The sequence below is a fragment of the Pinus tabuliformis genome, chromosome 5_1 (assembly GCF_031772625.1).
Source record: "Pinus tabuliformis cultivar Carrire ecotype Pingquan chromosome 5_1, CPIR1, whole genome shotgun sequence".
In the NCBI taxonomy this organism is placed as follows: domain Eukaryota; kingdom Viridiplantae; phylum Streptophyta; class Pinopsida; order Pinales; family Pinaceae; genus Pinus; species Pinus tabuliformis.
In genome coordinates, this window is record NC_142305.1 from 639866402 (window position 1) to 639938490 (window position 72089).

General features: G+C 34.3%; 1 non-coding gene and 1 pseudogene across 1 annotated transcript; one reads left to right on the plus strand and one right to left on the minus strand.

The window, feature by feature from the left end:
• Window positions 1–2870: 2870 nt before the first annotated feature.
• LOC149166604 (pathogenesis-related thaumatin-like protein 3.5 pseudogene) lies at window positions 2871–33230 on the minus strand (annotated as a pseudogene).
• Window positions 33231–51745: 18515 nt separating this feature from the next.
• Window positions 51746–51854, plus strand: LOC149166605 (U6 spliceosomal RNA). The gene has a single exon (XR_016260994.1). It is a non-coding gene; the product is annotated as a U6 spliceosomal RNA (small nuclear RNA).
• The last annotated feature ends 20235 nt before the right edge of the window (window positions 51855–72089 follow it).

Sequence of the window (72089 nt, forward strand, 5' to 3'; positions counted from 1 at the left end):
CATGGCGTCTTTCACTGCTTCAAAACTGCCCGGGGTCTTTCACTAAGAGTTTTTTCTATTCACTGCAATTTTGATTTCAGCAAATCAAAAGAATTGCAGTCCAAGTACTATGACAGAGAGCTCATATTGTTTCCCAGCCTTCAATTGACGACGCCAAGCCGAAACCAGAAGCAAATCCGAAACTGTTCGGGAGGGAGGGATCAAAGACGAACACAAAGCCGAAACCAGAAGCAAAGCCGAAACTGTTCTGGAAGGATCAAAGACGATGCAAAGTCGAAACCAGAAGTGAAGCCGAAACCGTTCTGGAGTGATCAAATTTATGCTGGTAAGATGGTTAGGGAGTTCCAACTACCTCAGCATAACGGTTCCACCATCCAACATTTCATTTAATGGCGGCCAATAATGACACATGGGTAAGAGTAAAGTTTTTTTAGAAGGAACGTCTTATCGTGTAATTATAAATATTTAATAAAAAATTATTTTTCGTTTTTGTGATTAAATTTTTTAATTTAATCACAATTAGAAATGTGTAATTATTTGTTTTATTAATTTTTTTTAGTCATATATCTAACTTCGAATTTTAAAATTTGAATTTTAAATTATCCTTCTTTCTTTCTTTCTAAATTGTATTGTCCCTTAATCTCAACTTCTCTGCCACAGTTGTCTTTCTTTCTTTCTCCCTAGGATCAGTATTTTTTAACATCAGTTTTCATAAGGCATTTAACATATATAATTGGTTTTTTTTGTTGTGTAAAGTTCCACATTTTATTACTGAACATTACAAAAGATGATTCTCTACACTACTGGCCTACTGGCCTGCCAATAAGGAAACCAACCATTAACACGGATTGAATAACTTAAGATTACATAGTTCTTGCTTTGATAAAAGGAAAAAAAGTGCCTGAGCCCACACTGAATTTCAATAGGTTACAAACATATTGGCCTTGAATTTCAATGGGTTACAAACATATTGGCCCTGTTCTACAGAGCTATCTAAACCAAGCCAAAATAGATAGAAACAACGCATGATCAATTAAGACAAAATATAAGACCATGATGTAACCAAGAAGAAATGTATTGACTGAACTCGAGTAGCAAAAGCCCACGAGCGCGAGCTGTATTTGTTCTGCCATGAACCACGAAGGAGCCACGAATCATGAAGAAACCACGAACCGCAAAGGAGCATATATACCAATGAAGGAGCCATGACCAGCGAACCGTGAACTGCAATTTCCCTTCGACCTGAGCTAGAGCCTTTATCTGCCACCATCAGCTCGCAATTACAGCCCGCAGAAGGCAGAGAAGACTGCAGCGCGGTCTAACAACCCCCATGCATTCAACCATTGAGATAGAGCTGAGTTTTAAATTCGAGGAATGTAGCCACTAAGAGTGATTTGCATTGAACCTAAGACTAGATTAATATAGCTTACGAATTGTGAGGAATCAAAGAGTCGTTTGAGAAAACCAAGGCATGATGGTAAACCTGAGAGGCCATTTGGGATTCCAAAACCACCATGCGAACATGGGAGGCTGAAGGTGGCCAAACGATAAACAAATTGTGAGACTGGCCCTTCATCGCTGAGAAGACCAGAATAGGTCAAGAAATGGCATGACCAGAGAATGGGAAGAAACTATTAATGTGACAGGTATGACGGCCCTGCAGAGACAAGACGAAGGTAGAATGCATTGCAAATTCTGACGAATTCCTAGCAGGATGACATACTAAAAACGAAACAAATCTAAGGAAGGATTCTGACTATCGATGACGTCGCTTCCGTCGAGAGCCAAGATAGAATTCCTTGCAGGATGACATACCAAAAATGAAACAAATCTAAGGATGGAATCTGACTATCGATGATGTCGCCAAGATGAACTTCTCTATGTAATTATGTAATGAAATGATAAGCCCGTGAGCCGAGTCCTGTGTACGATGGCCAAGGATGAGTTAATGCATCCAGCACAGTGAAATTTAACTAAGCGTGCCAGGAGTTTTAATTGGAAGAGGTTAAGCTTTTTAGAGTGTTTTTCAATCATTTTGTTCTTCAACATTTGAGAAAAACATAAAAACATATAATTTAATCACTTAGTTTTATAATATTAATAATTTATTGGTTTTATAATTTAATCTCTTTAGTTTATAATATTAATAATCTCTGTGTTTATTAGTACTTTGATTTAAAAATATTAATTGCTAGCGTTTATTAATTCGTTGCTAATATTGATCCCTTAAGTTTGTTGATCCCTTAGGTTTAAACCTTGGGTCTATAATATTAAACTCTTTGGTTTATTAGTCTCTTGGGTTTACACTATTAATAATCCATTGAATTAAAACTATTAATTCCTTGGGGTTTTAATATCGGTCCCTTGTGTTTGTTGATCCATTAGGTTTATAATATTTATCCCTTGGATTTACTAATCTGTTGGTTATATAATATTATTAATTTCATGGGTTTGTTAATCTCTTGGGTTTAAAATGTTAATTCCTAGGATTTATTGATCCTATGTGTTTTTAATATTGATTCCTTGAATTTGTTGATCCTTTATGTTTATTAATTTGGTTGATCCTTTATGTTTATTGATATTGATTCCTTAAATTTGTTGATCCTTTATGTTTATAATATTTATGGCTTAGATTTAGTAATTGATTAAGTTTATAATATTAAACTGTTGAGCTTATTAAGCCTTTCATCCTTTATGTTTATAATATTTATGGCTTAGATTTAGTAATTGATTAAGTTTATAATATTAAACTGTTGAGCTTATTAAGCCTTTCAGTTTATAATATTAACCATTATTGAGTAATAACAAAAGAGCGGAGGCCAAGTGAAAGTAAACCTCCGAAAATACTTTAACGCAGAAAACCATACGATCTAATTTTGCTTGCAGAAGGTGATTGTATAACTAGCATTACTGCAAGTGAAAGCGCTGCTGGCGTCGTGGTAAGCGTAGCTGTACGCCGTCGGGCAGGCCGCCTTGAAAACCTTCGAGTACTCGTTAGGAGGACACGTGTCAGCGGTGTTATGATCGCCAGTGCAGTACTCGGGAAACTTGAACGCGTCACACGCGCTCCTGCAGGCAATCATTTGCCCCTTATTGTCCTTGACGATGAGCTCGGTCGGGCAGCTGCTCAGAAGATCAGCGACGCATCCAGCCGCCCGCAGTTTCCGGTTCCACCCTCGGCGTTGATGTAGAAATCCTGCCGTTACCACCGATTGTGAACTCGGCCTGCGTAACAGGTGGAGCCCCACCGACACCCTCGCATTTGAGGCCGCGTCCACAATCACGCCGCCTAGCAGCAAGTCTCTGCCTTTTCGGCAGGAAGTGGCTCCAGCTTGCGTATTAAGGTGAGTGCCAATATCTGAAAGTGTTAGATATGGAAACAAAAAAATAGATTAGTAATACACAAATAACATTACCAGTGGATTGTTACATTATTTGATATTGGGAAAGTGTTTATATTGCAAAAATACAAATTAATAACACATCACCTTACATGGTTTGGATGATGACGTAAAGATATTCCGGGAATATTTCGTCAAATCTTGCTGTTGTCCACCTTTATTATTAGTGGAATATTTTGTAAAATTGTCCACCTTCCTTTCCAAAATACCCGTCAAATTTAACAATGTGTACAACTCTAATGCCTCTGATTCTATGAAAAAAACAAAAAGAAATTATTGACTACAAGGAAAAAAATGTTCGTTGTATTTGATGGCAAATCACCCCTTCAAATTCCGTCGTCGCTTCGTCATTTAGTACACTATGATTCTAGGAAAAATAAAAAATAAAAACTGCTTAGTCATTTAGTACACTATGATTCTATTAAAAAAAACCAAAAAAAATTATTGACTAGGAGGAAAAAATGTTGGCGGCTGTATTAGTACACTATGATTCTATTAAAAAAAACCAAAAAAAAATTATTGACTAGGAGGAAAAAATGTTGGCGGCTGTATTTGATGGCAAATCACTCCAAATTCCATCCCCGCTTCGTCATTTAGTAGACTATATGCACGTGGTCGGCCTGCAATTTGATGTTCCACTTCTGTTTTTATAGCTAAAAAAAATAAAAAACGTCAACCAGGATAGATAAAAAACAATAGTTTTATGTAAATTTGATTTTCACATATTTAATCGTGATAAGTTATAATTTGAGAAGTTTTTTTTTCGAAAATCACATTACAATTTATTTGTCGACTTATTTTGAACCAATAAGTATGGTCAAGACAAGTTGAAGAAACAGATCATGGTAGCAGTTTAAATAGATAGAGTAGATCATCCAACAGCTATATTTGACTAGGAAACTGTGATAAGTTATAATTTGAGAAGTTTTTTTTCGAAAATCACATTACAATTCATTTGTCGACTTATTTTGAACCAATAAGTATGGTCAAGACAAGTTGAAGAATCAGATCATGGTAGCAGTTTAAATAGAGAGAGCAGATCATCCAACAGCTATATTTGACTAGGAAACTGTACTGGACCAAGGGATAAGGAAACTGTATATTTGACTAGGAAACTGGACCGAGGGTTAAGGAAACTGTACTTAGGTGCCAATACCTAAATTAATTAGGATGGTTTTAGGTAAAACAATTGATGCAACATGAGGGTTATGAGTGAACTTAAAATCTCAATTTAAGAGAATAATGATAATGTTAATGATAATGATGAGATAGGATGAATAATTGGCATATGTATGTCTAGTTGCGATATAATATATGTTGATGAATTAAATATGAATACTTTTCTAGATAACTAGGGATGCTGATTTTTTATATGAGTTTTGGGTAGTGCAAGATGGAAGAATATGAGAATAAAAAATGATTAAGTTGCCATAGAATATGTTGATGAATTAAACATGAGTAGTTTTCGAGATAAATAGGGATGGAGATTTTTTTTATATGAGTTTTGGCTAGTGCAAGATTGAGGAATATGAGAATAGAAAATGACTAAGACCAAGAAAGATTGATACAAAATGATAACAACAGTAAAGATGGAGAAGGGATTAGTTTAATAAAAAATTATCATTAAAAAAAAGACATGAAGGAATAATTTCTATTTGTAATGTTTAATGAATAATATAATGAGAAATGTGATAATGCATACTATTCTAAAAGTTTAAGTAGAAATGACATAGGGGGAATATGAGTGAAAGTATGGATGAGATATGCAGGAATGTGAAGATAGTTAGAGATATATTACAAGAGATAGTTTAGAAAATAGTTAAACTAATCAACTAATTATAATTATAATGCATTTGTCAATAGTTTAGAAAATAGTTAAAATTAATTAACTAAGTATAATATAATTATAATGCATTTGTTATGGTCACTTATAATTATAAAAATTAACTATTTATACACTAAATGTTACATGAGGGAATGATTTAATTAATATAATTTCTCAGAATTAGGGTACACTTTTTTTGCAAATATCAATGTTTTTTAATATCCTTTATGTGATGTGGTACATCATCATCAGTTGGTATCCGAGCATGGTTGAGTAGATTTGTTGTGAGTTTTTTTTCTTTTCTAACTGTTGCACTCTTCTCGTCGCTGTAACACACATTTAAGGAGGAGAGCCTAGCCACATCATGAAGAGAGTTGCATTGAAAGTTTGTAGCCTCCGTGGATAGAGATACGTGTAATTGATTTGAGCTTTGATTGTGGAGCTGGATTGAGTAGCGCGGATTATGTGGTGTAAATGGATTTATTAGTCGATTAGAAGTAAGAGGGCTCGTCAATTCATGTTATTATTCTATTTGAAGTAAGAGGGCTCATTAATTCTATCATGAACATTGTAGGTAAGTGTTACAAATCATGAAATCCATGCTATGACAAGTTCTGTTCCAACTTGTAATCATTTTCTATAAAGTTGTTTTCTCATATAAAATATGTCAAATGCTTGAATAAAAATTCAATTGTTGTCTTAAGGGAGTAATGAAGATAAACGAAATGATAGTTCTTCGAGGAAGCATGAATAACTTCAATCAATGGGTATTTGGCAAAGAATTAAACATAGAATATTGTAGGAACTATCAAATCGTGTTGATTGAGTTTGGGATGTTGGTAAGTTGATTGAGTTTGTGATATTGGTAAATCGATCATGGAAGTGTGATAAGTTTTATAATTGTGTAGTATCAACCTACTAGTGCTTAATAAGTGTTAAAGGTAGATTTGCATGAGATCTCCTCCAGTGGTTATAGAAATTATTGTGGTGGCTAGTGGTTGAACTCTTGGCTGGAAAATGGATTCTTGGATGATGATTTCCATGTTGGGAGTTGTAGAGCATTCTATCCTAGATAATCATGCAAAGGAATTTGTTGTCGAGATTGTTCCCTGGTTTCAGTGGAATGATGGATCTGTTGTAATTGGTGTTTCTCAAGACAAATGTGTTTAAATCCATAGTAGTTGATTCCTTTAATGGCCTGACGAATCTACAAATGTTTTTGATTAACAATAATGACTTACTAGTGTCATGATTGATCCTAACAAGGCTTCCAAGTGTTATGTCCCTCTCATCATTTAGTGAAAAAACTGCCAGTATTGTTAACAAGATACTATACCTTTGGGAAACTGAATGGTAATGGCAAGAACAAAGTACCATTAACCGTGTCCTTCAGTGCTAGAGAAAAATATTGAATAATTCAAGGTTCTTTTGGTACCAATACCCATACACATTGTCACATAGGCATCACAACTTCCATATGCTTTCTTGAACCTTCTCCTGGAAGGAAATTTGTGATTAGCTTTGATTATGGGATTGTTAACCCAGCTTGATATGGTCGTTTTTAGAACATGAAACTTGCATTTGGGGATGTTTTGTATCTAGTATCCAGTTGAGGGTGGAGATATACTCATGTGGGTCTGCAAGCCTCCTCTAGAACCTATCCATGTCACTGAAGTTGTTCATGATTGGAAATGTGACAACAAGGCATTGATTTTCCTGTATTGGATCAAATTGTATAATGTAGTTGACATCAAGATTGTATATTCAGCCTCCAAGACAACACTAACAAAGGTTATGGTATTGGAACTATGGGACATGTATGTTATAATTGCAAATGTTGACCCCGTGAGGGCACTAAGTGCTGAGCAGATTTGAATTGTTGTGTGGATTGTCCTTTGCAGTCAAGTGTTGTCTGAAAGAGTGATCACTAGCAAGTCTATACCTAACCTAGCCAACTCCTTTTGTTTCCCTATCTTGTTGAAGAATCTACGAAAAAACAATATCTTAATGATTCTTCACTTTATGATAACTGCTTGTGATGTCTTCCCTTTAGTTAACTTCTTTTATGTTAGTGTGTTCGTTAATCATCAAAGGGTTATCAAAGATAGAAGATCAAAAAAATGAAAGTACACAAGATGTTGGCTCCAAGCCAGGTCAAAAGCCTCTCCTCTTGAGAGGAAAAACCCTTCAATCTCTTCTTCTATATATTTGTTGACGAATACCAAGACCCTTGAAAACATTAGATACTAAATTATCTCTAGCACACTTGTCACTATCCCAATGGAATCTTTGTTCTTCAAATGATAAGGTTCTTACTTCTCACTATAGTGTCACATGTCTCCTTATTTGGACTGTCATTGTCTAAGGAGATTCTCGGTCTCCTTCCTGCTTTACTATCTAGGGACAGGTCTTGGTCTTCTTCATAATTCTTGGTACCGTTTAAGTCTCGACTTCCTTGTTTTCTAGTCATAATCACAACCTCGACTTATTGTAGATTTCGTTCAACAATTGGAGTCACTTATATACTGTCCTATGACAATATATCTTCATTGAGGTTACTTGCTATCAAGAATATGTAACCCGAGAGTATATCCTGTACCCAATCCTCTACGTGTGGTGAGACTTCATCGTTTCACTTCTTCATTGTATTCATCAGAGATGTCCAAAGATGATGGTCATCTAAAGGTGAGATTATTCCTTATTTATAGTGACTATTGCTGGCACTGTGAGCCGACATGAGTGCTTGGAAATAGGATGACATTCCCAATAAGGAGATCACTATCTTCTTCGTAGTCAAGTTGCCAGAGGGATAGTGACAATTGCTTAGGAGAGTAGACCTTGACTTTTATGGAATCTTTATAATATTTATGTCAATACAACAAATCCTGAAGACATCAAGAAGAAGTCTTTGACCTATAAACACTTCTTGCTCATGAAATCCATGATGCAAGGAATAATAAATTTATTTGTTTCTTTTCTACATCAAATTATAAGTACAAGTCATAATGAAAACTAAACCTAGTTACATTTTCTTCAACACTCCCTCTTAACTAGGGAGGAATTAATTAAATGGTACATGGCTATTCTCAACACTAAATAGATCTCATAAGAAGAGTCGAACTAGTAATCCATCTCTATAACATCATTATAACCAACATTGTCACATAGCAAGGCCTTGAATAACAACTATATCTCTCAATAGATCATAGCACAATGTTGGCGAGACTAATGACTTATAGACACCTTAGTAATTATCTCTCAAGTTACATACGCACCCGTGTGTTCAATGAGTATGAACTTCTAGGACTATTCTTTTCTTGGATTCCCAACCCTCAAAGAATATCGGTCTTCTTGCCTACGCTTGTCTTAGATGCCCTACACATCCTCAAATAGTATCATATGCCAGATGATTACCCAATCCTACCATTATTTCTTCCAAAGTGAAGACAAGAATGTTGTGTCTATCATGTGTCTTCATTTCCATCCATGGCCTTCACCTAGACTTACGATTGTTAGTCATGGTCTAGTGCATGACATAACTGTCACTCCTTTGTAGTTGGGGGTGATCTAATCCAAGATCCCTCTTGATCAGGGACCTATCAGAGCTCCCTCTTAGCTAGGGACTCTTCTATACATCAACAACTTCTTCTTTGTGGGTCCTTCAACTACTAGATCAACTTTTCTCCTTTATGCCATGAAATTTAGTGTAGCTTCTTTCTTGTAGGGAAACAGTCATCGATCACTTTCCTCCTTAGTTTTTCATGTCATTTCTTTCTTCATGGAAAGTGGCCTTCTTCATATCTGGAACCTTGTCATATGGCTACTTCTTTCTCATCATGCTTCTTCCATTCATCACATGAATTCTAGTTGTAATTGTAAGTAGCCCTGCATAAATTTATCCATATATTATATAAGAAATCAAAATATATCATTAAATCAAATCGTACATTACTAGGTGGCTCTTTATCATGACATCTTTATGTAGGTATCAACATCCTGCATTCATGTTGACACATCTCCAAAGATATTCATTGTCAAGGGTCTCCATCTTTTCTAGACTTTCATCAGAGTCTTCATATATTTATGGGAGATTTATTAGTGAAATCTTCTTGGTCCTTTGGATGTTGATTGCCTTCATCATGCTTGCATATCTCACGATCTCTTCCTTCCTCACACATTCCTTTCCCAGGATTTTTCAATAAGAGTTTCTTAGTTGTATTCAACCACCTCATACTTTATATGAGGACATATTATGTTGATTTCATCTAGTGTGACTTATGCCTTTTTTCATCCTTTTAGAGGAGGATATCCTTTTCCCTCGATCATGCTTCTTATTATAGAAGTGATGATATGAAACCATATGACATGACATTATAAAAATTAAATACAAGCATACATAAGTCATTTTATCTTTAGGTCATCCAGGCTTCTTCCAACAACTTCCATGATTGAAGTGTCTTCAATCCCTTGATGTGCTTCATTTATTATGACATCATACGATCATCCCATAAATTCCATAAGTTGGAGTTCCTGATAAAACAATTTCTTCCTCTCTTGATTAGTGAATCTTCTGACTAGGATTCTCTAAGAGAAGTTTGAGTATCTTTCATATCCTCATATAGTAGATGTTTCCCTTTTGACTTGATGTATGATGAGACTTTTCTTGGATGAATTCTTCTTTTTTTTTGAATGTCCAATGAGGGTCCCAAGAGTTATGTCCTTCATGTTCGATAATCATGGATTTTGTTTTCCATGATTCCCATGGTGATAGCACAAGCTCTTGCTTCTAATGCTTTCATTATGCCATGATGCATCTTAATATCATGGCCACATATAAAGATTTAGGAGCTTATGATATGAACCCTTTTGTGAGGGAGGCCATCTAATCATAGTGGAGATTTGTTTCTCCCTCTTTCCTTGGTCATTTTATTCAACTTCCTCCATCTTTTCAGTGACATGAACTTCTTTCCATATTCTTTTCATAGTATTGAACCTTATACTATTCTTCTTCTGTTTGAGGATCAAACTTTCCTTTCCTTTCTGCACATGATTGAGTTATTTGACCTTTAATACTTTTGTCTACACCTTGTCTTCCTCTATTTAGCATAGAGACCACAAATTTCCAGATGAGGTAGCCTTCTTGTTCGTTAACATTTGTTACCTTGCTTATCAATGATGGTTACCTTCTTTTCATCTTTCCCAGATCTCTCAATGTATATCTCATGAAGATATTCCTACATTCTTTGATACCTTTGTTTTTATGTAGGTATAAGTGATGTGACCTTCTTTACTACAATTTCAAAGAGTATATCTTCTAGCATTTCATATATATCCCTTTATCTCTTGTGCTAGATAGGCATGGGATAACCTTTGAGTTATTTCATACAAATCCTGTGAGTCTCTTGTTGCCCTTAAACAATGTTTAACCTTTAGAGACTTATACATCAACGAATTTTCTTCCATGGACTATATGTATCGTTCTTTCTTATGCAAGGAATTTCGATGACCCAATAGATGAAGTCATTGAACCAAAATTGTTTATAAAAAGAAAGATGCTTACTTGGAAATGAAGATAAAATGTTCACCTTAATGCTTTCTTGAATGATCTCTTTCAATGAGATTCTTTCTTGAGCTTCCTAGTAAAACTAAGTTCCAAGACTTCCTTTTAGACTTTCTCTCACTGTTCAGCACCAAGCATTGTTTCTTTTATAAGATGTTGAGATATGATATTGAGATTAAGAACTTTGGGAGCGTTGTTATGATGCCCGTCCAAGATGTGGTATTTTGTTCTTCTTTTTAAGTGATATTGCAGTATGATGGGGTTGTGTTGACACATCCTTGTGACATTCTGTGGTATGTAATTTATAAAGGCATTCCTTTGAACTGTGGGTGGCATTGAGATACTGATACATTCCACTGATTATTAAATTGTGGTTCCTATGCATGACTATACATCATATTTTAACACTGAGCTGCATCATGGAATTATCGAGACTGTATTACAGAGATCCTTCATCTAATAGAGACTTGTTTACTTCTTGATCATATAAACAAAAGCACCTTGTTGTTGTATGTTATTTTTGTAGATTAATTCATCAGTCTTTGATGTAGGTCTTCAACTTGCTTTGATTCCCTTGAAGACTGATCCGTATATGTTTCTTTACTACCTGTGATTATAGGTTAGGCATTCAGACTTCCGAGAAAAGGTATTTTATGAGATCATTTTATCATGAATCTGATTTAATTCCTTCAAATAGATCTTAATTATGATGGATATGTTGCATCTGCTTAATATGTCAAAACAGAGATTGCATCTGGAATGCCTGCACCGAGATCCTTATTATATTATCCATTGATGAACAGAGTCCTTCGGAGATTGCAGGATCTACTTATTCAATATCCTTTGTATAATGAGACTATCTCTAGAATTCCTGAATTACTGGACTGAGGTAATACTTCACCAATCCATGTAGACAAAATCAACACTAAGGATAGCCTTCAAACTAAATCAGTGTTACTTAAATGCTAATGATGATTTGATATTCTTTATGCCTTGTACTAACCATAGCTCTGATACCATGTTGAAGAATCTAGGGAAAAACAATATCTTAATGATTCTTTACTTTATGATAATTACTTGTGATGTCTTCCCTTTAGTTAACTTCTTTCATGTTAGTGTGTTTGTTACTCATCAAATGATTATCAAAACTAGAAGATCGAAAAAATGCAAGTACACAATATGTTGGCTCCAAGCTAGGGCAAAAACCTCTCCTCTTGAGAGGAAAAACCCTTCAATTTCTTCTTATAGATATTTGTTGAAAAATACCAAGACCCTTGAAAACACTAGATACAAAATTACCTTGAGCACACTTGTTACTATCCCAATGCAGTCTTTGTTCTTCAAATGACAGGGTTCTCACTTCTCACTATATTGTCATAGGTCTTGTTCTTTGGACTGTCACTGTCTAAGGAGATTCTCAATCTCCTTCATGATTTACGGTCTAGGCATAGGTCTCGGTCTTATTCACAAGTCTTCGTACTATTTAAGTCTCGACTTCATTATTTTCTAGTCACAATCACAACCTCGACTTATTGTAGATTTTGTTCAATAATTGGAGTCACTTATATACTGTCCTATGACAATATATCTTCGATGAGGTTACTTGCTATCAAAAATATGTAACCTGAGAGTAGATCCTATACCCAATCCTCTACGTGTGGTGATACTTCTTCATTTCACTTCTTCATTGTATTCATCAGAGATGTCCCAAGATGATGGTCATTTAGAGGTGAGATTATTCCTTATTTATAGTGACTATTTCTTGCACTGTGAGCTGACATGAGTGCTTGGAAATAGGCTGACATTCCCAGTAAGGATATCACTTTCTTCTTCGTAGTCGAGTTGCCGGAGGGATAGTGACAATTGCTTAGGAGAGTAGACCTTGAATTTTAAGGCTTCTTTATAATATTTATGTCAAGACAACAAATCCTAAAGACATCAAGAAGAAGTATTTGACCTATAAACACTTCTTGCTCATGAAATCCATGATGCAAGGAATAATACATTTATTTGTTTCTTTTCTACATAAAATTATAATTACAAGTCATAATGAAAACTTAACCTAGTTACATTTTCTTCAACACTCCCTATTAACTATGGAGGCATTCATTAAATGGTACAAGGTTATTCTCAACACTAAATACATCTCATAAGAAGAGTCAGACTAGTAATCCATCTCTATAACATCATTATAACCAACATTGTCACATAGCAAGGCCTTGACTAACAACTCTATCTCTCAATAGATCAGAGCACAATGTTGGCAATACCAATGACTTATAGACACCTTAGTAATTGTCTCTCAAGTTACATACCCACTCGGGTTTTCACTAAGTATGACCTTCTAGTACTATTCTTGTCTTGGGTTCCTAGCCCTCAAAGAATCTTGGTCCTCTTGCATACTCTTGTCTTGGACTCCCTACATAGCCTCAAAGAGTTTCAGATGCTAGATGATTACCTAATCCTCCCATTCTTTCTTCCCATGTGAAGAAAATAATTTTGTGTCTATCACGTGTCTTCATTTTGTTACAACGCTCTAACTATAGGTCTATAAATTAATAAAATTAATACACATTAGAGCTAAAAGCAAATGCAATAAGCATGGACACAAAAACTCAAAAATGATTCATTAATAAATAAAAACAATTACAAGAGGAGTATTGGCCTTTCAATCCTATCACTCACTCACACACTTCTACATCTTACATGCCTCATAGGCTCTCCTCAATTTATACAAATGGACTAGAACCCAAGTAGGTTCTAGATCCCTTAGAAAACTCCAAAAATATCTCTCTTGATCCCTAAAATCTTTCATCCAAATCCTTTCCCTTGATAAGAGCTAACTAATCCATAATCCTGTCAAACCTTGCACTCTCTAATTCTCCTATTTACAATAATAATCATTCTCTCTTAAAAACTATAGGAAAATACAATATATAATTAAATCCTAGATAACTCCTCTAATAAACAATTGACCCATCTTAGATGCTCCTACATCAGACTCCCCAAGTAAAAGAAAATCATGGTCTCCCGACCATTAATCTTCAATAGATGATAAAACTACGCTTGGATCCCAAACTCTGTTATGTTGCTGATCAATTACTTTGTCATATTGGGGATGTTCTGTGACTTTCTTTTCCTGTCTTCCAAATTTCCAAACTTTATGTTGTAGTTGTCCCCCCTTTTTGTTGATGTATAATTGTTCATTCATTAGTAATTTGTGGTCATCTCTACTTTTTATTTCTTCAATCAATATCTCCTGAGATTCTTTCAACATCATCTTCTTCATATCTTCAATTTCAATATCTAACTTGTTTTCTGGCTGGTGTACATTATTGTTTGTTTGTTAAACTTTATTGTCGATCTCTACACTTTCATTGCGCCAGATTTCTTGATTTGAAGTTCTGTTGCACCACTTTGACTTTGGATTGTCCAACCATTCTTCTATGAACTTTAGTTCTGCTACAAAATCTCTCATGTTGACATTTGGCCCATCATTTTCCAATTCATCAACAACTTGCTTCATTTCTGTATCAATTTGTTGTTCATCAACATATCCTGCATCCACACACCAATGGTTAGATTTAAAAACATGAGGTTTGACAGATGAATCTGTCTTCAGGTCATCATGCTGGTCTTCCGAACAATCTGTAGCATCATCTGTGGGAATTGAACCCAAGCTCATATCATTATCTTCATCACCAAGCAATGATCGTTGCTCTGGTTTGGAAATGTATATATTTGTTTGGAGTTTCTCTGCTTCTAAAATTTTTAGTTTACGCTTCTGTGTTCTTTCCATTAATTCTTTAATTAGCCATTTAACTGTTCGCTTTATTACCCATACTGGTCTCTGTCTTTGTAATAGCTCTAGCAATACGTCAAGTCGTACTTTTAATTCAACAATCTCTTTCTCGTCATCACCAATGCTAACTACTATAGAATTATCGTAGCTTTTCTCTAGAATCTGCATTTTCATTTTCTTTCGTGAACTTCACCTTGTTCAATGTAACCTACAACTGAATCACTTTACCAAGTTATCTCCTCTGAACTTGGCAAATGGTTCACTTCACTTGAACCTTCTTTCTGAGCACTCCTTTGCTCCTTTGTTGCAACAATTGCAATATCTCTTCAAATTATACTTACAACGCTTTGATTAGACATTTTGGGTGTACGCACCCATTACATCACCTTCGATTTTTATTTTTGACTCCATACTTTTACATCAATTCTTAATTTAATTGAAGAGAGATTTCAACCCATGTACAAATTAAAATACCATGAAAATTTGTTGATAATATATATATACTATTCATATACCATTTCATACATTACCATCATTATAATCCATGAATAAATAAAGCTATGGATTCTCAAATCCACACATGATTTTATAAAACCATATATCAACCACTCTAAACCTTGTGCAACAAATCACCATTTATCAGTCAACATTTATTCTAACCACTTATTCTCTATCTTAATAAAAACCACCATACTTTACAGCCTTTTGACACAACACCAGTTTACCTCTACCATTTACTTTCACCTTTACTTTTACTATTTACTTTTTACCTTCACCCTTACTATTTACTTTCAAACTCATAAATATTTCCCATAATGATAAAAAAAATTAAATGATTTTAAAGTTACCACAAAAACAACCACTCAACTTTGAAATAATCAATCACTCATATTTCACACATTTTAAAATATCTTCCACCTTTTTAGCACACCACTTATGCCTAGAAAAATTATGTGCATACAAAGAATAACACACATGTTCAACAAAACTTCCACGGTCAACCAAAAGTACATTTAAAGAAAACGAGATTTATTTAGTTTCTGGTAGTTACGCAATTGGCTCTCAGAAATTTCTCTTTTCTCAATAGCAACCCGAGTATCTTTGCACATAGATTTCAATTAATTCGATATCAATCCCATCTGTATTTTCCTATTCTCAAATGTTTCTTCCAGCTATCCACAAAGTTCCCAGTCATAGTCATTTATAGAAACCAACATTCCAGGTCTCATAGAATTTCCTTTCATAGACATTTTGGCCTCTCCTTCCAGAATTGCAGTGCTCCAATAGTCAACTGACAACGCTTTAGTCAGCCAGACGTAATCACTTCTCCACAGGGAGACGCACACAAAATTCTAGTGCTCCAATTACACCTTGCCAAGCTCAAATATAACCTCGGTCTCCTCCAAGTCCACAATAGACAGTTCTTTCTCCATGCTACTTTTATGGTAGCGCAATTTCTTTAGATACTTGGTGATAGTAAAATGGACAACCTGCTATAGCAAAACAACATCCTCGGTCCACACTGCAAATACAGTCAATACCCAATGATAAAGTTCTCAATACATAGCGGCACAACAACACGTACTTACCACTTTGTCGCACCTCTTTCACAAACCCAACGTTGTGCATACCAAAAATTGGTGAAGTGCTCTAACCATAGGTTTGCAAACTAATAAAATTAATAAAATTAATACACATTAAAATTGAAAATCAAATGCAATGGGCATGGACACAAAAACTCATAAATGATTCAATAATAAATAAAAATAATTACAGGAGGAGTATTGGCCTCATGCTTGGCTTTTCAATCCTCTCACTCACTCACACACTTCTACATCTTACATACCTTATAGGCTCCCCTCAATTTATACAAATGGATTAAAACCCAAGTAGGTTCTAGATCCCTTAACAAACTCCAATAGTATCTCTCTTGATCCCTAAAATCTCTCATCCAAATCCTTATCCCTATAAGAGCTAACTAATCCATAATCCTCTCAGACCTTCCACAATACTCTCGAATCTTCTTCTATTTATAATAATAATCATTCTCTTAAAAACTATAGGAAAATACAATAAAAAATTAAATCTAGCTAACTTATCTAATAAACAATTGACCCAAGTTAGATTATCCTGCATTACATTTCCATCCATGGCCTTCACCTAGACTTATGACTATTAGTCCTAGTCTAGTGCATGACACATGAAATATAAAAACACAACTATCACTCCTTTGTAGTGAGGCATGGTTTAATCCAAGCTCCCTCTTGATGAGAGACCTGTCAAAGTTCCCTCTTAGCTAGGGACTCTTCTATACATCAACAACTTCTTCTTTGTGGGTCCTTCAACTGTTAGATCAACATTTCTCCTTGATATAATGAAATTTAGTTGAGATTCTTTCTTGTAGGGAAACATTAATCGATCACTTTCCTCCTCAGTTCGTCATGCCATTCCTTTCTTCATGGAAAGTGGCCTTCTTCATACTTGGAACCTTCGTCATATGAATACTTCTTTCTCATCATGCATCTTCCATTCATCACATGAATGCTAATTGTAATTATAAGTAGCCCTGCATGAACTTATCCATATATTATTTAAGAAATCAAAATATATCATTAAATCAAATCATATCTTACTAGGTGGCTCTTTAGCATGACATCTTTCTGTAGGTATCAACGTCCTACATTCATGTTGACACATCTCCAAAGATATTCATTGTCAAGGATCTCCATATTTTCCAACTTTCATCAGATTCTTCATATCTTTCTGAGAGATTTCTTAGTCAAATCTTCTTGGTTCTTTCGATGTTGATTGCCTTCATCATTCTTGCATATCTCATGATCTCTTCCTTCCTCACACATTCCTTTCCCAGGAGCTTTCGGTCAAGGTTTCTTAGTTGTAGTCAACTACCTCATACTTTATATGAAGACATATTATGTTGATTTCATCTAGTGTGACTTCAATCTCTTGGCTATATAACATTAATAATCCCTTCAATTTATAATATTAACATTAGTGTTTATAATTTTAATGTTTATGATCATAGAATAGATAATATTAATCATATGGTTTATAATCCCTTGTGTTTATAATATTAATCCAAAAGTTTGTAATCTTTGGATTTATTAATCCCTTGAGTTTATAATATGGTTAATCTTTTGGGTTTATACTAAGAATCTCTTAGTTTTATAATATTAATAATTTCTTGGGTTTATAATATTAATCTCTTGTACGTATAATAATATATTAGGGTTTATAATATTATTCTTAGGTTTAATATATTAATCTTATCATTTATAAAATTAACTCTAGGTTTGATATTAATCGCTTACATTTATAATGCCTTGGGATTATACTATTAATCTTAGAGTTTCATATTAATCCTAGGGTTTATAATATTAATATTAGGGTTTAATATTAATCCCTTGGGTTTATAATATTAACCTCCTGGGTTTATAATATTATTAATCCCTTGAGTTTATAATATTAATCCTAAAGGTGGACATGACAATGATGTAGCTTCACCAATATTGAACTTACAAAAAAAAATAATCCAAAAGTTTATAATATTAATCCTTTGATTTATAATAATAATCCGTTGACTTTATACTTTTTTGAGTTTATAATATTTATCCTTAAATTTATCATATTATTGATAATATCAATAATATTATTATATTAATAATGATTATTATTATTATATATTTATTTATATTAATATTAATAATATCATAATTATAATAATTATAATATTATTATGATTATATTTCTATTTGTCTTAATATTAATATTAAAATTAAATCTATGTTATTGATACATATTAGCGTGTATGAATATGATGAATATGATTGTGTTGATTGATTTACAACTATTAAAATATATAAATGTAAAAGTAAATAATTATATATTACTTTATATATCACACAATTTTTTGATAACCCCAGGATGCTTTTCATTGATCGATAATACAAAGTAATCGTATAACTAACTAATCACACAAGATCAGAGTAAACTTCCGAGGAGACTTTAATGAAAAAAAACACCGGTAGGGGACCGCCGAGCTTATCTCGATTGCAGTTTCTTTGGTCTTGTCGACGTGGCCAACCTGACCCCTCTCGGTCTCCGTCGTCGTCCGTTTACGTAAACAGTAAGGCCCATCCCTTGTAGTAGTCAGAAAAATCTCAAAAAATTTGCAATTACGAAGCCCCGCCGCCATGTCTTTTTCACTGTCCTTCATAAAGTCTGTACCGTAGCTTAGTTTGAAATATTTTGTTTTCCACTCATCGCGCACCTCAACAACTCATTCGCCCAACTACCACAGAGAAACGCCCAAATTCACACATAGAAAACAATTTGACATATGTAAGCGCCGAGTTTACACAGAGTAACGGGAAAGTGGCTTCCACTCATAACTGAACATTTTCTCAGTTCATACAATCAGCATAAGGGTTTCCGGCTCACGAACCTGTTACGTCCACGAAATCTCATAGTTTTATTTCCATGGCTTCCTGACTGGGATACCACATAACCCACATATCATCGAGTATTGTAACTTTATCCATTCTCCTCGTGAGTGTAGAAACCAAGAAGTATTTCCATGGCTTTTGGACACATATCCGCCAACTAAATCTGCAGTATCCACATATCATCGAGTAATGTTTCCTTTATTCCATTCTCCCCCTTGAGTGTAGAGACCAGAGAGTATTTCCATGGCTTCTGGACAGATATCCGCCGACTAAATCTGCAGAACCCACATATCATCGAGTACTCATTAGTTTTACTGTTTCAGAGTAAAATCCAGATAGTGAACTATACAGGGAGTGAAGTTGGCTATGTGGACAAGCCCAAAGAACCTGCAATCGACATAAGTTCGACGATGTGCAACAAAAGAATGAAGGAGCTAGTCTTCATTAAGTACATTGAGAGCGGAGATGCATCCTACGTTTTTCTCGTGAGAGAAATTCGTGATGTGAAGCATCGTTCACCAAGAGAAAAAATTACTACCAAATTGGTATGAGATGAAGCCAAGGTAAAAGAAATTGCTTATTTATGGTTGTAGATATCGACAGCTGTAAGTGAAAAAAGGGAGGGGGTTCTTTCGATATGTGAGGTTATATACTATGGTGTTCAAAAGAAGATGAGAATGGAAGCGTTGTTAGAGGTGCTTTTCTTATGTTGAATGTATCAATGTTGGGTCACTGGATCGTTGATTATCCTGCGTGGAGGAATATGTTCGGTGTATTGAAGCAACCACATCCTTCTAAGGATGAAGCAAACATAATAGTGAAATATTATGGATTTAGGTGTGAAAGCATCAATCCAACTGTAACAATGAAGATCTAAAAATGGCACGGGTAGTCAACAAAATTGTCAAATGGTAAGAGGGACATAAATAACCATCTATTGTTTAAATCGCTTGCATAGTTTAGATCTCCCATTTAGATTCTAAAATAATTGTTACTGCTAAGAAGAAATGGACGTAAATGAGGTCGTTTGTTCCTGTCACTATGCACAAGGCCATCGTGGGCATAAAGGGAAGGATCCATCCCTGTTTAGTCCGGTCCGTTACATTTTTCAATTCTAGTTTAAAAATAGAGAAAAAGAAGTTGGAGGGCAGTGTGGAAGGGGCTAGGAAAGATGACTGTGTAAAGTGAACTGCTACACGAAGAAATATGTGGAGTGTCTACATCTGTAGTGATCTACCGGTAGAGATAGTGATCCTGTATCCTCGAGAAGAATGTAGATGGGCTCTAGCAGTTATTTGTTAAGTGTACAGGCGTTGTGATTTGTTGTGTGAGAATATCCAAGGATCCTGTGAGGAACAAAAGGGGAACCCAAATCCTGCTTGTGTACATTCATAATTTTCCCTGTTGAACAAAGGAAAATGAAGAATAGGAAACTCTAGTTGGGACATGATTTGATGTCGTAAAGGCATCTTCCAAGCATCTCAGTATTTTCGGGATAGCTTGGAAAAGATGGAAGCCTTGTGATTACGTTTCCTTGCAATTTGGCATAACAAGATTTGGCGCTACACCTGCTTGGGCTTTTGACAGGTGGTGATCGACATCCCCTATGGATAGTCACCAAAGTCCTCGTGCGAGGTTGTCGAGAGATACCTGGGCTTTGACCACTGACAACTAGTGTAGGAAAAAAGGGTTGGAATCAAGCCAGTAGCACCTGAATATTTTTCAAAAGCATAAGAATAGCGAGAACAATGTAAAAGACTTTCAATGTGAAGCTAAGGCTGTTGGTGTAGTGCACAAGATTACTCGGAATAAGAAAGCCTTGACCGTGTCTGGTCTTTTAATTTTAAGAGAATGATGGTTATAAACCCTAAGTCGATGAGTGAGGGTCCAATGGGAAATATATGAATGATAATGCTTCCTCTCCATTCCCATTTTGATATGGATAAAGCGCATCTGTATAACAGACCTTGAAATTGTTATAGCGGTAGATGGAGTTCACTGATATTTAAGATAAATATAAATATATCATAAAAATTAAGCACTATAAACATTATATTTGATGAACAAGACATTAATTTTTTATTTTTTTTTAAATATGTATTGTCATTTTAATGTATAAATTTATCATAAAAATTAAACAACATATTTTATCACAAAAATATTTAAAAATTTAAAGATTTATATATTGCCATTGTAGTGTATATGATAATCATTGTAGGCTCCAAAGTTTTTTAAGACAATTATCACTAGTTTACTGTATGAGCAACCAAATTTTTGAAACAATGAAGATTTTCTTTCTTATATTTATGACAACAAATTAAAGAGTAGTATGTGGATTCATGTATGATAGAATTTAGCTCAATATTTATGCAATATACTATGTATAATTATATATCATCTTAATCACAACACAAAGGGATCAAATTTCATTATATGCAAACGTCTTATTACACTGCAAAATTTGAAAAGAGAGGTATACATCAAGATATTTATTCCCTTTTAGTGCTTGATAAATCCTTGTTTTAGATGGATATATAATGGTTTTATGTCTCTCACTATATATAAACCATGTGTAATTTTTCATTGTTTATTAGGCCCCTATACTACTAGTGTAACCCCTTATTATTCTTAGTACAACCCCCTTATTATATTGATGTACCCATGCAGTGCCCATATTGTTACTATTGTGCCCCATAGAAGTCCACTATTATTATTATTGTGCCCTTACATTATTATTGTTATGTCACCTCTGATTATATTATGACCCCTTAGACTCCTATATATAGAAAGGAGGTCTTTTCATTTGTATCATCCAAGAATTATTCATTTGTGTAATGTAAAAGAGGTTGCCCCCTCGAAGAGGCTGAATTCTAAGGCGTTCAACTATCTTTTCTATCTTTTTGTGAGCTGGTTACATAACATTTGGTATCAGAGCTTTGGATTCTAGGGTTTCGCTGCTCCAAATAGGTCATGGTGGACAGGGAAAATTTTAAGAACCCCCCCTAAATTTGCATGTATAATAAATGGGCGAATCTTCATGGTATATAGGAAAAATGGAAGGCGATTTTATCAATAATATGATATGTATATATAATTTTTTGGCGAATCTCTCACCAGGCATGGCGAATATTTTACTCAATTATAAAATCTTGTGTTTATTGAATACACAAATGAAATCATTGCATTTCTTTAAAATATCTTTTGAAATCAAAATTATCGGAATTACATATCGATAACCTAGTGGGTGTAGGATAAAATTCACCCGTGCCATTCACAGAAAGCATGAGAAAAAACCTAATACTATATATAAAACCAAGAAAAATTCAAATTCATCACTTCTAGGGACCTCGTAACCACCCTGCCAATACACAAGTATGTTCCTGTTTGCAATTAGAAAAATTACCCAAATTACAATCTGTTTTCTCCAGCATTTGTTGGAAAGTTATAGAAGGATGACTAGTGCAATCAATCCATTCCTTTTAGCCCTGGATTTGTTTCAGTTTAAAACAGAAGTATACAAATATACTTGTCCAATGTCTATGCTTTAACCATTCACGTTAAGATGTTCTTACAATATAATTTCCTAAGTCTATTTAATATCTTCATTATCATAAAAACCAACCTATATCTATCTTAACTCCACATCTACCACTCTTAGGGGGATGAAATCTATTTATCCCTCTGAGCACTCGGTAGACCCAGAATTAAGATGGATCTGAGATGATAGAATTTCCCCTTTAAATAGTCTATGCTCACATGAATACCATGGTATTACCATGGATCAATACCATGGGTTATCATAAACCTGGAGCTTAAAAATTATTATTAGTAATTTATAAAAATTAATAAAATTAATAGCTGATTTTTATTTTATTTTTTATTTTAACCAAGCTAAAATGTTTAACATACATTAAATTACAACATCCATTTTTACTCTTGATCAGATCAAATATTTTTTCACTCTATACTAGTTTGCGTATCACGATATTTGATACCTCTCGGGGGTTAGTAGATCCAGAGTACAGATGGATCTATGCTGGTTTAATTCCCCCATTTAAATAGGCTACATTCCAGGTGAATACCATGGGTCAATACCATGTGCCATTTTTACTTTTATTAATACTAATATTAGGGTTAATAATGTTTTTTTCATGGTATTAATAACAATCTAGTCCATGGTATTTCTTCCATAGTATTTTGCCCATAGTTTTCACCTAAATATAACGCATTTTTTGAGTGTCTGTAAATATAAGGTGACTTATGGAGTAAATATAAAAAAATGTTTTATTTGTTTACCATACCTCTCGTTTATTTATATTTTTATTAATTTACCATACCTCTTTTACAGATATGGTATTTGGCCCATAGGATTCACTTAAATAAAACCTCTTTCTTGAGCCTTCATAAATAGAACAAGGGTTATGGACTAAATATAAGAAGAGGTTTTATTTATTTATCGTGCATCTAGTTTATTTATATTTTTATTTATTTACCATACCTTGTGAGTAAGTATAAAAAGACATTTTATTTATTTACCATACCTCCACTTTACTTATATTTTTATTTGTTTACTCCCTTGCATGTATATAAGGTGACTTATGGAGTAAATATAAAAAATGTTTTATTTATTTACCATACATCTCATTTATTTATATTTTTATTAATTTACCATACCTGTTTTATAAATATGGTATTTGGGCCTTTGGCCCATAGGATTCACTTAAATAAAACCTATTCTTGAAAATGGGTGAATGGATTCACTTAAATAAAACCTACTCTTGAAAATGGGCGAATGAAAGGTTGTAACTCCTAATTTCAAGGGCTAAATTTACCTTTTCTACCCTCTCCCTTAAAATAAGGTGGGCTATTTGAGGTGATTTGTAAAAATGTACTATGATACAAAATATTCGCCCACTAAAAATTTAAAACTCCTTAATTTCACCAAAGGGCGAACATTCATCCCTAAAATTTTCTATGATCGTGGAATTTCCACTATAACTTTCTTTCTACGACGTTTCAGAAGCGAAAAAAACCCATTTGAGACGAAATCGCGCTAAACCTCGGGTCTGAATTTTAGAGCTTTTCGTGCTATATTTGTGGAGATATGATCTGAGGAATTTGATCTTTTTGCAGACTCTTGAATTACATTCCAAACAGGTGACCTAGGAAAAATCGTCATAACTTTCTCTCTGGGCATCAGATTGAAGTTTCATAAGAAGGAACAGAAAGAGGACAGACTGTAGTTTCTTGTATATAATTTTCAGAGCCAAAAGTCGAAATAGTGACACGTGGCACATCATACAAGTTCGCTCTACTCAATTAGTCTATAATCAGGTCACTGTGGGAGATTTGGAATAACTCTTCCTTAGAGAATCCAATTTGGATCAGACTGGTGGCATTGGAAAGAGTACACAAAGGTCTACTGTAGGTCACAATTTCAGAACTTAAAGATCTGAAAGTACAGAGTTACAGTCGTTTCAAGATCGAGCTCCTAAAATCAAGAAAAAGCAAGATGAGGAAGTTTGATGGCAAGGATCCGGTAAATTGGATACTTCAGATGGAGCAATATTTTGATCTACATGGTGTACCACTATTACAAAAGACATGTATTGCATCTTCATATTTAGAACCAGATCAATTTTTATGGTATAAAGGGCTTTGTTCTCGTAAACAACTTGTTACATGGTCAATTCTCATGGAGGAAATGATAGCACATTATGAGGATACAAAGAGAAACACCTTCTTTAGAGCAACACCACAACAATTGGAAAGAGTAAAAGGGCTTTGTGATATAGTGGAAAGTAAAATTATGGCAACAAGGAAGTCTACCCCTCACAACTATAAAGATGGAAGTGTTGTTTCTCCTAGCCTTCCACAACCTACAAGGGTTACACCACAACAATTGGAAGAAAAAAGAGAAAAAGGGCTTTGTTACAATTGTGACAGCAAATGCACTAAAGTTCATAAGTGTGCTAAGAAGAAATTATTTTACATAGAGTATGAAGAGGAGGAAGAAAAGGATCAAGAAACATCAAAAGAAGAGGATATACGCCAGGGCCCAACCCCAGAGAAAGAAGAAATGAATCAAACCATATCTTGTAAAGCATTGGCAAGAATTACCATACTCTCAAACTCTCAGAATCATCATATCAAGAAGTATAAGATGTCAAGATGTGTGTAAAGATCAATCGAGAAGAAGAAATGAATCCAACCATATCTTGTAATTCATTGGTCAGAATTACCACTCCTAAAACTATCAAAATAGAAGGGCATATCAAGAAGAAAAATGTTCAAGAAGTGAAAGATCACATCAAGAAAGAAGAAATGAATCCAACCATATCTTGTAATTAATTGGTCAGAATTACCACTCCTCAAACTATCAATATAGAAGGGCATATCAAGAAGAAAAATGTTCAAGAAGTGAAAGATCACATCAAGCATCAAGAAATGAATTTGACCATATCTTGAAAGGATTGGAAGAAATTACCACTCCTCAAACTCTAAAGATAGAAGGACATATCAAGAAGAAAAAGGTTCAAGCAGTGAAAGATCACATCGAGCATCAACAAGAAGTTCTCCAACTTTTTAAGGATAACGCCACTTTGGTGCAAAATCGAATGAAACAATAGGTAGATCAACATCATAGTGAAGAATGTTTTGATGTAGGTGATTGGGTATTTTTACTGCTACATCTCAAGCAAGCTATTCATGAGAAGGAAATGTTGGCAATACTATATGCACTTAAGAAATGGCGACCTTACCAAATGGGAAGACACTTCAAGGTAAAAATGGATCATGATAGTCTTCAATACTCTTTGAACAACTATTATCTTTAGAAGAACAAAAAAAATGGGTCACAAATATGTTGGGTTATGACTTTGACATCATCTATAGAAAAGGGAAGCAAAATTTTGTTGCAGATGCACTCTCAAGAAAGGATGAGAATGTGGAAGCATTGTTTTGTGCTATTTCTATTATCCCACCAGATTGGATAAACAAAGCAAGGGATGAATGGAAGAAAGACGAAGAAGTATGGCCACTTATTCAAAAGTTGCAAAAGATCCCAATTCAAACAATATTGCCAGAAATTGAAGAGGAAGGAAAAATCATAGTGGAACCTGGAGCAATCATAGAAACAAGAACCCAATAGCTATGAAATCGATCAATTTCAGAGTATCTCATCAAGTGGAAGAACTTAGCCACTGAAGATTCCAATGGGAGGACAAGAATCTTATACAAAAGCATCAAGAACTACTCAAGCGTTGAGGACAACACTTTTTGAAGGAGAGGGGCATGTTAGGCCCCCTTATTATATTGATGTACCCAAGTAGTGCCCATATTGTTACTATTGTGCCCCATAGAAGCCCACTATTATTATTATTGAGTCCTTACATTATTATTGTTATGTCGCCTCTGATTATATGATGACCCCTTAGACTCCTATATATAGAAAGGAGGTCTTTTCATTTATATCATCCAAGAATTATTCATTTGTGTAATGTACATGAGGTTGCCCCCTCAAAGAGGCTGAATTCTAAGGCGTTCAACTATCTTTTCTATCTTTTTGTGAGCTAGTTACATAACATTGTTTAAATTGTATTTCTAAATAGTTTATTATTAATAATATTTTTTATTAAACTATGAATGAATTACACATTTATCTCTTAGGAACTAAATTGTTTACCTTGAATTAAGAAATATAACTTTTTGAAATTTTTATTTATTTTATCTTTATAAAGTTATATAAAATTATTTATTTAACATAATATTTTATTTATAACTCCAAAAGTGAAAGTGAAATATTTTTACCACATTTTTTTATTTTGGATTACAATAATGAGAATGAGATTATTGATATTTTATAATGATTTTAATTAAAACTAACCAACTATGTATAATCATTTATGTTTTGTTGTTTTATTTAAAATATTTTTTTAAGGGACAAGTGAGCACGTACGAAATTACACATCGCCCTCATGGCTCAATAAGTGGTCCATTATTTAGCTTAGTGTCATACCCATCTATTGTTATGGTTAGGGTTTTTGCATGCCTCAATTCTTAAGCAGTATTATGACTTTAAATCCTCTAGAATATGCTTGGAAGTCTAACATAAGACTAACCCTATGTGAGTAATATAGATTGATGTGGCATTGACTTAGTGCCATGATGGCCAATAGGATAGGTATACCTGTAGGGGGCATACCTTCTACATGTGAACTATAATTGAGTTGATTTCCTTAGAGTTAGAATTCTTTAGTATGTATAACTTTGAGGAGTTGAGATCTACTATTGGAATATTTTCATTACAAAAGGTGTGATTATATGCCTAAAGATAGAGTTGAATGATTTTAATCCTACACCACCAAACTATGACCCACCCTTAAAATCGGCCTTGCAAACCAATCCATCCATTTTTTTCACTTAGAATGCATATTATCAATAACAACTATAACCCCTCCCTTCTTTAGCATACCTTCATAGTTAGTTGTAACTACAAGCATGCATTTAAGTAGCCAATGTTTATCACATTTCCATTAAAACTTCTAAGCTCTATTCTACATTATTGATATATAATAAAGAAAGATTTGAACCTTATTACTTCCTTTGCTTAATTTAATGTGTGAGTCTTGAATTCTTGCAATAATAATAGCTTGGAATCAAGTGATAGAGAACCATGATGTGTTGGGATGAATCTAAGATGGTTTGTATCCTCCCACCCTCTCCTCTCTTTCCCATGTATATGCACATACTCACTTTTCTAGTTTTCTACTATATTCCCATTCATCCCTAACAACTAGTACTTGATTTCATATATATTAAAAAGCTATGCATTTTACAATTTTCATTATCAAAAACTAATAAAACAATGTAAAAAATATTAGCTTTTATATATATATTATTTTCATTACCATAAATTAATAAAAGATGTGACACTACTTTTATAGTATTAACCATATACATTTTAAATTTGCTTTAAATATGTGATGGTGACAAGAGTGAGGGGAGTAATTATTGATATTGGGATTAAAATAGTATCCACTTTTGAATAGGATTTAGGACAAGTTATTATAGCTAGGAAAAATCTTACTCATCATCAAAATTGTTTAAGATTTTATGGCCACCATCAAAGCCATGAATGCGTTGTGATGTTGAAGGGAAATAAATTGAAAAACATTATCATTTGGATTAAAAGGTATTCCAATTTCCTTTCACAATACTTCTATCTCCATGCCAAAAGACACCTCAACTATGTGGCAGATAAGTGTGCCAACATAGCTTCAAACCTTGATATTGGAGTACTATTGAAAAATTGGGGTAACACTAAATGTTATATCCCATAGTTCTAATTTCATATTGATGGTTTCACATCACATTTATTCTCTCATGGGTGAGTAGATAATTCATCATTCCATTTGCATCAATTTAGGAGAACGAAGGATCCTTTGTAGTACCTTAGGCATGAGTTCAACGGTTTTGGTTATGGCTATTAAAGGATTCCATTATAATATATGTTTCATCAATGTGATAATGGAGTGTGTAGGTGTTAGAATTTGGTAGTCACACATCCTAGTTTTGGTGGGGATAACAACTTGGAGATAACATCTTAGTCACTTATTTTCATTTGTAGGATCTCATTGGTTTTCAACCCTTCTTATTTTCCCATCCTTTATTTTGTATCCTCTTAAGCCTAAAATCACTAAGGAACAATTGGGGATTGTTAACTCAAAAAAATCATGGGAAAATGCAAAGAACTAGACACAGGTTCATCTTGAGGCTTCTCTAGCTTATGGTAACTCTTACAGTTTCTTGTATTCAAATAGTCATATCTATCCTTAGTTCATTTTTATTTGGAATTCATCCTTAGGTTCAAGAAAAAAAAACTTTTAATGAAATTTCATGGAAGTATATAAGTTTGTAGTCCTTAAATTTGTTCAATTTATTTCCTTCCTCTACAAATCCCAAAAGAGGTTTCTCTTTGGAAACCAAAATTAAAAGGGTTTCCTCGTTAGGGTTGAGGTCATATCTATTGCATATAAAACCATCCCAAATGGACAAAAGTGATATCAATCAATCCAAATGAATTTTGAGAAATTGCAAAAAGCTAATTAATTCTAATAAGATATTGTTTTGTGAGCCTACTCTAAGATAAATTAATTGGAGCACCATTGTATCATGTTGCATACAAAAATTATGAATTTTTTGATTCAATAGAATCAAAGGATTGGTTTATTGGAAGTTGATAACTTGGTTAGAAATTTGGCATTGAATCTTCAGAAAGACAATAAGAATGATGGGAGTATCAAATATGAGTTTATTTTATTATCCCACAATTAAAGGTATACTAATTATACTTCTTTACAATCCCATGGTTGACTTGCATTTAATAATATATCCATTGCATCAACTTGAGTAGGTATAATTAGAAAAGTGGTTCTTGGATTGGCATGGATAAGTAACATGTGAGGAAGTGAAATTGGAGGAAACTTTATTAAGAGTTAAATACTTTGTAGGAGACCAAGGCAACAAGAGAAATAAGGATGAGAGTTGCTAATATATGAGACAATGTTGGAGATGACTAATTAGTGAACCAAATTGTTTATGAGTAGTTTTTCGTGGTGTTCTAAGTTGATTCATGGGAATTTCAATGGCGATCAACTTGCCTAGAAGTTGTAACTTTGTTGAACTACTACTTTATTGTTTTGAGTGGGTTTTATCATCCTTGGGTTCCCACTATAAAATGGTTTTATTCTATTATGATTTGGTTAGTTTTTTCACTTGTATGTGTAGTGTTCCATAACCCATATATCTGAAATCTAAATTAGGTTCACAATTAAAAACATTGTTTTGATCCATTTTGAGGAATGCTTTTGTATATGGCATTGGATATTCACTGAATATTGCATGGGGACTTGAAAACTCTCAAGTGTGGTGGATACATTGGGCCTTAAGGCCTTTACTACTATTATAAGTTTGAGTTTTTCCCTTTATACCCCCTCTTATAGCTTATTATCATTTCCATTTTGTCATAAGCACTTGCATTATGGTCATTACATGATGATGAGGTGTGATGTTGTTAAATTCAAGGCTTTTTCGTTATTTTTAATAAGTTATTTGAGCTCGAGCTTTCTTTTTCTAATTTGAGTACCAGATCCTATAACGCTAGTAAGGATTTAGTAACCGACATCGTTAGTTGTCATATCTATGCACTCCTAGGGTGAAATATGCCACATGGTTTTCATCACTAGGTGTCTCAATATGGATCAATGTTGGTTGGATTGCTCCTAGGTTAGACAAGGAAGGCTTCTCAATTGTAATGTCCAAACAAAAAATTGAGTGAACACAGTGAGAGTGGAATTATAACCAAATATAACCAAATAGGTATATTTATTTTTGTTTTTAAATAATGTTGGCATTGTTTTTATTTAGAAAATATTTTTTATACAATTACATATTTTTATTGAGTTATACATCTCCCTTGTATTATTGTTATTAGGAGATAGCTATTTTTATTTTTATTTTTAATTATATTTCTTCTTTTTGCATTGAAACTTTGTTTTGTTATGATCAACATATGGATATTTAAATAGGTTACTTAAGTATTGTAGTGAAATAATTTTAAAAAGCATAAAAAATATACTTCTAAGTGAAAATATACTATTTTTTTCACTTTCAATTACTTTATTTTTTAAAATTTGATATTAGTTTTATGTTATTTAATATGAATATCTAAATATTTTATTTATGGTTGAGAGTGAGAGTGAATTTTTTTTACCACATTTGCTAGGATGTGATGTCAACAACAACCAAGCGAGTATAATGAGAGAAACATTATTGATATTTTATAATGCTTTTAATAAAAACTAACCAAACATATGTATTCATTTTGTTTTTAATTATAACCAACATTGTTTTTTTTTTTTTTTTTTTTTTTTTTTAAATATATTTTTATCTTAAAATGAATGTGTCTCAAATTGAGACACAATTATGTCATATTGGATTGTAGAATGCGCCATTGTGGGTAATAATTTCTTGTTTTACTTCTAATTGTACTTTTTCAAAAAAGTTGATATAATATTATGTTATTTCACATAAATATCAAAATATTATAATATTTTTACCACATGTTCTGAATTGTAATGTCAAAACAACAAATTGAGTGAACACAATGAGAGTGGCATTATAACCAAATAAGTATATTCATTTTTGTTTTTAATTATTGTTCGCATTATTTTTATTTATAAAATATTTTCTACACAATCACATATTTTTATTGAATTACACATCTCCCTTGTATTATTGTTATTAGGAAATAATTGTTTATTTTTTTAATTTTAATTATTTATCCTCTTTGTCTATTGAAACTTTATTTTATTATGATCAACATATGGATATTTAAATAGATTACCTAAGTTATATAGTGGAATATCTTTAAAAAGCATAAAAATTAAACTTCTTACTCAGTGAAAATATAATATATTTTTTTCACTTTTAATTACTTTAATTTTTTAAAGTTGATATTAATTTTATGTTATCTAATATGAACATCTAAATATTTTATTTATGGTTGATAGTGAGAATGATTTTTTTTTACCACATTTTCTAGATTGTGATGTCAACAACAAACCAAGTGAGCATAATGAGAGAAACATTATTGATATTCTTTAATATTTTTAAATAAAAACTAGTGTATTCATTTTTGTTTTTAATTATAACCAACATTGTTTCTTTTATTTTATTTTAAAATAAACGTGCCTTAATTTGAGACACAATTCTCTCGTATTGGGTTGTAGAATGGGCCATTGTGGGCAATAATTTCTTGTTTTATTTCTAATTTTTTTAAAGATGAGATAAGATTATATTATTTCGCATAATCATCAAAAGATTATAATATTTTTACCACATGTTTCGAGTTGTAATGTCAAGACAACAAATTGAGTGAACATAATGAGAGTGACATTATAACCAAATTTAACCAAATAGGTATATTCATTTTTGTTTTTAATTATGGCTAACATTTTTTTATTTATTTAGAAAATAAGTTTTATACAATTACATATTTTTATTGAATTATACATCTCAATTGTATTATTGTTATTAGGAAATAATTGATTTTTTTTTACTTCTAATTACTTTTCCTTTTTGTGCATTGAAACTTTATTTTGTTATGATCAACACATGGAATTTAAATAGAACACTTAAGTTATGTAGTGAAATATTTTTAAAAAGCATAAAAGTTGTACTTCTTACTAAGTAAAAATATAATATTTTTTCACTTTTAATTATTTTATTTTTTTAAAGTTGATATTAATTTATTTTATTTAATATGAACATCTAAATATTTTATTTATGGTTGAGAGTGAAAGTGAATTTTTTTTACCACATTTTCTAGGTTGTGATGTCAACAACAAACCAAGTGAGCGTAATGAGAGAAACATTATTGATATTTTATAATTCCTTTAATAAAAACTAACCAAATAAGTGTATTCATTTTTGTTTTTAATTATAACCAGCATTGTTTTTTTATTTATTTAAAAGATGTTTAATTTTAATTTTAAAATGAACATGTGTCAACTTGAGACGCAATTCTCTCATATTGGGTTGTAGAATGGGCCATCCCGGGCAATAATTTCCTGTTTTACTCCTAATTACTTTATTTTTTTTTTAAGTTGATATAAGATTATGTTATTTCACATTGACATGTGTCCTCCTAACATGACTGACATGTGTCCTCCATCGGCACACATGTCAGTCATGTTATGGTCACTCGTGTAGCAGTACTTCGGAAATTTGAACTCATGACACATGCTCCTGCAGGCAATCACCCGTTCGTCATTAGCCACAAAAATGAGTGAGGCTGGGAAGTTTCTTATAAATATCATAAATGCAGTCGGTCATCTGATAGTGTCCGGTACCACCCTTCATAGTGATGTTCAATAGGACATTATAGCCATTGATGAGGCTCACGTCATAGAAATCCTTGTTGTAGCAGCCACCGAATATGAACTCTGCTAGGGTAATAGGCGGTGCCACGCCAACGCCATAATGGTGCAGGAGCCGTCCCCTAAGGGATTTGAAGGCGCATTGCCTGTGAAGCCTGACCAGCTTACTAGTACGATCAATGCTAGCAAGGACTAGTTTTGGTTGATGGAAAAGCCGACACCATCGAGGGATGCCCCATTGCTTCCCGCTGGGCTGCCCGACTAGATTGTCTCATTGCAACTGTTCACTAATGTGAACGTTGTGCCGCTTACTCCACTTCCCTACAAAAACACAAACAAATTAATAATGATCCCAAACTCAGTGGTGAGATATCGTCAGTGTTTACATATGAGGAGCATGAGGGAATATAGAAAGAAAGAAAGAAATACAATTAGTTTAATATCCACGAGGCTAAAGATAGCCCATGGGATAAATTGCTTCTTTATCTACTTGATGTATTCAACCCTTTTCTCTGAATCCTCACAATAAATGATCCCAACTTTTTGACAAACCCCTCATTAAATAGATTATCCCAAGAGCTAGCTACCAACATATCTGCATAACTTTCCCTGTTGTCTTTGAAGGCGTCACATTCTAAAATGAAATTTTTTGTTACTTCCACTTTTTTGGAAGAAAAAAAAATGTACACTCTTTCCTCCCACACTTCTTTTGTCCTTTTCGAGTGCCCCGTTTTACGACGGAGTTGATGAGAATTAGCCATTGACTGAGTAATAATAATTTTATCTCTCCAAGAGATATTGGCATCTATGTATGCTTTTGGTTGATGATTATGAGTGGGATTAAACATTTCAATATAGTACTTTTTCTTCCTTCCTGGCTCCTTATCCCAAGTACGCTTGTGGAACTTATCCATAACAAAATATTTTATCTCTTTGTTGTTTATGGGACACGTGTTCAAGAAAATATCCCATTTACTAAACAATTTGTTATTTTTGCTGCATCGAAGTCTTTTTTTTGTTGCACAATATTTCATTAAAGACAACCTTAGGTCATATACCCTCTTCCAATTTCTCATTGTTTAAAAATACCTTATGACTCTCACCATAGAAATTTCTTCAATAGGATCAACCCCTATTTCACTTAAAAAGATAGCATAAGGAGCTGTACTTTTAATCTTGAATTTGTTTGTAATCAAACGCTTTTGAATTTTCTCAATTTGTTTCCACTGCATGTCAAATGTACTTTTGGCCCATAGTTCACAACAATAAAGAATCGTCAGAATCACTAGAAGCCCCAAAGGAGTTTGAGTGGTTTTCCAGTCCCATAACTGTACCTCTCTAAACCTATTTTGAAAAGCATAAAATTCTTTCCAGTCCCCCAAAGTTATTTTCTTTCTACAACCATCCCATCTTAGATTTTTGTTGAAGTCAATTTTGAGGTATTTGTAATCTGCAACTTCTTCCAAAATGTTGCCTTCAAAGTAGCACTTATGCCGGTTATCTTTTCTTTTCTAGAGAAAACCACTACTTTCATTTTTCTTATATTGACTTATATCCCCACACTTCTACAAAAATGCTCAAGGGATAGTAAGTTCTCTTGCAAACGAGGAGTCGATTTAGTAATTAGAATAAGGTCACCTGCATACAAAATAATCCTTATAACAAACTTGCCCAAATAGATACCATCACCCCTTATGAATTTAACAACTCCTTAAGCTTGTCAATATATAAACCAAAAACAGTAGGAGACAACGGGAAAGCTTGCTTGACCGCGATATCGCTTCTACAAATTTCAGAAATTCTTGTTGAAGTTCTAATTTTGACTTTCACCTCTTCATATAGCCTATGCATAGTTGCACTCAAATATTTAGGAACCCCAAGTTCCTCCATTCTGTGCCAAAGCTTATCCTTAGGAACCGTGTCAAACGCTTTTATGGAATCAACAAGGAAACAAAAGACTTCTTCCTTTTTCTCCCAAACTTTTTGAATGATGTGCCTTAAAGTTATACAATGATCAATTATGGAATGTTTAGGTCTAAAACCTACTTGCCCTTTACCATGCTTATCTCTTTCTTCTACGCACTTGCTAGTTTTCTTTTTTAAGATGCTTCTAAATAGCTTTATAGGCAAAGGGTTTATCATGATGGTCCTATAATTGGGGGGATTATTGACATCACCACTCTTGAAAAGAGGTATTTTCAGACTATTTGACCACTCTGTGGGGATCCCCTGTTGTATGATGTTGTTGAAAATTTTTGTAATGTGAGGTGCAAGAATCTTTGAGCCCCACTTTAGATATTCTGCTTGGATTTCAGCTAAGTCTTTTTCTTTTCCAACACCCAACTTCTTGATACCCATGTCTACCTCTTGCACCGTGAAGAGTTCAGTATCAATGTTGAACAAAGGAGGAGGGTCAACCTTGGGATCTTGCTCATAAATTTTTCTTGCATAGTCAAACCATTTAGAAGTTGTAATACTATTTCCAGTTTGTATCTTTCCTGATTAGAGCTCCTTCCAAAATAATTTGGGATTATTTTTCCCAAGGAAGATTAGTTCTTCCCTTCTTGAAACCATGAAATGAACCTTTTTCTTGCTTAATAACGACTTGTAACCTTTGAGATTTATGTTATCCTTTTTTTACTCTTTCCACATTCTCCTTGCCTTGTTGCATTCCTCGTCAAACCAAGCATCAACCAGAAAGAAATTTTTTTCAGACTTATTAATTTTTTCGAATTAAATGTGTTAATTCATGACCATGAAGGTCATGAATTGTGATTTTCTCCTTGAAGAGCCTCTCTAATTTCATTTTGAAGGTATAACATTTTTTTGGAGTCAAAAGAATTCTTCCCTTTGGGAGATTTTGTTGGACATGCTAAATTTTTTACTCTAATTGTTTCTTTCCAGTCAAAGAAAAACTTAAATGAATTGGCTTGTGATATGATTTTAAGTCCCAAAGCTGATCTCCAATCAAAACTTCCTCCATTTTCTCACACGAACCATGCCAGAAAATTACATAATCTACTACACTTGCTCCACTATAAGTATTGCAAGTGAAATTACCGGACTTTGCCCATCTAGTCAAGCCATTACAAATGACTAAATCAAAGGCCTGACATAGAGTAAAAAAAATTTCACCAAAGAGATTCCAACCCTTGTCCTCTGAAATTCCTTCACAATGATGATTACTCTCTTTTGTAACCCAAATAGGGTCACAGTCTTCTTTACAACAAAGAATGTTAGCTTGCTCACTTGCAGTGCTAGCATTGACATCACCCACTATAAGGACTTCACCTAGCTGAGAATATGTTGCAATATCTTCTTTTAAGGCTGCAAATGGATCTTTGTGGTCAAGCCCTCTACCTTTGTATATTTTTGAAACTTGTGGCACAAAACAGCATGCCGCAATTTTGATGTGGTTTCCATTTTCTGATAATTTAAACCAAATGAATTGTTTATTTGAGTCTTCCTTTTCTAACTAAATGAGACGATATTCTTTCTCCCTCATTAAAACCATGATACTCTCGTGCCCTTTTCCATTCCCTTCTACCTTGTTCCACACTTCCCTCTTCTAGTATCTTTTAAACAAAGGTGTCTTGGACCCTTCATGCTCATGTGTTTCTATGAGGCAAATTATGTCTCTATCTTCCGCAATAGGCCCTAAACCAGGTCCTCGTCTCCATGGGTAACCTCCAGGGAAAATTTTAAGAACCCCCCCTAAATTTATAAATATAATAAATGGGCGAATCTCCATGGTATATAGGAAAAATGGAAGGCGATTTTATCAATAATATAATATGTATATATAATTTTTTGGCGAATCTCTCACCAGGCATGGCGAATATTTTACTCAATTATAAAATCTTGTAAGATCTTGGCGAGTCTTTCACTAAATAATAAAACTTTGTAAAGTCCTACTGAATCTTAGCATAGGCTACATGCTGGTTTAATTCCCACATTTAAATAGGCTACATTCCAGGTGAATACCATGGGTCAATACCATGTGCCATTTTGGTGAATACCATGGGTCAATACCATGTGCCATATTTATTTTTATTAATTCTAATATTAGGGTTAATAATGGTTTTTTGCATGGTATTAATAACAATCTAGTCCATGGTATTTGTCCCATAGTATTTTGGCCATAGGTTTCACCTAAATATAACCGATTTTTTGACTGTTCGTAAATATAAGGTGACTTATGGAGTAAATATAAAAAAATGTTTTATTTGTTTACCATACCTCTCGTTTATTTATATTTTTATTAATTTACCATATCTCTTTTACAAATATGGTATTTGGCCCATAGGATTCACTTAAATAAAACCTCTTTCTTGAGCCTTCAAATAGAACGAGGGTTATGGACTAAATATAAAAAGAGGTTTTATTTATTTACGATACGTCTAGTTTATTTATATTTTTATTTATTTACCATACCTTTTGAGTAAGTATAAAAAGATGTTTTATTTATTTACCATACCTCCACTTTACTTATATTTTTATTTGTTTACACCCTTACATGTATATAAGGTGACTTATGGAGTAAATATAAAAAATGTTTTATTTATTTACCATACCTCTCATTTATTTATATTTTTATTAATTTACCATACCTCTTTTATAAATATGGTATTTGGCCCATAGGATTCACTTAAATAAAACCTATTCTTGAAAATGGGTGAATGGATTCACTTAAATAAAACCTATTCTTGAAAATGGGCGAATGGAAGGTTGTAAGTCCTAATTTCAAGGGCTAAATTTACCTTTTTTACCCTCTCCCTTAAAATAAGGTGGGCTATTTGAGGTGATTTGTAAAAATGTACTATGATACAAAATATTCGCCCACTAAAAATTTAAAACCCCTTAATTTCGCCAAAGGGCGAACATTCGCCCCTAAAATTATCCTTGGTAACCTTTGCAGTTCCAACAAACTAATCTTAAGGAAACCGGGGTATGACTTGATTGCTATTTATTTTGACATGCAAGACTCACATTTGAGTCTTTGTCGCTGATTTTCCACACTGACCTTGCTTCCTGATTTCCTATTGAAGTATCTATTGCCTCTTCTTTATTACCATCTTGCTACTCTGTTTTGGAAGGAGGTCCAAATCGTGCTATCAAAAATTTACCTTTGTAAATCCATGCTCTCTTTCCTTCATCTCTTGCTACCATAACCTTTAACATTTCCTCCCTCCTTTCCTCCGGTTGTCTTACAGTTAAATATTCTTCTAGAAAAAAGCCAGAACCTCCCAAGAGATGCTTCTTTCTTAGAATGATATATTTATCATGCAAGCTAAGCATGATGACTTTTATGGGCCTAGCTCTCTCACCATTATACTTACCCACCCTCCATGATTGGCATATTTGTCCTTGCCATAGCAACTTGTCTTTAAATAAGTCTCTTGTAAGTTCAAGAGTACATTCATTTTTTCCATAGTCTTTCACCCCTTTAATAATTATATTTTCTACTCTTCTTTTTGTTTCCTTCCCTTCTCTCTCTTGTATGTTGTAAACCCGAATGTTTGTTTCTCTTTCCTTATTAGCATAATTGTTGATAACTTGAGCCCAAGTTTTGGAAACTTTAGTGGAATCTCCTTTTCTCTCTTCTCTTGCTTTCTCTTCATGGTTGTCTATTTGCGCAATCATTTTCCCTTTATCCTGTGATGATTTCGCATTCACCACCTCTATACTTTCCACTATAGATTTCTTTATGTTTTTCACATCTGCCTTCATGCATTGCCATTCTACCTTCCCTATGAAGAAAGCTTCCTATAACAATGCCACTTGCTCTTTCAAAACTTTATTGCTTTCTACTAAAGCCTTATTCTCAACTGTTATTATATGAATTTTATGATCTCTTTCCTACTCTTTATCTTCTAAAACCTCCAACCTTTGTTTTGCATTTAACAATTCTTTCACATAAAGATCATATGACCAGGTGAGAGGTGTAGATGTGGGACTATAGAAAGTAGAATCATCAATGACTATTCCTCTGGAGTTCTTGTTGCCACATGCTTGTAGAGGGGACTTGCTTGAGTGCTTATTGCAAAGGGCCTGAGTACTTTCCCTTTGAGACCATTTTTTCCTTGTCTGCTCCCGTTTTAGATAGGCTAGTCTTCGTTTTAGAATGCACCGATAGGATTTTTTTCACCTAGTATGAGTGCCATAGACAACGCTACGATCAAGCACTGCTAAGCCATCAAAGTAGAAACTAGCCAAAAATAATTTATGTATTTATATCCTCTCAGGACTGAAGCCAAACAACGAAATTTTATTGGGGGAAGGGGCCAATTAGCTAATATTTACCTTGATAGGTGTTTTTTAATTGGAATTTGGCACTATAATCCTTTTTTTTTTTAATGAATGGTCTAAATTGAAAGATGTCAGTATATTCTCATCATCGCCACTCCATCAAATAATGGAATTAAAAGTGATAACTTCCTTGCATATCTAAATCACAAGTTTAAACCATACTTAAATTATTTTTTTACAAAACATAATTACAAATTTAGTATACTTGTCTGTTGTTGATAACCACATATTTTAATTAGTGATAAATGAATTTAAATAAAAAAAACTTAGAAAATATGCATTCAATAATGGATTGATTTTGAAACTTATAACTATTCACATTCTCAAATGTATGTCTATTCAACCCATTGTCGAACGTTTTAGAGTTTTTGTCCACTCCATTACCTGAGTGGTTGCCTATGCATGCCATTTGAAGGTATGCCCACTTGAGAGAGGTAGCTATAGTGGATGGAATATGATTTTATTAAATTATCTATGATGTCATAGGTTGAATTTTTATTGCTAAAAAAAAGAAACACCCATGTCGTTGTTGCATCTAGCCCATTTCGACTTCCTTCTGTAAGGTATCACCCTAAACAAACAAATGCATGATGATTAATCAACAATAAATAGAGTTTCATTATTAATTAAATAGTAAGGTTATATTATAATATAGTGTTACGTTTCATAACTTAGGTGTAAAATTAAATTATAACATCGAAAACCCATAATCAACTAAAAATGTATCACTATACTAAATTGTTGAGGATAGATTAAATCTAGATTAAATTATAATTCCGAAAACCCATAATCATCTGAAAATGTATCACTATACTAAATTGTTGATGATAGATTAAATCTATGCAAATATGAACCCAATAATTATCAACACTGGTTGGCTTATTCAACACTTAGGGTTAACGCTTTCATTATACCAGTGTATTGAATGCTTTTGGGTAACGCTAGCGTTTCATTACTATAGAAGCAAGCCTATCAGGAATAAAGGGAAAGGTTAAAGGGTAATTAAATTATTTTAATATAATGATTATTGTATTAAATTATTAAATTATTATTACCATATAAAGTAATTTTAAATATATTAAATTATTTTTTCTATTATATTAGGTTAATAAATTATTTTATATTGTAATAATATTAAATTATCTTATTAATTAAAACATTGAAATGTTAAATAATATGTTATGAAACCAGCTCACAAAAAGATAGAAAAGAGAGATCCACGCCTTAGAATTTAGCCTCTTCGAGGGGGCAACCTCCTTTACATTACATAAATGAGCAATTCTTCAATCATTCAAATGAAAAAACCTCATTTCTATATATAGGAGTCTGAGTCACAATATAACCCAGCTGACCTAACAATAATAATATAAAGCCACAAAAATAACAATAGAGGGATTCTATGGGGCACAGTAATAACAATATGGGGACAATAAGGGCACAACAATATTAATAAGGGATACAATTACAATAGTAATGGGGTAATCACTAGTATTATAGGGACCCAACATGCCCCTCTCCTTCAAAAAAGTGTTGTCCTCAATGCTTCAGTAGTTCTGGATGCTTCTGTATAAAATTCTCATCCTCCCATGTGGAATCTTCAGCGGATAAGTTCTTCCACTTGATAAGATACTCTGAAATTGATCGATTTCGTAACTGTCTAGTTCTTCTTTCTGTCACTGCTTCTAGTTCCAATATAATTTTTCCTTCCTCGTCAAGTTCTGGCAATATTGTTTGAACTGGGAGCTTGTCGCCTATAACCTTCTTTAAACATAAAACATGGAAAAATGGGTGCAATCGAGAAGCTGCATGAAGCTCCAATTTGTATGCCATAGTACCAATCTTTTGCAACACCTTGTATGGACCATAATACTTTGGTGATAATTTATTATCCTTCTTAGCTTGCTTGAGGGACATTTGCTTATATGGTTGTAGCCGTAGGAATACCCAATCACCTACATCAAAACTTCTTTCGCTGCGATGTTGATCTGCCTGTTGTTTCATTCTATTCTGTGCCAACACGAGGTTATCCTTTAAGAGTTGGAGGACATGTTGTTGATGCTCGATGTGATGTTCCACTGCTTGAACCTTAGAATTTTCTCTTAAATATGATGTGATGGATGGTGGCTGATATCCATAAAGTGCCATAAATGGGGTCATTTTTGTTGCTGTATGGAAGGAAGTTTTATACCACCATTCAGCCAGAGGCAACCATTTGACCCATTCCATCTGTTTATCAGATACAAAGCAACGAAGATATCCTTCCAAACATTTGTTTACTATCTTAGTTTGCCCATCAGATTGAGGATGATCAGATGAGCTATGAGCTAACTGAGTACCAAGACAAGAAAATAATTCTGTCCAAAAATTTCGAGTGAAAATGGATCTCTGTCACTTACAATAATCTTTGGGTTTCCATGTAGCTTTTGAATTGTTTCCATAAATGCAGTAGAAACTGTACTAGCTTTAAATGGATGTGATAATGCACAAAAGTGTGCATACTTGGTAAGTCTGTCAACTACCACCATGATGACACTCTTTCCCTCAGACTTGGGTAAACCTGTGATAAAATCCATTGAAACCTCCTCCCAACGTTGGCTTGGAATGGATAAAGGTTGTAATAGACCCGGTGTCTTAATTGTTTCAACTTTATTTTGTTGGAAAACCAAACATTCCGCCACAAACTTTTGAATATCTGATTTAACGCCCTCCCAAAAAAATTCCTTCTTAACCCTGTGGTAAGTTTTTAAAAATCCCGAGTGCCCTCCTAAGGGAGATGTGTGCAATTCCATAAGAATCTTTTGTTTTAGCTGGGAATTCTTACATAGGTATAAGTGATCTTTGTACCATAACGAATCATTTTGCCAGCTAAATGTATCAGACGTACCGGAGTCTTGTTGTAACTTTCGAATAAGTGCCCACACTTCTTCGTCATTCTTCCATTCCTCCCTTGCTTCGTTTATCCAATCTGGTTGGATAATAGAAATGGCGCACAACAATGCTTCCACATCCTCATCCTTTCTTGAGAGTGCATCTGCCACCACATTTTGCTTCCCTATTTTGTAGATGATTTCAAAGTCATAACCCAACATCTTTGTGACCCACTTTTGTTGCTCTTCAGAGGATAATCTTTGTTCTAAAATGTATTTAAGGCTATCATGATCCGTTTTTACCTTGAAGTGTCTTCCCATTAGGCAGGGTCGCCATTTCTTAAGTGCATGGAGTATTGCCAACATTTCCTTCTCATAAATAGCTTTGTGTAAAAACTTTCCCTTGATTGGACGACTTTCGAAAGCGATGGGTCTTTCATCTTGCATTAAAATAGCACCAATTCCATTTCCTAAAGCATCACATTCCACAATAAAGGTTTTTGTGAAGTTTGGTGTAGCTAAGACCGGTGCTTGGCACATTGCCCCTTTGTTGCTTCTGGAGTCCATGAAAATGCATCTTTCTTCAATAATGTTGTTAGAGGTGCTGCTATTCTCCCATAATTCTTAACAAACTTGCAATAATACCCTGTCAACCCGAGAAATCCTCGCAGATGCTTTATGGATGTGGGAATTTTCCATTTCTTAATGGCTTTAATTTTGCTAGGGTCTACCTTAACTCCTTCATGAGATACAATATGACCCAGATATTCCACCTCTTGTACTCCAAAGAAACATTTGGATCTTTTTGCATATAATTGTTTCTCCTCCAATAGTTGTAGCACCTTGTCAACATGTTCAACATGATCCTTCCAAGACTTGTTGTAGATTAGTATATCATCAAAAAATACTAACACAAATTTTCTAAGGAATGGTTTGAAAATGGAATTCATCAAACCTTGAAATGTTGAAGGTGCATTGGTAAGGCCAAAAGGCATGACCAAAAATTCATAATGACCCTCATGAGTTCTAAATGCTATTTTTGGAATGTCTTCAGTCTTCATTCTGATTTGATGATATCCTGAATGAAGATCCAACTTGGTGAAGTAAATTGATCCATCCAATTCATCCAGTAATTCATCAATGACAGGAATAGGAAACTTATCTTTAATAGTGAGATTTTTGAGCTCCCTATAATTCGAACACATGCGCCATGATCCATCCTTCTTGTGCACCAATACTACTGGAGCAGAGAAAGAGCTTTGACTCAGTTGAATTATAGCAGCCTCTAGCATTTCTGCAACCATATGTTCAATTTCACTTTTTTGGGCATAGGGATATTTGTACGGCCTGATGTTTGGAGGAACACTTATTGGAATCAGATGAATAGCATGATCATGATCACGAATAGGTGGGAGACCTTTGGTAGTATCAAATACCTTGGAATGATTGTCCAAGACTTTTTGGAGATCTGGAGAAATAGATGATTCCAATATGGAAACATATAGCGAACATAATTGTGCAATTACAGCTCTTTGCTCCTTTTTTAGAAGCTTTGTAATACCGTTAGAGCTGATTATCTTTCCCAGTTTCCATGCAATACCCATTAATTCAACTTCCTTTCCTTTCACAGAAAATTTCATGAAAAGTTCTTGAAAATTAAAAGTTATTGTACCCAAGGATTGTAGCCATTGGACTCCTAGTACAACATCAGCACCTCCCATTGGAATGGAAAGCATTGGACTAGTCAATACATATTCTCCCATGGATAGCTTGATATTATGGCACTTTCCAGAGCAATTTATTGTTCCTCCATTTGCAACCATCACATGACACTCTGGTGCTGGATATAAGAAGCAATTCAATTCTTTTGCTACCTTACAATGAATAAAATTGTGGGTACTTCCTGAATCAATCAACACTATTACTTTTTTCGTCTTGATTTGTCCTTCTATCTTGATGGTTTTAGGAGTGCTAATTCCCGCTAATGCATTACAAGATATGGTCGGATTCATTTCTTCTTTATCTAGGCTTTGTTCCTGGAGTATATCCTCTTCTTTTGACCTTTCTTACTCCTTTTCTTCTTCCTCTTCACAATCTATGTAGAATAATTTCTTATCAGCACACTTATGACCTTCAGTGTATTTGCTATCACAACTGTAACAAAGCCCTTTTGCTCTTTTTTCTTCGAATTTTTGTGGTGTCAACCTTATAGGTTGTGGAAGACTAAGGGCAACAACACTTCCATCTTTATAGTTGTGAGTGGTATGCTTCCTGGTTGCCATAATTTTTCTTTCAATTTTTCTTGCTAACCTGAATGCCTTCTCTAATGAATCAGGTTCCCAAAGGAAACATCATGTTGGATATTATCCTTTAAAGTCCCTATGAACACATCGATCCTATGCTCCTCTGAAATATTTTTTACCCTTATCTTCAATTTTTGGAACTCCTCAATGTGCTCCATTATTGAATGCTTTTGTTTGAGACTTATCAATTGGCTAAAAAAAGTATTGCTTTTTGTATCCTCATAATGTGTTGTCAATTCTTCCGTAAAAATTGCCCAAGTGATAATTTGTTTACGAGAGCAAAGCCATTGATACCATACAAACTGATTTGGTTCCAAATATAAAGTTGCAATACGTACCTTTTGTGTGTTTTGCAGATTATTGAGATCGAAAAATTGCTCCATCTGTAATATCCATGTTGCGGGATCCTTGCCATCAAACTTCCTCATATCGATTTTTGGAATATGGTGGGTCTTCGATCCAACATTAGAGTCTATGGAATCATGATTAACATTTCTTTTGTTCTCATCATGAGTTTCCTTTACTACCCTTTCACCATTACTGACCATTTCTTGTAGCAACTTATTCATATTTATCTTCAATTCTTCCATCTTATCATCCATGCCATCAATTTTAGCGTCCATGCCATTCATATTAGCTTCCATGCCATCCATATTAGCTTCTACACCTTTCTTTAAACACTCCATCTTAGCTTCTACACCTTTCTTTAAACCATCCATCTTAGCTTCTACGTCTCTCCTTAAACCATCCATCTTCGCTTCTGTTGCTTTTTGTGCAAGTGACACTTGTTGCACTTGGTCTCGTAATTTTGATATATCATGTTGCATTTCTTCCTCTTCTTCATAATTCATGCTAGAGCTTTCAGGTTGCTTACTAGGTGTTTGCATTTTCTTTCCTCGGGGCATCAATTATCGATTCAAACTAATTTTTCAAACCAAGCTTATGCAAAAATTAAAAAAAAACTACACACCTTTTTTCACTTTGTAGAAGCTTGATATTGAATATGATGTATCCATGCAATTTCGAATCATCCAGTTCTGAAATTGCGACCTGTAGTAGCCCTCTATGTCCTCTTTCCAATGCCATCAGTCTGATCCAAGTTGGATTCTCCAAGGAAGAGTTGTGTACAATCTCCCAAGATGACCTGATTATAGACTAGTTCAATAGAGCGAACTTGTCGATGTGCCACGAGTCCCTGTTTCAACCTTTGGATCTAAAAAAGATATACAAGAAACTACAGTCCGTCCTCTTTCTGTACATTCCCTACGAAATTTCAATCCGATGCTTAGAGAGAAAGTTATGACGATTTTCCCCAGGTCACCTGTTTGGAATGTAATTCAGGAGTCTGCAAAAAGACCAACTTCCTCCGATCATAGCTCCACAAATATAGTGCAAAAAGCTCTGAAATTCGTACCCGAGATTCAACACCATGTCTTCTCAAATGGGTTTTTGTTTTAGCTTGTGAAACGTCACAAAAAAGGCGTTATAGCGAAAATTCCACGATGACCCGTTTGGAGCAATGAAACCCTAGAATCCAAAGCTCTGATACCAAATGTTATGAAACCAACTCACAAAAAGATAGAAAAGAGAGATCCACGCCTTAGAATTCAGCCTCTTCGAGGGGGAAACCTCCTTTACATTACATAAATGAGCAATTCTTCGATCATTCAAATGACAAAACCTCCTTTCTATATATAGGAGTCTAAGGAGTCACAATATAACCCAGACAACCTAACAATAGTAATATAAAGCCACAAAAATAACAATAGAGGGATTCTATGGGACACAGTAATAACAATATGGGGACAATAGGGGCACAACAATATTAATAAGGGATACAAATACAATAGTATTGGGGTAATCACTAGTATTATAGGGACCCAACATAATATTAATCAAAAAATTTGAAAATATATTAATTAAAACATTTAAAATATTTAATCACATTTTAAATTAATATATTAATATTAATTAATAATATTATTGACTTATTTATTTATTAACCTTTATACATTGATAAATTAGTTAAAATAATAATAATAATAAAAAAATACGTAATTATTATAGTCAACCACATTAGTGAAACATAGTCAAATATGAGCACATTCACACTCAATTTATGTTTATCTTATTTGATAATAGCCAATCTCAATTCACTCAAAGTCGTCTTAAATCACTATAACATTAATTAAATAATTAAAAACATTAAAAAATTACTTAAAACATTAATTAGAATATTTAATAACATTAATTTAAACATCTAATAATATAATAATTAAAATATTTATTTATAACATTAATTAAAACATTTAAATAAATATATTAATTTATGAGAAAGATTTTTTCGGCGCAAATCACATGATAATAGATTTGTTGATGCGTTTCGAACCAACAAGTGTGGTTCATTGTCAGGACAAGTTGAAGAATCAGATCATGGATACATGTTAAATAGGGATAATAGATCTTCCAATGGCTAGGTTTGACTGGAAAACAACTATATTAGACTAGACTGGACAAGGGGCTATAATGGACCAAGAAATGGCTAGATTTGACTAGTTAGATTATTTAATAATAATATTATTATTAGATAAATAGTCATTCAATGTCTTAGGGTTGATATCATTATATTTTTTCATATTTTGAATGTCATAAAGTTTAGAATGCTACAAACGAACACTATTTTAATACTTTCCGGTTGGTATTGTGTATTATTTTAAGTAACATGTTAATCAAATTTGAGTTAAAAAATAATAAATCTATGAATATTAAAAATAATAACAAATATTAATAGAACTAGGGATTATAACATTAGTAATTGTATGGATTTAATATTAACTATATTAACTATTATAATAATAATAATAATAATAATAATAATAATAATAATAATATAAAATTATTATTCTTATTATTAATGGTTTAGGTAACTAATTAATATAAATTTATTAGTAAAGCTATCTAATGTGAACATAAACTTATTACTTAAATTTAAATAATTATCATGTACTAGAATATTTTAACCCATTCAGATAGTCATGAAAAGGACTATCTCATAAACAAAAGGAAAAGAGAATGAGGGAGATCTCTAAAGAGGACCAAAAACTCAAATAAGAATTAAGGATAAAGAAAACAAGTTAGATAGAAGCTTCACTATAGGATAATACGGGAAAAAAAGGAAATAAAAATAAAGTACAAGTCATTAATAGAGGGAGGGCGAGGAAGGGGAAGAAATGACTAGGAAGAGAGGGAAGGGATCTAGCAACTACTGATCTTCCAACCATCATCTCTATTGAGATTGCTTAGTCTTTTTTCAATCTCAATGGCTTCTCTAAATTTTTGGTGATGGAACTACGCAACCTTAGCAATAACCTGGGCCTCATCAATACAAACATGATGTTTAGTCTTCTCCACATGCTCTGCTAGTGTGGAAGACTTGGTTCAACCATGCTTTAGGTCTGTTGCATGCTCATTAATCCTTTGATTAATAGAATGACTAGTCTCACCAATGTAGGGGGTTCCACAGGAACAAGTAATAATATAGACACCCTTCATGTCCTTAGGGTTGACAGGATCCTTCATTGATCAGAGGGAATTACGAATGGTGTTAAGGGTCTAAAGGTCGAGGGAACATTATGCTTCTTAAGAATCCTAGCAATCCTATCATTGGTCCCTTGGATAAAAGGTAGATGGACCCCTGGGACTCGATCTTTAGGTTCTTTTTTAACTATCGAATTCTTGTAGGCTTTAAGGAAAGCCTTCTGACCCAGGTGTCTACTATAACCATTCTCAACAAAGACATTAAGGAGATGGGATTTCTCTTTATCGAAGCTATTTTCATCAGAGATCCTTAGGGCACGAGTAGCGAGGGTGTTGAGAACGCCCAACTTTTGAGCAGGGAAATGATGGGAACTGGCATGCAGATACTGCTTCATGTGAGTTTTCTTTCGAAAAACTTGGTGGGAGAGGGAACTGTCAATATTCTTCGAAATAAGAATATCAAGGAAAGGGAGGCAACCATCTACCTCTTGTTCCATGGTGAACTTAATGGCGGAGGATTGACTATTGAGATGTTTGAAGAAGAGATCCAACTCCTCCTGGCCATGAGACTAGATGACATTAGCGTCATCTACAAATATTTTCCAGAGTTTGGGTAGGAGACAGGCTGAGGCCAAAGCCTTGAGAACCCCCTACATTGGTGAGACTGGTCGTTCTATTAATCAAAGGATTAATGAGCACGCAACAGACCTAAAGCATGGGAGAACCAAGTCTTCCACACTAATAGATCATGCGGAGAAGACTAAACATCATGTTTGTGTTGAGGAATCCCAAGTTATTGCTAATGTTGCGCAGTTCCATCACTGAAAATTTAGAGAAGCCATTGAGATTGAAAAACGACCAAGCAATCTCAATAGAGATGATAGTTGGAAGATCAGTAGTTGTTGGATCCCTGCGCTCTCTTCCTAGTCGTTTCTTCCCCTTCCTCCCGCTCCCTCTATTAATGACTTGTACTTTATTTCTATTTCCATTTTTTCCCTATATTATCCTATAGTGAAGCTTCTATCTAACTTGTTTTCTTTATCCTTAATTCTTATTTGAGTTTTTGGTCCTCTTTGGAGATCTCCCTCATTCTCTTTTCCTTTTATTTATGAAATAGTCCTTTTCATGACTATCTGAATGGGTTAAAATCTTCTAGTATATGATAATTATTTAAATTTAAGCAATAAGTTTATGTTCACATTAGATAGCTTTACTAATAAATTTATATTAATTAGTTACCTAAACCATTAATAATAAGAATAATAATTTTATTATAATATAATAATAATAATAATAATAATAATAATAATAATTAATATTATTATTTTAGATAATATTAAATCCATACAATTACTAATGGTTATAATCCTTAGTTCTATTAATATTTGTTATTATTTTTAATATCCCTAGATTTATTATTTTTTAACTCAAATTTGATTAATTTGTTACTTAAAATAACACATAATACCAACCAGAAAGTATTAAAATTGATGTTCGTTTGTAGCATTCTAAACTTTATGACATTCAGAACATCATAAAATATAACGATATCAACCCTAAGACATTGAATAACTATTTATCTAATCATATTATTATTATTAAATAATTTAACTAGTCAAATCTAGCCGTTTCTTGGTCCATTATAGCCGTTTGCCCAATCTAGTCTAATATAGCCATTTTCCAGTCAAACCTAGCCATTGGAAGATCTGCTATCCCTATTTGACATGTAGCCATGATCTGATTCTTCAACTTGTCCTGACGATGAACCACACTCGTTGGTTCAAAACGCGTCGACAAATGTATTATCATGTGATTTACGCCGAAAATTTCTTTCTCATAAACTTGATATGGATCATAGAAGCCTCAATTCAACAAATATATTAATATTAATTTAGTAAAATTTATATATTAATTAAAGCATTAATACATAATTAAAAGAAAAATTACTTAATACATAATTATTATAGTCAACTACATTAGTTAAACATAGCCAAATATAATCACATTTAGTTGGTCAACCATATATTTACCACAATAAATAACCGTTTCACTCAAAATAATCCTTAGTTAATATAACATTAATTAATTAATTAATTAAAACACGAATTAACATTAATTAATTAAAACATTGATAAGATTAATTGAAACATTAAAATGTTTTATAACATTAATTAAAAATTTGAGAATATATTAACTAAAACATTTATATAAAATGTTTAATAACATTGGATAAAACATTTGAGAATATATTAATTAAAATATTTATTTAAAATTTTTAATAACATTAAATATTAATTTAAAAATATTCAAATAAAAATAATAGTATTAATTAATAATAATATTAATTTATTAACATTAACATATGAAGTTAGAGAAAGATTTCGGCGAAAATCACATGGAATCTCATTTGTCGACGCGTTTCGAACCAACTAGTGTGGTTCATCGTCAGGACATATGAATTAAAGCGTTAATAAATAATAATAAAATAATATTAATAATATTAGTAAAAAAATTAATATTAATATTAAATGATGTTAAAAATAATATTAATATTATTATTGAATAATAACAATAAAAAATAATAATTTTTAATAACAATAAACATTAATTTAAAAATGTTTACATTAAAATATTATTGATAATTAATAATAATATTAATTAATTAACATTAATTTAAAAATGTGTATTAATGTTAATTAATAATAATATTTATTAATTAACATAAATTTAAAAGGGTTAAATTATATATTAATTTTATTTAATAATAATATAAATTAATTAAAAAATTAATTAAAATGTTTAATAACATTAAAGAAAACATTGGACAACATATTAATTAAAATATTTTAAAAAAAAATGTTTAATAACATTAATTTTAAAAAAATTTAAATTAATATATTAATGTTAATTAATAATAATATTAATTAAATTGTTTAATAAAATAAAATAAAACATTCGACAATATATTCATTTTTTTTAATGTTTGTTTAGTAACATTAATTTAATTTTTTTAAATAAATAATTAATATTAATTAGTTAATTTATTAACAATAATATACTTATCAAAGCATTAATACATAATTGTGGTAAAATTGTTTAATAGTCATCTACATTAGTCAAACATACCTAAACATCTTGGTCAACCCTATATTTACTATATTTGACAATAGTCAACCTTGTTTAGTCAAAGTCAACCTTATATTTACTATATTTTAGAATAGTCAACCTTGTTCACTCAAGTCATTCTTAGTCAATGTAACTGAACCATATTCAATTATAGTCAACCATGGCTGACCAAAGTCATTCATTGTCAACCTTAATCAACTATGGTCACCCTTGGTCGGTAACAATCATGATTTAAAAATGTTTAGTAATAGCAGTATTAATATTAATAAAGTCAATTAATAATAATTAACTTTAATAATAATTCGTGATGTTGGAATTGCACACAAATGTGTCTAACATTTCAAAATGCAGTGAACCACATTTAATAATGTGGGTGTCTTTGAGTATGTTTAACAATCAATAGTGTTCAACTTGGGTCAAACATAAGTGCCTATTAATATTGTTGACAATATATTAATTAAAATATTGATTTAAAATTATTTAATAACATTAAACTTTAATTTAAAAATATTTAAATAAATATATTAATATCAATTAATAATAATATTAATTTATTAACATTAATACATTGATATATTAAATAAAGTTTTAATCTAATTAAAATCAACATTGGTTTCTATCTCTTCGGAGACATCCGATAAAATTGGAACGATACAGAGAAGATTAGCATGGCCCCTGCGCAAGGATGACACACACAAATCAAGAAATGGTCCAAATTTTCGACACACAGAGAAATGAGATCCAACAGATCGAGACCTAGACAAGGTCGATCCCCCATATATGGAGAAAGATCTGGGGCAAATTTTTATCAGATCTATAGAAGGAAGACATCAGTGCCTCCAGATCTGCAAGAGGACGAGCATTCAACAATTGAAAAAGGAGATTCAGAAAAAACTGGGAACCCCAACAGAATACCAAAATCTGATATATACAGGACACAACCTATAGGACAATCACACGGTACAGGACTATGGCGTAATCAACGATTCAACTATCATACTAAATTTGAGACTACGGGGCGGTTGCAAGGTAGCTAGTTCTAAAACTACAGGGTCCTTTCGCGATGCATTCAAAGGTAAGGAACAAATGCAGAACAAACTAGCACCAACAACAGAGCTACCAGGCCCCTACATCGTGGAACAGAAGCCTGAAGCTCCAATGCTTACAGTAACCCTGCCAGAGGTAACTAATCTACACTTAGATTTAACCCAAAATGTTGTCATCTGTAGATTAAATGGTTACTGGCCAAAATCAGATGCACTGCATCAATGGATCTTTGCTAACTAGTTATCCAACTGTGAATTTTACCTATGCCCAAAGGGGTTTTTTCATAGTTAGATTAAACACAGAACAAGAACGAGAAAACATCATCAATCAAGGGCCTTGGTTTTGGGGCAATGCCGCCCTCTTCATCACCCCCTGGTTCCCAGATTTTGATGCCAATACCATGGTAGTTTCAACAATGCCAGTGTGGGTCAGGCTACATAACCTCCCTTTACATTTCTGGCACCACAAAGTATTAATAGCCATTGGGAATTCTTTGGGGAAATTCCTAAAAGCGGATGAAGACAGAGCTATTCGGGGAATCTTCACATTTGCCAGAATATGTGTAGAAGTGGATCTGAGTCAGGGGCTACCAGATCACATCACACTGAATTTCAATAATTCACTGTGGACACAACCGCTTGATTATGAAAACACAACTTTTAGATGTCGCGGATGCTTGCAAATAGGGCACCTCCAATACGCCTGTCCATTGGCTAGGAAGGAGCCCAAAGGGAACAAGAAACAACAGAAAAAGCCCAAAGGTTGGCAGTATACCGAACCACTGGAAGAAGAAGATTTGAAGACAAAACCTACAGGAACACAAATGGAACAGGAAAACACACAGGAAGAGTATACCTAAGAGACTAACTTGGGGCAATACAATATGAAACAACAATAAGTATATCAATTGGAAGAAGGTGGCACCAAAAGACCACATGGTTCTGAAGGATCGGAATCTGACAAGGAACAACCAATGAATACAATGGAAAACCAGCTTGCCATTATTGCTCCCACTCCCAACACTGGTGGTTGGCAAAGAGTGGAGAAGAAGAAAGGTAGGAAAGCATAGGCCAGCTGAATCTTTTCTTTATCTCTTTTCTTTGTTTTGTATTCTCTTGTTTCCTGGTTACAGGAATAGTTCACATGCATATGCTTTAAGCATCTACAAAATGTAATTTTTTTCATATGAATAAAATTACGACTTTTTAAAAAAATAATTAAAATCAATACATTAATATAAATTAATTTAAACATTAATTAACTAAAATGCTAATGACATTAATTAAAACATTAAAATGTTTAATACCATTAAACATGATTTTAAAAATATTTAAATTAAAATAATGATATTAATTAATATTTATATATTAAAATTAATTAATATTTAAACAATTAAATTAATATTATAATATTAATTTATATTTAATATTTAAAGTTTATACTCCATTGAATTTATAATATAAATGCTAAGGTTTAATATTATTCCATTGAGTTTTTATATGTTGGGTTTATAATATTAATCTCTAATGACCATAATAATATATTAGGGTCTATAATATTAATCAAATGGTTTAATATTAATATGTTAGGTTTATAATACCTTGGGTTTATAATATTTATCCCTTGGGTTTATAAAATTAATCCTTGGGTTTATATGCCTTGGGCTTATTTATCCCTTTTGGTTTATAAAATTAATCCCTTGGGTTTATTCATCTCTTGGATTTATAATATTAATCCCTTGGGTTGAATAATCGCTTGGTTTTATAATACAAATAATCTCTTTGGTCTCTTAATCCCTTGGATTTATAATATAAATCCCCTAGGTTTATAATATCAATCCCTTAGGTTTACTAATCCATTAGGTTTATAATATAAATAATCTATTGGGTTTATTAATCTCTTAGGTTTATAATATTAATCCCTTGGTCCATGGGTGGTAGGACAGTTGGTAAAAAGCATGTTGGAAAACCCTTGTGTATCCAAGTGATGAGAACTTCAATACCCCTAGACATGTCTCGCTAGTTGAACTTAAAAAAAAATCAATTCCTTAGGTTTATTAATCTCATTGGTTTATATTATTAATCCATTAGGTTTAGTATTGGATTTTATAATTTTGGGGTTTAAATATTAATGCAAGGATTTATGATATTGATCTTAGCATATATAATATTAATCGTATGTTTACTACATTTAACGTAGGGTGTATAATATTATTCTTAGGGATTATAATATAAATCTCAGGGTTTATAATGTTGGTTTTTATAATGATAAGGTTTATAATATTTGGTTTTATGTTAGGGTTTAGTATTGTGGCGTTGGAATTGTACGGAAACCTATCTAATGTTGCAATATGACAATCATTGGCACAATGTTACACTACATTACAATTTATTCAATGTCACATTATGACATTGTATAATAGTGGGTTTAATATTCAAGTTTATGATATCAGATTTAAAGTTTATGGTTTATAATATTGGGTTTACAGTTTATAATCATAAGGTTTATAAATGTAGTGTTTTCAATATTAATCTCTTGGGTTTATAATATTAATCCTAGGGTTTATAGTCCCTTTCATTTGTCATATAAATCCTATGGTTTAATATTATTCCCTTCGGTTTTTATCCCTTCGGTTGATTACTCACTTGAGTTTATAATATAAATAATATCTTGCCTTTATTAATCCCATTGGGTTATAATATTAATAATCCCTTTGATTTATTAATCTCTTGGGTTTATAATATTAATCTTAATGGTTTATATTAATACTTTGAGTTTATAATATTAAACCCTTGGGTTTATAATATCCATCCCTTGGGATTATTAATTGCATGGGTTTATAAAATTAATCTCTTGGTTTTATTAATTTCTTGGTTTTGTAATATAAATAATCCCATGGGTTTATAATATAATCCATTAGCTTTGTAATATTAAACTCTTTGATTTATTAGTCTTTTGGGTTTATAATATTAATCGCTTGGGTTTTAATATTAACATCTTAGGTTTATAATATTAATCCCTTGGATTTATAGCATTAATCCATTAAGGTTTATAATGTTATTGCCTTGGGTTTATAATATTAATCCCTTGGATTTATAGTATTAATCCATTAAGGTATATAATGTTATTGCCTTGGGTTTATAATATTAAACCCTTAAGTTTATAATATTTATCCCTAGGGTTTATTGATCCCTTGAGTTTATAATATTAATCCCTTGGGTTTATTGATCCCTTCAGTTTATAATATTAATCACTTGGCTTTTAATATTAATGCCTTGGGGGTTTATAGTATTAATCCCTTGGGTTTATAATATTAATCCTTGGATTTATTAATCCCTTATGTTTTTACCATTAATCCATTAGGTTTATAATATTTTTAATCCCTTGAGTTTATTAATCGCTTTGGTCTATATAATTAATCCACTGGATTTAATATTGGATTTTATAATTTTAGGGTTTAAAATATTAATGCAAGGGTTTATAATATTAATTTTAGCATTTATATTGTTAATCTTATAGTTTATAATATTTATCGTAGGATATATAATATTATTCCTAGGGTTTGTAATATTAATCTCAGGGTTTATAATGATGGTTTTTATAACATTATGGTTTATAATATTTGGATTTATATTTGGGTGTAATATTTTGATGTTGGAATGGTACAAAAATATATCCATCGTCGTAGTGTGGCGATCATTGTCACAATATTACATTACATTGCAATTTATTCAATGTCACATTACGACATTTCATAAATTAGGGCTTAATATTATGGTTTATGATATTGGGTTTACAGTTTACGGTTTGTTTTGGTTTATAATATTGAGTTTTTGGTTTATAATCATAAGGTTTTGTAATTGTAAGGTTCAAAATATGAGTTCTTTATGTTTATAATAGTAATCATAGGGTTTATAGTCCCTTGCATTTGTAATATAAATCTTAGGGTTTAATATTATTCCCTTGGATTTATAATATTAATAATCCCTTGAGTTTATTTATTTGTTGGGTTTATAATATTAATTGTTAATATGTATATTAATATATTAGGCTTATAATATTAATACAATGGTATAATATTAATCCTTTGGGTTTATAATCGCCAGGTTTATAGTATTTATCCATAGGGTTTTTTTTTTTTTTCTTTTTGTTAAGCTTGGTAGGACTCTCATTTTCGATTTTTACATGTCCATTATTCACCCAGCAACGGGGGAGGGTAGTACAAGATTCGAACCCAAGGTCTCCGGTTCGGTGAGATTTCATTCCATAGCCATCGCCACTTGAGCTACCCCAAGCGGACTATCCATAGGGTTTATTAATCCTTTAGGTTTATAAAATTAATCCATTAGGTTTTTTTCCCAAAGGTTTATAATATTAATCCCTTGGGTTGATTAGTCACTTGGGTTTATAATATAAATAAATCCTAAGGGATTATTTAGTCCCTTGGAGTTTACAATATTAATAATCCCTTGGGTTTATTCATCTCTTGGATTGATAATGGTAATCCCAATGGTTTATAATACTAATACTATGGGTTTATAAACCCTAAACCCTTAATTTTATTAATCCCTTGGGTTTATAATATTCATTCATTGGGTTTATAATATTAATCCCAAGGGTTTATAATATTAATTCCTTGGGTTGATTAATCGCTTGGTTTTATAATATAAATAATCCTTTAGGTTTATAATATTCATCCCTTGTGTTTATAATATTAATCCATTGGGTTGATTAATCACTCGGTTTAATTATATTAATCCGTTGGATTTATAATATTAACCTATTGGGTTTATAATATTAATAATCCATTGGGTTTATTAATCTCTTGGGTTTATAATGTTAACCTTTTGGATTGATTAATACCTTCAGTTTATATATATGTGTGTGTAATAATATATTATATTTTAGTTTAATATATAGTCTATATATAGTTAATATTATCAATATATTCCAACTATATATAATATATATTCACAATAATATTCATAAGTATATAATAATTACTGACCATAATATAATGGTGAGAGATAAATAAGTATTATTAACAATAACTAAATGATATTATTATGTTACATCTCAAGTATATTATGGGTTTAAATATAATTATTAATTAATATTATATAATAATATATTATTATATTAATATACAATATAATATTAATATAATAACACTAAATATATAAATATACAATAATATGGTGTTATTATTTTTATTTTTATAGTTATTAATAATCAAAAATAGTTAGCCTTAATAAGATACACTTAATAATTTTTAATGTCGGTTATATATGCCTATCAACATATATTAACCACATTTACTAATGTCATTGTAGATATGGTTCATATACACCTATCGTCGTATATTAACCATATTGATAAATGCAGTTGTGTTAGTCACAACTCAGTTCATGGCAGCAGAAGTCCTCTATAACACAAGGAAAAAGAAGAGAATTGGAAAAAGAAGAGAATTGGATAGGATATAGGTGGATAAGCGAAATGGATCGGATTAGATCCTCATAGCAGTAAGTCTATGCCATTTTGGCAGGAATTGGATCCGTCTTGCGAATTAAGGTCAGTTTCCATATCTGAAAGTGTTTATATTTGGAAAAGAAAATAGATTAGTAGTCCACAAATAACAATACGAGTGGATTGTTAGATTATTTGATGGATCAACTAAAATATATTCAATGAACAATTAACGTTTTATGTTGTTTGTGTATTTAGGCCCAATGTTCATATTCATCAAATAATTAATGCTTTATGAAGGTTGCCTACAAGGTAGGCATTTCAAATCTAAAATATTCTTGTTTTTGATAGTTTATCGTCGACAATTTCTACAACCTTAGTACCTATTTTCATCATTTTAACAAAAATGTCGATAGATGTGAAAAGGGCATCTTTCCCCTCAAATTCCTTCCCTATAACTAGTGGAGTAACGGCCATGTTCATATTTGGAAAGGGTTTATATTCTGAAAAAAAAAACAATTAATAACACACAAGTGACATCACAACTGAATAATTATTAGATGGTTTGGCGAACGAGGTCAAAGATATTCATGGAACTATTATTGTTTTGTTAAATATTGCTATTGTCCTTCATCATTTAGTTGACTGTATACACGTGGGCGGCTCAACTGCTACAGGCCTGGAATTTAATGTTCATATAACACATTTTTGTTTTTTAAACGAATTTTATGAAAAATAAAACTTTTAAAACATCAATGAGGATAAATAAAACAACAATTTTAACTATAAGTTTAACATTCAGACATTGATTCAATGATAAATTTTAATGGTTGGTCGTGAATACCTAAATTTAATTAGGCTTATTTTATGCAAAGCAATTGATGTAGAGCATTAACAATAGGTTACAGGTGAACCAGAAACCCAGGAAAATGAGGATAATAAAAATAATGATGTTGATGTAGGGTGAGTAATAGGTACATGTATGTATAGTTGCAATGGAAGAATGGTTAATTAACTACATAAGAGAAGAGGGTTTCTAGAGAATTCGTAAATACAGCAATTGAAGACCTATGCATTCCCATGGATGATGATTCTTTTATATGGATTTCAACGATGTTTATGTTGCAAATACAAGAGGAAGAAAGATCAAGAACAAAGGATGAAGAATACCAAGGAAGATCACAAAAAGCTAACAACAAAAAAAAGTGGACGAGGGACTATTTTAATGAAAAATTCTCATTAAAGAAGAGACATGAAGGAACAATTTCTATTTGTAATGTTTAATGAACAATATGCTAAAAAATGTGATACTATAGACTATTTCTAAAAGTCTATGTAGGAATGAGATATGGAGAAATATGAGTGAAAGTAGAGATGAATATTTATTGATAGAATCATGGAGATAGTGAGTAGAGATCATGGGAGATATTTAGGGAGCTATTATTGGAGCCAATTGAGGAAATACTTAGAACTATTTAGCTAATTCTGATTCACTTGTTATGGTCATCTATATTTATAATAGGGAACCATTTTTCGATGGCCCTAGAGACGTGTATGGGGAAAAGGTTCTCAGTTAATTAACACCACCACACATCCAACTTGTGGATTTTTATACTCTTCCCTCTCTCCTAAAACAGCCAGATTCAATTTGACATGATTTCATTGAACTTGAAGCATACTTCAACAATTTGACCACACCTTCGTCACAATCTATAGTTGGGCATACACATTTCTAACATTTACCCAATTATTCAATTCAAGTTAGCACCATTTCCATTCTTCAACACAGACCTCAACAAACTCCAAAAATCGAATCCATAATTTTATACATCTAGACAAGCTTCAATCCAGCAAATATCACACAAAGAAGATTTGATTCATGACAAGCAATATCAATTCCAAACTTGCAAAAGGTTGTCACACTCTTTCCTAGAGGAATCTCATATCCTGTAGCCAATTACTATACTAGGAAATCAACCAACCATCAAAACCCTTGCACTCATATTCTATTACAAGAATTACATACAATTTTCGAAGTAAAAAATCACCAGTTCATCATTCACACTTGAAAAAAAATATCATCACATTGTAAAATACATAGATAGATAAATTTCACAAATACAAAGGCATTCCTCTCCTCTAATTACATGTTTCCCTATTTCTAAAATCTATTTCCAGCTAATCCTAACAAAATTAATACATGTGCCCCTTAATGAAACCTTAGAAAAACTTCCTAGCTACTGAAATTCCCTTAATCAAAATATTACATACAAGAGAGGATTAATTCTTTTGGTGGAGAAGATATTATGATAGGATTCTCCTACATCACACTTCAAATTAGAAACATTTCATGACCTCCTAGTCATGTGTCATTTAGTGTTGAACCTTCCAAGGTTCAAAACCCTATGTTGTAGTTGTGTTGGGTGTGGAGCCTGATTATCTTCTTTATTCAGAGGTATTGCCGCATTGGACCCTAGTTCGTAATGTGGCGGCAACACCACCTGTAAATGTGTGTCACCAGGGGGGTCCAGGGGGAGCGAAATTAGGATAAGTTATGTTTAATTTAGGGTTTTTTTCCCTAGAAGGCAACCCCTCACTATATATGAGAGAATTGTATTGCGGCTATGTAGATATGTATTCTAAGTGAGAAAGAGAGATGAGATTGAGTGAGAGTGAAGAGGAATTACAACAAATCTGCTATAGGTTGTATCTCTTCAGTTTGTTGGATAATATAAAAGGAAGGACTCGCTGTTTCTCTGTGGACGTAGCCAAAATTGGGTGAACTGTGTAGGTCTATGTCTCTCTTATTTTATGCATTTTTGTGTGTATATTTATGCAATATTTTATGTGTTCCATTGCTCTGTAATGTATAATTTTCTAAGAAGTTGTTTATTCATCCATTTATGCTATTGTTGTCACCTTTAACTTCCTAGACTTCCAAATATTATACTACCATTGTCCACTTTCTTTACTAATGTAAAGCCTTTCACTCAACCTTATTTTGTTGATGGCTATCCTTGTCTTCTTACTGTATCGTCTCTTGGAAATCCTCTTCATTAACATCCATATCTTATTTATTTCATCATCTAGATCTATCCTTGTTAGAAAGTTGTCATTGCTCTTCACTCACTCCAGTACTTCTTCTTACATAAGAGTTTTAAAACCCTTATTCAATTCTGATTCAAATTATTCACTTTGAACCAGTTGGTCACACTTTGCATATTCATCCTTCTTACTGTCTTTCAGAACAACCCTTTCTCCCTTGAGATCCAATTTTGCATGATGCATATGCACCTTGGGATTCATTAACCAAGTCTCTAATAGTTCCAAATCCTCATCCTAATTAGTTTTCTCTATACTCAAGTAACTTTTAGTTTTCATGCTTCTTCCTAGATTCCTTTTCCCATCTTAAATATCTTCCATCATGCCACTTTTTTTTTTTGGAATTATCACATGCTTCTCAAAATTAGCTTGAATTGGACCTACAAACTCTATGCAATACTCATCCAAATTAGTTTCACAACTAAGATTCATCTATGTATTTATATATGTTTAAAACATCTCTTCTTCATTAGGTACTTTTGAGCATTTTTTATAAGTCACTATGATTCCTCCATCTAACTTAGGTTCTCTTAGCAACTCTTCCAACAATTTGATCTATTCCTAACACTTCGTGAAAATTACATATAAATGTTTCTCTTGATCATTTACTTGACCCTTCTTTTGGCTACCTTCATAAGACAACTTTTCCTTGCTCACTGCAGTAATAGGTTCTTGGAATTATCCTTTGATACTTGCAGTAGTAAATTTTGTATGGGTCTCCCTTTGATTTCATTTGTGAGAAAATGTTGCCTCATTTTCCATTATAATACATTTTAAATTATGTCCCTCTTTAACTCTTTGGAAAGGAACTACTTCATCTCCCTCTATATTTATGACAACTGTAGATGAGTATCCATATTCAGCATGCTTGTTACCTACAACCATATGCAAAATATCAATTTTAAAAACATAAGGCTCTCTATCCTAATTTGATGCCTTTGCCACCAATTCTTCATGTTGATATTAACTCTCCAAAAAATATATGAGACTCTCATGAAGTCTCTTATCAACATCTCCATCATCATCTTTTCCAAGTAAGGATCCTTGCTCTAGTTACTAATGGTGAAATTCCTCCTCATACTCGATTACTTTGAGTTCTTCTTCCTTCAACCAAACTCTCATCATGTGCCTCAACTTCTTCCTCAACTCGCTTGCACATAATTTCTTAACACACCATCTAACTTGATTTTTCATTCTCCATACACATCTATGGTCTGTTGCAGTTTATTTTAGCATCATCGTCAAATTGATTTTAATCAAAGACATTCAAACAGAATTATTAAAGGAGTTGGTTTCTCAAAATTTGTATTTTGATAAGTATATTTGGATTGACATTTCTATGTAGTCAAATATTTTTAGTGCTTTGTTAATTCAATTAGATAAGTGGGGAATAAATGATTCAGTGTTACCGATTCCAATTCTCATACTTCAAAAAATATAATACAAGTATATTTTACAAGTTACAATGTGTGGAAATTGCCTGGTTGCACCAACAAATCATTCACTCAATTCTACTCGGGTCGTGTATCTCACCCTACACGTTCGGCTTGAGTCGTTCAACGCTACCCACACTTAGGCCTGAATCATGTAGCCTTGCCCACACAGTGTGACCTACCCAAGAAACCTCAAAATTCCTACCCAGAACAAATAATTCATTTAGAATAGTCATGCAGGCTCGGTGGGTGAGCCTCACTCTATTCATCACTCTACTACTACATCCCTTTCTGCCTTGCACGTATTTCAGCTTCTTGTGATATCGTAGACCTTCAAAATTGTTTCCTCTGTAATGTCCTCTACTCTTGGTTGACTTTCTTTGATGCCCTTCGTTGAACTCATTTCCTTGTATTTATATGCTCCTTAGCCAATTTATTAAAGTGGACCGACGCGACTTCAAACGCTTGAGCTGACTCATCATGTTTTCAGAACGCCTCTCACCAACTTGTCACTGGATAGGTGGGCACCCCTTCGTAGGTTGGCGTACCCCTGAGCCGACCTTCCGATGGGTAGGCCTACCTGCCTTTGCTTGGGGACGTCCCTTGCCTTCAAGTTCATGCAGTCCATTTGCCATCACTCACTTGAACTACATGCTATGTGCCTTCACTACCCCGTGCCTCACTCACTCTACCTTTTCCCATCACGTGCCTCAACTGCTAAGTCATCACATTTCTCAGGTACCCCATGGGCGGCTGCACCCATGGGCATAGGCCGTTATACCTTGCACATTTCCCTTTGTTATACTATGCCCAACATGACACCCATCGTCCCACCCTCATGTGAACGTGCTCTTAGCACATGCCTCACCAACTCCCCTGTGCTTCCTAGTGTTTCGACTTGTGTGCCTCCCCTCCGTGTAGGTGTTCACGTCGCACTCAGGTGCTCATCGTACTCCAAGTAAGTTTTTCACCTCTCTAAGTATCCGTGGGCAGTCATGGGTGCCCATTGGCCATAGTGTTAACTCAGGGACCTGATAGTGAGTGCCCCGCCTTCATGCAAGTGGGCTCTTTGAACATGCCTCGCCAACATGCCCATACTATCTGCCGTGTCGACTTGGGTGCCTCTCCTTTATGTAGGAGCGCCTGTCACACTCCAAGTTAGTTTTTCACCTCTCTACGTGTCCGTGGGTAGTCATGGGCGCCTGTTGGCCTTGGTGCCAACTTGGGGCCCTAACGTCCTCCCCCACTCTAGAAAGGTTAATGCCCTCGGCAACACCATCCTAACAAAATCATTTTTCCAAGTCTATCACCCTCATCACGATGACCATATAGCTCTACCTATGACCTACTCCATACCCATATACTTTCGCAACTCTACAAAAACATCATGTGCTGGTACCCCCTATGTTGGTGACTATTCCGGTAGTTAATTCAATCGTAGCATCTCCTCCATAAGAACACATGCTTCTTAGCATCATCACAACTGTCATCACATCCTGCAGTCATATGATCCTTCTATCAGTCTCGCCTTACCATAGTGGCCTGTTCATTACTTCAAAATAGGTACCATTGCCTTGAGCAAATGGCAATGAGGTCATCTTCCATTCTATGTTTAGAAAGATGGTGGGAATGGGAAGGTTGATGGCCTTCCATCTCCATCTTCATCTTTCTCCAACATCTCAATCCATGTATCAACATCCTCCTCTTCTAACCTCTACATGTATGCCTCACAGTGCTCATTTTGCTGGTTTTCCGATTTCACATCCTTGCATTCTTCCATTGCCTCTAGCCCACTTGTCAAGTCTAAAATTCTATCGAATAATGCTCTTATGATTTTTTCTTGCTCCATGAGCTTTTCCTTCGTTCCGTTCAAGTTATCATTGACTTATTTGTTTCGCTGACCTTCCTCTACACTCATCATTTGTATCTTATAGTTGGCCTTTGTGGCTGTCATGGTTGGAACGCTCAATGGTACATCCTCCCTTTCATCGTATATATACAACTTCTTCAAATGTGGCACCATCATCGCTTCAAACTGCTTCATTAATTCTATCCCCAAAAATGCTTCATAATCATCCATACAAACGATTGTGAAGTCAACTTTTCCTAGCCATTCACCAATATTCACTTCTGTGTACTCTACCACTTTAATCACTTTGTCTGGTGGTGAGTTCCTCTTTATTCTTTCCATCACACTGTGTAACAAATGCAACTCCCGGTCATGAAGGAAAATTCTTCACCGTATGGTCACCTTCCCATAGCCAACACTTTAAAGGTTTATTAGCCTTTAGTTTACCACCTGTCTTTGCCTCATCCTCCTTTGAAGCATTCTCTCTTGGTTTATCAAATCTCTTCTTCTTGTATTCTACTCTTTCTTCATGATGGTTTACCGACCTATCAACTGCAGAAAATTCCTCCTTAAGTGTTTTGATCTTCTACCACTTCACCTCATTGCATGCCCAAGGTTTCAATCCAATGATGAAGTTGAAAACCTTGTCTTTCTCTGCCATGTCGGGTAGCTCCAAGATCACACTCGTAAATTCCCATTAATAAGCTTGTAGACTCCAAGTTTTTTTGATGTATTTTCTCTTCATACGTGCTTCCCACATCTCATTGTGGGCTAAAATTATCCAACAAACACTTCCTTCATTTCTTGCCAAGTCGAGATGTCCATAGCCATGGGAATCTAATCCACTCTCTACCTCCACCACATCTTGACATCTTTTGTAAGGAATTGTGCAGCAAACTTCATTTTGGCCTCTTCCGATGCAAGCTCCAACCATTGAAGGTACTGCACCATATCCCATAGAAAGTTTCCAAGTGTTTTCGCACTTCTCATTCCATCATACGAATCTGGTTCCTTAATATTGATGTGGGGAGATCTGCCATTCAAACCTTGCCCAACTACTTTCTTCAAAACCGCAATCTCGTTTAGAGCTTCAGAAAGACTCTTTTGTAGTTTTTTCATCTCTTCCATACCTTGATCCCTCACAACTTCAACTCCCTTAACTTCATTCGTGGTTTGATCATATCTCCAATGAAGATAATCATATCGAACTTTGAGGTATACATGAATTTCTCCCTCCTTGGTGAAATTCTCCCTAAGTTCGACATTCTCTACCCCAAGCACATCCATCTTCATGTTCAACTCATCCATTTTGTCCAACATTTTGTTCATGCAAACTTCCTTAGTGTTCATGCTAGATTCACCCATTAGATGTGGTTCTTCACCAATGTTTGTCATCAGTTTGCTTTGAGAATGTGTCACAACCATAAAATATTCTTCATTCAGCTTGGCCCTGACTTCACTACCTTGTCCCTGCCAAACTTCGCCCTTGCCAACTTATCACTGAACTGCTAATGGCAGTCAACCTCCAAGTCTAATTTGTTCAACTCAGCCTTCACCCTGACCTCCCTTTGTTGCTTCTAGACTTCAACACTTCTCCACATTGCTCACTTCCTTCGAAACAGGCCTCTCGTACCACTTGTCATGGCTCCATGTTGTGGCAACTTCACCCATCATGGGCATTATTTCACTTTTAAAATTACTCTTACCCAAACTATGCCTACTCCCAACACTTAAGTCAATTTTCTGTTGAAATGTTTCTTCAATTATTCAATATGAAATAAGAATTCAATTATTTATTTTAACAATTAACACTTACATAATTCTATCATAACAATGTGCGATAACCAAAACAACCATACAAACTCCCCAAAAACTAGTTCACCCCAATATTTTATTAACTCCCAAAAACACTAGTTCACTCCAATATTTTATTAACTATGAAAATATATTACAACAACAAATACAATGTAGGAATTTTGTGGCAATTGTTGTTATATCAACAACTCATCCACCCAACTTTCCTGGTTTCCGGTGCCATCGAGTGTGAACTCCGCAAGCATAACAGGCGCCGCCCCGCCAGCCCCATCTGTAGTGCCCACAAGCTGCAAAGCGCACAAGGCTATATGCGAAAATGGCTAAGTGTGGAAGAGGGCAGTTGGTTTATAGCATGAGGCAGTCCTGGGTGGGGGTGCCCAGCCAACTAGCCAATGTGTTAAAATTGCCAAATGGTGGGCTGAACGAAGGTCGGCTAGGTGAGCCGACCTGAGGCAACCATGGCGATGAAATGTATAAACAAGATGGCGTGGGGAGTCATTTTGCCATTAAGGAATCAATTCACAGTTCAGAGCATCCAAGGGTGGAACAAGGTGAAAGTGCGAAGGTTGGTCTGAAATTCAGGCAAAGGTGCAGGTGGACGAAGTGTAGGGCCGAAGCACCAGAGCCGAGCCGAAGGAGGTCATTTGAAGGCATTCGTGTAGGCAGCCGTTTGAGGGCGTTCGTTCAGAAAGTCGATCAAGGGCTTCGTGCAAGAAAGTTGTTCGAGGGCATTGTTGAGAAAAGTCGTCCGAAGTCATCAGGCGAGGGTGTCGTTCAGGAAAGTCGTGCTAAGTCATTAGGCGAGGGCATTCATGTAGGGTCGTTCGAGGGCACGGTAGGGCATCTGTTCGAATGGTCATTCGGGAGTCGTTCGAGGGCGTGGTAAGGCGTCCACTCGAATGACCCGAGTTCATCAAACGGTGAACTGGATGAAGTCTTGAATGGGTGACATGACCCGTCGGTGGACGAGTTGGGCGTTCGGTGGAAGCACTCGACGAGTTGGACGAGTTGAATGAAATGCATTTGGGTGAACGTGCGGAGGCAAATGACGAGTTGGGTGAGAGTCGTGCGGCAACCATGTGGGTGCGTCGATGAGCTGAGCTAACCGAGTTGTGCCGGTGAATGTAAAAATATTCTAAGTGTAAATTTGGGGTTTCCTCAAGATTGTAACTTACATATATATTGATATTTCAGGCAGACTCATTATAGGGAGTTGCCCCTCCCAGTTATACTGTTGTGCATTTGTGTTAATGCTGATGAATGTTTACTGTTATTATATAATGAATGAAAGTACTTGGTAAAAGAGAAAAATAAACTAAGTATAGACGTAAGGCATAGTCCATGACTGTGAGTATTGGTGAAAAGAAAAGAGTCGGTGGTGCCACACCTCCTATAATGCGGTTGGAAGAGTACTGCCAGTGTAGGGGCGTGACAGGTGGTATCAGAGTTGATTGACGATAAGGAGCTGATCCCACTGTACTATCGTGACAGGTGGTATCAGAGCTGATGGTGAACGAGGTGTAGGATTTGCAGAGAAGCTGATCCCACTACACTTTGTGACAAGTTTAGCATGGGTGAAGCATTGTGCTTGGGCCAAGCTGAATGACGAGACATGGTAGGTTTGGAAGAATGCGAAGGGAAGCTCTTTCTGACCTTATACAGGTTGAAGCGGATGAAAGAGGAGAACCCATGGATTCGAGATAAACTTGAAGTCTTGGAAAGGAATGTTGAAGACGGACTTCTTCAACTTGGTTGGGCAATGGAGCAGGTTGTAGCTGTAGATTGCGATGATGAAGAAGAGGAAGCCATGATGTTTGAGGATGTTGCAAATATGACAACGGTGGAGGATGAAATTGAAATTGATCAAGTTGGATCAGGATTGTGCAGTTTGCAAACATTGGAGGATGAGGATACTCACATAGAGGAGCCTCATGATGAAGTAAGTACTATTGATACTTGTGTTTCAGTGAGACTTTTGGAAGATGAATCGTATGTAGGGAAGAGCAAAATCAGTTTGCCGATGCAAGGGAGGATCTTACCATGGATGTCTACGAAGAGACCATGTATGGAAAGGCAAGAATCATTGACTGTTGCAGGACTTGTTGAGGTTGTTTGTGACCTTATGACGGAAGGTACAAGGGCAAGTGACAAGGGAGGAACATGATGATCATTGTGAAAGAATGGGTCATGCTTTAGCCATATGGAGGAATTGGCTAAGTGCCCAGCATGACTCATGGACATATTAGAGGAGGGCACACACTTGGGTATGGTGATAATTGGGTGGATTTCTCATGGCCGAGACCAAGAGGAAGTCTTTGTGGAACCTTCAGTGGGGGAACCATGGTGGAAGAGACTCATGTGATGATGATATGGTTGGGTGATCGAGTTCACTAGACCGGATTGCAGGCTTGGATGAGGATGACCAATTGTTGTGATGGGTCTACTTAGTTGGACAACAAGGGCAACTTGAGTCGTGAACATTAGGTTGGAGACATGGAGCATGGCAGTCTTATGAAGGGACATTATGCAGAAGTACTTGTAGAGGTGTCACTTATGGGCATCCAATGAGGAGTGCCAAGGCAGGGGTGTTATGTGGGTGGATTTGCTGGTGTGACATGGAGATGTTTTATTTATGAGCCAATGGGGAATGTTGTGCACTTGAGTACAACAAGGCCATGGACTGGTTGGATTTGTGAGCAGACTATGGAGCATTCCTACTACATGGAGAGCTGAGGCATCTTGTAGAGACCTTTGGGCCAAGACATGTATGCTTGCTAGGATGTTGGTTGGAGGTGACTCATGGAGCTCATGATGACATGAGGTTGTGACTTTTAGGGACTTCATATTATGGTGGACTTGGAGGATATGATGCATTGAGAAGCTGAGGTCAAGGACTTTGATGCAGGATGGGGTGCATACTTTTGAGTACATGTATGGGTGTGCTTGAAAGAGTGACTTGATGTGGAGGATCAATATGAGACACTTTGGAGTGATAGAGTTACAACGATGATGATGCCTTGGTGGCAACACTTGGGCATGGGTTGATGAGACTTAACCACTTTTGACACATGGGAGCTGATTGATCTATGATCATGGGCAGCACATGGGAGATGAGACAGGTGTATACTTGTTTCCTTGGCAGACTTGAGGGATGGCACATTGCAGAGATGATGGAGGTTGCTTCATGAACCTGGATGTGCCACATCGAGAGTCGGGTTTGATGAGAGGATATCTTCATTTTTAGGAGATGGATTTTACGCATATGGATGATGATGTTGGAAAGATGCGACTGATTTCATGAAACACATTGACACCAAACATCATGGACAACATGTTGCAGACAAGATGGAGACTACTTCATGGACTTGGGCATGGCTTACTTGGATGGATATGGATTCTTGATCGAGTTGATGTTGTGACAGGAGTCTGAGAAATGACTGATGATGGCATAAGAATGTGCATTCTCATGGTTTGAGCGTGACAGTTGACTGAACACCTGAATACTTCGAATCATGAGGGTCGACAGTGTGCAGAGATGTGTTAGCATTATGTTGGAGTATCGTGACAGTAGTTCACACGGTGACAGTACATGATGAGGTCGACACAATATGTTGCAGTAAGCATGTAGCTTGAGTTGGAGGGACCAGCCTTCCACTGCAGGAGCATTATGTGGAGATTGCAACAAGATGTGGTTGATGATCATGGATTGAGATGACTTTCCGATGTATGACATACCAATGGATTATATGCCTTGGTATGGATATCTTGGTAATAGATAGTTTCTGGATGAGAGATTGCCGAGGACGACAATGATTTCAAGTGGGCGAGAATGTAGCACACATGAGTTGCAGAGCTCGACGCATGAGGCTATATGCGAAAATGGCTGTGTGAAAGAGGACGGTTGGTTTATAGCGTGAGGTGGTCCTGAGTGGGGGTGCCTAGCGAACCGGCTGACGTGTTAAAATTTCCAAACGGTGGGTTGAACGAAGGTCGGCTTGGCGAGTCGACGTGAGGCAACCATGGCGATGAAACGTATAAATAAGATGGTGTGGGGAGTCATTTTGGCATCAAGGAATCAACACACAGTTCAGAGCATCCAAGGGTGGAACAAGGTGAAAGTGCGAAGGTTGGTCTGAAATTCAGGCGAAGGTGCAGGCGGATGAAGTGCAGGGCCGAAGCACTCAAGTCGAGCTGAAGGAGGCTGTTCAAAGGCATTTGTGCACACAGTCGTTTGAGGGCGTTCGTTCAGAAAGTCGTTCGAGCGTGTCGTGCAAGAAAGTCGTTCGAGGGCGCTGTTCAGAAAAGTTGTGCGAAGTCATCATGCGAGGGCGTCGTTTAGTAAAGTTGTGCGAAGTCATCGGGCAAGGGCGTTTATGCAAGGTCATTCGAGGGCGTTCGGGTAGGATCGATCGAGGTCGTTCAAGGGCGCGACAGGGCGTCTATTTGGGGAGTCGTTCGAGGGCACGACAGGGCATCCGCTCGAACGACCCGAGTTGGTTGCACGGTGAACCGGGTGAAGTCTTGAACAGGTGATATGACCCGCCGGTGGACGAGTTGGGCGTTCGATGGAGGCGCGTGACGAGTTGGACGAGTTGAACAAAACGCATTTGGGTGAACATGCAGAGGTAAACTAGGAGTTGGGCGAGAGTCGTGTGGCAACCATGTGGGTGCGCTGACGAGCTAGGCTAACTGAGTTGTGCCAGTGAATGTAGAAAGATTCTAAGTGTAAATTTGGGGTTTCCTCAAGATTGTAACTTACATATATATTGATATTTCGGGAAAACTCATTATAGGGAGTTGCCCCTCCCATTTTTACTATTGTGTATTTGTGTTAATGTTGATGAATCTTTAACTGCTATTTTATAATGAATGAAAGTGCCTAGTAAAAGATAAAAAAATATAAACTAAGTATAAACGTAAGGCGTAGTCCATGATCATGAGTATTGGTGAAAAGAAAAAGGTCGGTGGTGCGGCATCTCCTATAGTGCAGTTGGAAGAGTACCACCAATGTAAAAGGGTGACACCATCTCACTCAAGGCCTCACCGACAATCCCCGTGGCGTGGGAGCCGTGGCCTAGGCGTTAAAGGCTCAGCCAGTGTGGCTCCAAAAGCGGCCCGACCAGCCGGCTGTTGCGACGAGCACCGCTGAGGACTAGCTCGGGTTAAGGACAGAGTCACCGCCAGCGAGGGACCCCGGTTGCTTCCCGCGAGGATGCTCGGCCAGATCGTCTCATTGCAGCTGTTCACTAATGTGAACGTCATCGTGCTTACTGCAACAACACACACAAACAAGAAAATTAATAATGATCCCAAACTGATCGGTGGGATATCGTCATTGTTTATAGACAACGAGTATAAAGAAATTTATTATATGGGTTCCTCACCAACTAAGAGGGCCATCGCCAACGCTACGATGGAGGCCTCCGAAGTCATCAAAGTAGAAACTAGCTGAGCATAATTTGTCTATTTTTATCCTGATCTCAGAATAAAAGCCAAACATCGAATATTTACAAGGAGGAGCCGAGCAACCAATATTTATAACTCAGTCCATGGAGGACTGAGTTAACCTCGACTAGGTTCATATTCATCCCATTTTCTTTTACGTGTTATTCTTTTCCTTGTGGTTTAGTTGACTGTATACACGTGGGTATCTCCACTTTCCCTGTCGTTTAGTCGACTGTGGGCGGGCCTGCAATTTGATGTTCCACTTGTTTTTAAACATATTTTATGGCTAACAAAGCATTTAAAACGTCAACCAGGATAAATAAAACAAAATATTTTAAGTGTAAGTTTGACTTTAACAAATTTAGCCGTGACAGATTCTAATGGTTGGTTGTTTGTGAATATGTAGATTAATTAAGTTGATTTTGGATAAAGAAATTGATGCCATAATAAGGTTATGGGTGAACCAGAACTCCATGAAATCGATGGTGATGCAGGGTGACGGAGAAATTCTTTTATCTGGATTTTAACAATATTCATCTTGCACGTAGAAGATTAAGGAAAATAAGGGATGCAAGCAACCGGGAGCCAGTACACAATATTGTTTTAACATGTTTACTTCCTAAATGTGCTGTTTAAATGATGGCCTTTCCACCGCTATAGGTTGCTAAACCGATCGAAAAAACATTTCAATAAACCAAATCGTAAGCCAATTAAATGTTTTACGGTTTTATGGGCAAACAAGAACCTCACTATTTTGTCATACAACCTGCAAAAATAATCACAAAAAATTCCCCAGGGA